Source organism: Drosophila serrata, unplaced genomic scaffold, assembly GCF_035046125.1.
Source record: "Drosophila serrata isolate PLE 108 unplaced genomic scaffold, ASM3504612v1 contig_272, whole genome shotgun sequence".
Lineage (NCBI taxonomy): Eukaryota > Metazoa > Arthropoda > Insecta > Diptera > Drosophilidae > Drosophila > Drosophila serrata.
In genome coordinates this window covers 4353028-4417578 of record NW_028257170.1, presented here as the reverse complement: position 1 = coordinate 4417578, position 64551 = coordinate 4353028, and the positions used below count along the sequence as shown (strand labels likewise).

At 42.8% G+C, this 64551-nt stretch overlaps 15 protein-coding genes and 3 non-coding genes across 35 annotated transcripts; 15 read left to right on the top strand and 3 right to left on the bottom strand.

The window, feature by feature from the left end:
• The first annotated feature begins 4287 nt into the window (after positions 1-4287).
• LOC110191055 (uncharacterized) lies at positions 4288-5061 on the top strand. The gene is made up of 2 exons (XM_020961784.2): positions 4288-4635; positions 4723-5061. The coding sequence occupies exons 1-2, from the start codon at positions 4320-4322 to the stop codon at positions 4791-4793; spliced, it is 387 nt and encodes a 128-aa protein (XP_020817443.2). The 5' UTR covers positions 4288-4319; the 3' UTR covers positions 4794-5061.
• Positions 5062-5986: 925 nt separating this feature from the next.
• Positions 5987-10612, top strand: P5CDh1 (delta-1-Pyrroline-5-carboxylate dehydrogenase 1). Of its 13 annotated transcripts, none has more exons than XM_086834407.1 (9): positions 6956-7126; positions 7224-7405; positions 7700-7881; positions 7942-8415; positions 8479-8650; positions 8730-8917; positions 8982-9204; positions 9269-9636; positions 9695-10612. In XM_086834407.1, the coding sequence occupies exons 3-9, from the start codon at positions 7817-7819 to the stop codon at positions 9927-9929; spliced, it is 1725 nt and encodes a 574-aa protein (XP_086690533.1). In that variant the 5' UTR covers positions 6956-7126; positions 7224-7405; positions 7700-7816; the 3' UTR covers positions 9930-10612. The 13 variants fall into 13 exon arrangements, with proteins under 13 accessions (XP_020817438.1, XP_020817441.1, XP_086690529.1 ...); XM_086834402.1 differs by having other exon boundaries at positions 7696-7881; XM_086834399.1 differs by having other exon boundaries at positions 6977-7126; positions 7224-7470; positions 7696-7881.
• On the bottom strand, positions 10180-14586 carry Nopp140 (nucleolar and coiled-body phosphoprotein 1). 2 transcript variants are annotated; one of them, XM_020958259.2, is made up of 4 exons: positions 14346-14586; positions 12822-14132; positions 12272-12439; positions 10180-11466 (listed from the first exon to the last, which is right to left on the bottom strand). In XM_020958259.2, exons 1-4 carry the CDS (start codon positions 14442-14444, stop codon positions 11314-11316), a joined length of 1731 nt encoding a protein of 576 aa, XP_020813918.2. In that variant the 5' UTR covers positions 14445-14586; the 3' UTR covers positions 10180-11313. The 2 variants fall into 2 exon arrangements, with proteins under 2 accessions (XP_020813918.2, XP_020813909.2); XM_020958250.2 differs by lacking the exon at positions 12272-12439 and having other exon boundaries at positions 10180-12017.
• Positions 14587-14832: 246 nt separating this feature from the next.
• LOC110188530 (uncharacterized) lies at positions 14833-16750 on the top strand. Its single transcript, XM_020958298.2, has 3 exons — positions 14833-15763; positions 15822-16518; positions 16584-16750. Exons 1-3 carry the CDS (start codon positions 15213-15215, stop codon positions 16704-16706), a joined length of 1371 nt encoding a protein of 456 aa, XP_020813957.2. The 5' UTR covers positions 14833-15212; the 3' UTR covers positions 16707-16750.
• Positions 16751-16853: 103 nt separating this feature from the next.
• On the top strand, positions 16854-17862 carry LOC147643496 (uncharacterized). Of its 2 annotated transcripts, none has more exons than XM_086834410.1 (3): positions 16854-17333; positions 17386-17669; positions 17737-17862. In XM_086834410.1, exons 1-3 carry the CDS (start codon positions 16976-16978, stop codon positions 17752-17754), a joined length of 660 nt encoding a protein of 219 aa, XP_086690536.1. In that variant the 5' UTR covers positions 16854-16975; the 3' UTR covers positions 17755-17862. The 2 variants fall into 2 exon arrangements, with proteins under 2 accessions (XP_086690536.1, XP_086690535.1); XM_086834409.1 differs by having other exon boundaries at positions 17734-17862.
• A 1266-nt stretch (positions 17863-19128) lies between these two features.
• Positions 19129-19724, top strand: LOC110190916 (small integral membrane protein 8). The gene is made up of 2 exons (XM_020961577.2): positions 19129-19352; positions 19414-19724. Exons 1-2 carry the CDS (start codon positions 19254-19256, stop codon positions 19570-19572), a joined length of 258 nt encoding a protein of 85 aa, XP_020817236.2. The 5' UTR covers positions 19129-19253; the 3' UTR covers positions 19573-19724.
• Positions 19604-22791, bottom strand: eIF2A (eukaryotic translation initiation factor 2A). Of its 2 annotated transcripts, none has more exons than XR_002320017.2 (4): positions 22509-22791; positions 21158-22322; positions 20550-21097; positions 19604-20490 (listed from the first exon to the last, which is right to left on the bottom strand). XR_002320017.2 is itself a non-coding variant. In XM_020961576.2 (4 exons), the coding sequence occupies exons 1-4, from the start codon at positions 22546-22548 to the stop codon at positions 19997-19999; spliced, it is 1974 nt and encodes a 657-aa protein (XP_020817235.1). In that variant the 5' UTR covers positions 22549-22791; the 3' UTR covers positions 19604-19996. The 2 variants fall into 2 exon arrangements, 1 of the variants encoding a protein (XP_020817235.1); XM_020961576.2 differs by having other exon boundaries at positions 20823-21097.
• Positions 22792-29690: 6899 nt separating this feature from the next.
• LOC110191225 (uncharacterized) lies at positions 29691-33849 on the top strand. The gene is made up of 5 exons (XM_086834314.1): positions 29691-29837; positions 32360-32601; positions 32705-32862; positions 32998-33181; positions 33250-33849. The coding sequence occupies exons 1-5, from the start codon at positions 29691-29693 to the stop codon at positions 33431-33433; spliced, it is 915 nt and encodes a 304-aa protein (XP_086690440.1). The 3' UTR covers positions 33434-33849.
• Positions 33850-34206: 357 nt separating this feature from the next.
• On the top strand, positions 34207-38527 carry Srrm1 (Serine-arginine repetitive matrix 1). 2 transcript variants are annotated; one of them, XM_020961891.2, is made up of 4 exons: positions 34207-34671; positions 34848-36136; positions 36206-36831; positions 36888-38527. In XM_020961891.2, the coding sequence occupies exons 1-4, from the start codon at positions 34660-34662 to the stop codon at positions 37952-37954; spliced, it is 2994 nt and encodes a 997-aa protein (XP_020817550.2). In that variant the 5' UTR covers positions 34207-34659; the 3' UTR covers positions 37955-38527. The 2 variants fall into 2 exon arrangements, with proteins under 2 accessions (XP_020817550.2, XP_086690479.1); XM_086834353.1 differs by lacking the exon at positions 34207-34671 and having other exon boundaries at positions 34833-36136.
• An 881-nt stretch (positions 38528-39408) lies between these two features.
• On the top strand, positions 39409-41444 carry RpS4 (ribosomal protein S4). The gene is made up of 6 exons (XM_020961901.2): positions 39409-39436; positions 39646-39681; positions 39811-40069; positions 40141-40238; positions 40709-40880; positions 41106-41444. Exons 2-6 carry the CDS (start codon positions 39679-39681, stop codon positions 41357-41359), a joined length of 786 nt encoding a protein of 261 aa, XP_020817560.1. The 5' UTR covers positions 39409-39436; positions 39646-39678; the 3' UTR covers positions 41360-41444.
• Positions 40311-40455, top strand: LOC147643495 (small nucleolar RNA psi28S-3327). Its single transcript, XR_015272079.1, has one exon. It is a non-coding gene; the product is annotated as a small nucleolar RNA psi28S-3327 (small nucleolar RNA).
• Positions 40503-40645, top strand: LOC147643494 (small nucleolar RNA psi28S-3327). The gene has a single exon (XR_015272078.1). It is a non-coding gene; the product is annotated as a small nucleolar RNA psi28S-3327 (small nucleolar RNA).
• On the top strand, positions 40905-41049 carry LOC147643493 (small nucleolar RNA psi28S-3327). Its single transcript, XR_015272080.1, has one exon. It is a non-coding gene; the product is annotated as a small nucleolar RNA psi28S-3327 (small nucleolar RNA).
• A 1116-nt stretch (positions 41445-42560) lies between the features above and the next one.
• Syx13 (syntaxin 13) lies at positions 42561-44715 on the top strand. 2 transcript variants are annotated; one of them, XM_020961655.2, is made up of 3 exons: positions 42561-42691; positions 43010-43739; positions 44031-44715. In XM_020961655.2, exons 2-3 carry the CDS (start codon positions 43043-43045, stop codon positions 44207-44209), a joined length of 876 nt encoding a protein of 291 aa, XP_020817314.2. In that variant the 5' UTR covers positions 42561-42691; positions 43010-43042; the 3' UTR covers positions 44210-44715. The 2 variants fall into 2 exon arrangements, with proteins under 2 accessions (XP_020817314.2, XP_020817313.2); XM_020961654.2 differs by having other exon boundaries at positions 42620-42932.
• Positions 44716-44786: 71 nt separating this feature from the next.
• LOC110191196 (uncharacterized) lies at positions 44787-45328 on the top strand. The gene is made up of 2 exons (XM_020961965.2): positions 44787-44995; positions 45064-45328. Exons 1-2 carry the CDS (start codon positions 44905-44907, stop codon positions 45279-45281), a joined length of 309 nt encoding a protein of 102 aa, XP_020817624.1. The 5' UTR covers positions 44787-44904; the 3' UTR covers positions 45282-45328.
• A 13292-nt stretch (positions 45329-58620) lies between these two features.
• LOC110191253 (uncharacterized) lies at positions 58621-59487 on the bottom strand. The gene is made up of 4 exons (XM_020962033.2): positions 59386-59487; positions 59207-59326; positions 58831-59141; positions 58621-58768 (listed from the first exon to the last, which is right to left on the bottom strand). The coding sequence occupies exons 1-4, from the start codon at positions 59485-59487 to the stop codon at positions 58621-58623; spliced, it is 681 nt and encodes a 226-aa protein (XP_020817692.2).
• A 404-nt stretch (positions 59488-59891) lies between these two features.
• On the top strand, positions 59892-60843 carry LOC110191254 (uncharacterized). Its single transcript, XM_020962034.2, has 3 exons — positions 59892-60038; positions 60104-60528; positions 60646-60843. The coding sequence occupies exons 1-3, from the start codon at positions 59892-59894 to the stop codon at positions 60815-60817; spliced, it is 744 nt and encodes a 247-aa protein (XP_020817693.2). The 3' UTR covers positions 60818-60843.
• Positions 60844-61182: 339 nt separating this feature from the next.
• LOC110191396 (uncharacterized) lies at positions 61183-62051 on the top strand. Its single transcript, XM_086834313.1, has 3 exons — positions 61183-61335; positions 61397-61800; positions 61871-62051. Exons 1-3 carry the CDS (start codon positions 61183-61185, stop codon positions 62049-62051), a joined length of 738 nt encoding a protein of 245 aa, XP_086690439.1.
• Positions 62052-64551: the final 2500 nt, after the last annotated feature.

Genomic DNA, 64551 nt, shown 5'->3' with positions numbered 1-64551 from the left:
CGCAGAATTTACATTAAATTTCGCATTGGTAAAATGTTGTTAATTAGTTTCAACGTTTTGCCCTTTGTTTGCTTGTTGTTTTCCTTTTTGTTTGTTGTTGTTGTTCGAGAATGTTTTTGGGCGCCAAAAAGTACAGTCACTAACACACACACACATACATACGCACGCAGACCAAAATGGTATTAGCTGTTGAAACTGTTATTTCCCCTTTCTCTCTTTATCTCTTACTTAGTCGCTCTCACTCTGATGACTAGTTCGGCCTCTCTCGCTCCCGTTCACTGAATCTGAATGGTGGGATGTTTATTGCGGTTTGGCGGCGTTTTAGATAATGCACTTGATCCGCTGTTAACGCATGCAAATTGCAATCGCAGTGCGTGGCAAGGGAGGGATTGTCGATTTTTGCGTAATTCCTGGTTATCTGAGTTGCCTTTTGATGGATTGATGGATGCCAAAATGGGCAAAAACACACACAACACACAACTTGACTGAGAGAAATTGCACAAATAACTGAATTCAAATATTCCCCACTCCCACACACACACATATATAAGCACGCACTAGGGCCAGAGAGCGAGAAAGAGAGAGAGGGAAAGAGCGGATGAGCTTGTTGAAAAATTTCTTACAAATTTTAGCTAAAAACCCGAAAAAAAAATTGAGCGACGAAGTGCAGTCGAGTGCATTTTAATTGATTTTTTCTTTTCCTTATTTTGTTAGGCCCCCGTCTTTCTCATCTTTCACTCCAAGAGAGCGAGCAAGTGAGAGAGAGCAGGACGACTCGATATCTGACATCTCGCTCGGGCGCACGCTGCGTATGCGTAACATTTGCAGTTGCATTTCTGCATTTTGCATTCCTTCTGAGTGAATTTCTTGAGTGAGTTTTCTGCAATGAGTTTCTTGAGTGAGTTTGTGACCGAATGAGTGAGTAAGTCTCACGGATGGACGATCTCCTCATTGCGAAATCGTAAGTTTTAATTAGCTTTTTGCTCCTGCCGTAATTTTGACAGCAAACAAAAGTTGCTGCTGCAGCATCAAATTTTTAATTAATTACATGTAAAAATGTTGAAAAATTGATGGCCCCATCCGTCCTCCGTTCCCCCCCCACTTTTGGACAAACAATTAGCATTTTACAGTCCCAAAAATAATGCAAAAAGTATATAGAGAGCCACGGAGAGCACTCGGAGTAAGGGAAGGAAAGAAAGTTTTCCAAGTTTTCTGAGGGATAGCTTTCATTTTTTATCTAAGGCCGTTCTTTAGCTATAGACGAACTTTTTAATATGAAAATTGCTCGTTTTCGGGTCGAGGAAATTAAGTCCTTGAATTGGGGCCCGGGGAAATGGACCCTTTCGCCTGGCGATTGATTCAGGTCTAGCAAAAGTAAATGGATACGTATTTAACTTTGATGGAATTTTTCTCAAATGAATACTATTAAGGGGCTGTCTTTAAGGACATTTCCTTTTTACCTTTGACTTAATTTAGGCAAGAAGATTGTCTTGTGTTTATAATTCCTACTTTAAAGAGTTACTTTACAGGTATATTTTATATTAATAAGTTATAATTATATATAATATTTCTTGTTCTATCCTAAGATATCAAGATATTAAACACCTTTAGAGTCTACCACAAAGGTATTTTATATTTATCTTATATTTATATTATTTCTTATAAAAGTCATATAAAGTTTTCAATTTAAGAGGAAATAAATACCAAAATGGTAAATTTCTTAAGAAACGCATAAATATAACTTACCCAGAAGCTATTTTAGAGGCTCTCTGGAATACCCATCTGTATGCAGCTGTCGAAAAGTAGGCTATGATTTGCAGGACTGATAGGCTAAAGGCCTAATTTAGGTTGGAGTTGGAAAAGCATATCGACATTTATGGCCGATTTTTGATGTTGGCCTGTAAGACATCGATAATTTCAATGATTTGTAAGATCTACTACAAAATATACTTAAAAACAAGGAACTTGAGAATATCATTAATTTTAACTAATAGCTTATTTTATTAGGAAGTGTTTCAGTTTAAAAATACAATAAAATATTTCATAAATATTGTAATATATAAATAATCAACCAAAATAAATGTATAATAATCATATAGATGTCTGAAAGCAATGCGACATTGATAAACAACAAGCTTCTATACAATAATTTAAATCTATATTAACTAATCTATCCGCAGGCGGCCTTATTTGTCATTGTAAACTGTTTATGTTTGTTACGCTTTGTAAGCTAATTGCGAGAACTAAATAAGTAATGTAGCTTGTTGTGACAGCGTAATATTCAATTATATTCAAAGCTATTGAGTAGATTTCCATCAAAACAGTATATTTAACAGTTCTTGAGTTCTTCAACGATAATTTTTAGTTTTTGTAAAGGGATTAAAACAAAACGAACTATTATTATAAGCTTTTATCGATTCTGCTTTTTGATTAATATTTCAAACTCGCTTTAGTTCTGTTTTTCTTAAGTCCAGTTACCAACTGAAAAACTTTAAAGAAATTAAAATAAAAATCAAAATAAGAAACTCTCATAAATGTTGAAATAAATGAAATAAGTTTGAAAGCGATTCAAAAACAAACTGCAAGGACGAATGCGACTCTTAAGACCTCACTCACTCAAACTCAAAACAGGGTGTCTTAGCCGAAATCCTTGCACTTCCTGGCTTGAGCATGCGCACAAATACCTCACGAATAACTCACTCAATTGGATTGCAGCAACAATGCAACACCTACGCGGCACAAAAACACACCTGAACAACCTGAAGTAATGCGGCAAACAAAGAGAGCAGGACGGAAAGAGAGCGAGAGCCGCATATAAAGAAAAGGACGCAAGAGAGAGAGAGCGCCAGCGGGCGGCGGAAAACAAACGTCAGCTGCATGAGAATCCAGCGGCAGGAACTTTGGCACAATTGTGCGACAGTTGCCATTGTTGGCCAGTGTAATGACACACACCTACATGAGTGTGTTTGTGTGTATGAGTACAGTACAGGGAAAAGGTTCTAAAACATTTATGAATGAAATTGTGTATACTTTTTGGACACAAATGCAAAAGCATGCACTGCGAAAAACCTTGTTAAAGATTTTATGATATTTGAAAGATCATTTAGCATTATTAAAATTTTAATTAATAATATTTATTATTGTTTAATTGATTAAAAATCGATTAAAATTACACTATGAGCTGGGCTGGAGAATTTTGTATGCCTTTGCAATCCTGTTAAATGGCGTAAAAAAGTAGGCAATGAAATATTTCAGGCTTTTATGTATATAGAAGGGCTTTTTTGTTAACTTAAGTCTTAAAATATTTTAACATTTCTTCTTTCACAAATTAACCATTCTCAAATATTTTCAATAACTTAATTAATATCACATCGAAATAAAATTAACAATTCCATACTTCCAGACCTACTTGTAAGTGATTTTAAAACATTTTCTGAAAGAAATACCTTAAGAAACCTCTTTTTTATAAATTGTTTTAAGTGTACTCTCTTCTACTTTTACGGGGACACTAAAATATTTTCCAAAAATAGAGCCTTGAAATTTGTCAATGTCCCAAACATGAGGTTACTCTCCTTCCCTCTGAGATGATTGGATGCAGCAAATATTTCCACCAACGTCATGCATCGCTGATGAAAATTCGACAGCGAAAATCCTTCACAATGAACTCTCGGCCAACTGGCAAGCTAATCGCTGTGGAAATTCCAAAAAGCCAATACCATACCAATATAATCATATCCGTACGATTATGGTTGACCTCATCCGAAGGGCGTTGATGAGCATTGACCACGGGCCGGGCAGAGGCAATGAACCTCAAAGAGTGGAAAGCACCGTCCCGAGGTGGCAAACGCACATGACTAAGCCCACTCTGAACCAATTGTGTTTTTTTTTCTTTTTGTAAGCCTAATGACTGTGTTTACGCCACAAATAAAAGGTGAACCCCTGACTAAAAAAAAAGCGCTCAACTAATTTAAACTGAAAGCAAAACGGCTATCAGAATGACCGGCTGGAGAATGAGTAACCAGGGGGACCGATAAGCCCATAAGGGCATAAATAGTTTTGTTTATGTTTCGTTTTGTTTTGTTTAAATACATTCGGGATTTTCGTTATGCCAAAAAATTGCGTATACGCCGCTTGGGTCATGCACGAACGAACAAACCGAGCGACCGGCCACTGATGGGCGGCCGATTAAGCTCCATTAAAAAAGCGTTTTATGCTTTATAAATCGCCAACGTTGACCGGCTTGGAGCTCCATATAAAAACAGTTAATGCCGAGAATTTTGGCATTCAGTCAACGTTCGAGGATTACACACAGCGAAACCATGTCAACGAAACAGACGAGCAGTTGCCGCTGGTTAACTCTGATCCTGCTGGCCATGTTTTTGCGCTTCTCCGAGTGCCAATACTACGGATATCCCTATTACGGCGGTGGTGCGGGAGCGGGTGCCGGAGCGGGCTCTGGTTATGGAAACATCTATGGCAATGGCGTGTACGGAGGATACCCCTACGGCTATGGCGGATATCCATACTACTCGTCGTACCCCAGCTACAACTACAACCCGTATTCGATGTACGGCGGATACGGGCAGTACGGGTATCCCTCGTTCGGCGGATATCCCTTCGGGGGCAATGGCATGAGTGAGTATTCCGTGAATTCCCCAAACCCTTCCCCAATTCCTTCTCCCGCATAATCTACAAGTGTTCTGGACCTGTTTCCTCCTCTAGACACGGCCTATGCCAGCAGCAGTGGAGGATTCGCTACGGCGAGTGCGGGCAGCGGAGGATACTACGGCTGATACAGTGTCCAGTGACAGGAGATCAGTGAAGTGCTTCAAGAATCCTAGTCTAGTTTAGTTGTACATATTTGTTAAGTATTGCTCCTACTATTCTTAGTGTTTAACTTGTAATAAATAAAAATATTGACTAAATTCTATGTTTTAGAAAGTCTTAGAAAGTGTTCGTATCAGAATATAGTTACAATAGATAATGGGATCTTTACATTAAATGTTGTTAAAAATAAAGAACTACTTAAATAATTAAAAATAAAACAACAATACAAAATTATGGTTGTATGGTTTCTGAATAAAAAAAACATGTTAATTGAGTCTGTTTTAAAAATATTTCTTTTAATATTTCTTATTATTTCCTTTAGCTGATACTATATTTACTTTTAATAAGCAACTATCCAGAATACTTTGTATAAACCCATGGTCAACAAATTAAATTCTAGAAAAATTCATATTCATTGTTAAAACTTAAATTTAAACAACTCGGTAAAACTGTTTAATCTATTTCTATAATGCTCTTTTTAATCTTAAATAAGTAAAAAAAATGGTAAATATTTTAAACATAAAGATCTTCCCTGTACTTCAATTAAATTTTCCCATGTATTTCAATTTGAACAGGTTATTTTAGAAAATTAGTGTGACTCACTAAACCATCAAATTAAGAGCTCGTTAAAGTCGCGTCAGGCCTAATCAGTTGACCTATTTTTATTTCACAAATTCATTCAATTCGTAGGCTTTACTATGTAATGTACAATATGAACAAACAAAACAAGAAAGGCAGTTAATTAAGGGAATCCGAATTTGTATACCCTTGCAGTTTGCATAACTTAACCAACAGCTTATTAATTTCAAATCGAAAAGTTTTTCTGTTTGCCATTAACAGGGTTGACAAACCATACAGGGTTTTAAAATTGAAAAAAAAAAATTATATAAGAATAAATGTGGAAACAAATATGAACAAAAAATGTATTTATTTATCTAAACCTAAAAATAAGTTCTAAACCACGAGTTAGCTTAAGGTTTATAGCCTAAGCTGTTACAGCTAAGACGTTCGGCTGAATGTGATAAACTATTATATACGATTGTTCATATCAAGGCGCCAGTTTTTTAAATATGATTCATTTTTCACTTTTACCGCGAATAAATCGCGTTATCGATAGCTATTGGAAAACAGTGTTGAAAGGTGCGCTGCGGTCCAGCTGAAAAGCTTTTCAATCAGTCTGGCCACCATGAGTTTATATCGGCTATCGGTACATCCCGCCGTTTGGCGTATAGGAATTTTTATGTACGTTTATCCATTTAAGATTGAATAATGAATGTGATTTTACACAAACAAAATAAATGGGCATATCCCTGTCGAATTTAAAGAGTTAAAAAGCGTATATTACTATTTTGTTTGAGCCCCAGTCAGTAAACCTATCGTTATCGGCCGTTGGGCCAACAGGCAAAATATTTTCGACCAGTCTCACGAAAAAAAAAAAAAACAGAAATCGCAAATCGCAACAAAAACGCGGACGTCGCGCTACTCTCCCCAAAATTCGTCGCCGCCGTCGCTGAAACTAACATAAAGTAAGCGAAAAAAAAAAAGAAAGACGAATACAGTCACAAAGGGAATCAAATTAAACATCAAAAATGGGCTAAATTGAAAGCGAAATGGGGGAAGGCCGAGAGACGGCACAAAAACATTGCATTGCGTAATTGGGGACAACAGCTACATGGCCAGCAGCAACAACAACAACAACAAAATCGGCAACAAAACAAGCTAAAACCAAGTGAACTGGCTGCATTCTAATGCGCCTGTGTGTGCGCCGTGCGGCTGTGTGTGTGTGTGTGTGTGTGTATCTACAGCTGTGTTACGAATTAAATGAATTTTATTACTTACCCGCAAATTAAAGCCACTTGTGACATACGTTTCTCTGGTAAAAATCAATCACTGAAGTTTAATAATACTTAAGCACTTTACGAACAATGCAAAGAAAACAGGCGAAAGAAGGAGAACAAGCGGTGTGACTACGTTAAAAAGTGCTTGCTCCACATTTTTGCTAGACTCACTCTCGACATTTCTCTCTCTCCCGCTCACGCGCACCGTGGGGTGTTTTGCACCGCTTTTGCATCCCCCTTCGCGCGAGCCATTGTTCACAACGCTTAATTTCATAAATCAAGGCAGCGTCAGTTAAAAAACAACAAGAACTAGTACCTCTTGTCAAGTCCCCTACACATCCCCCTTTCTGCTTTCGGCAATAGGAAATTTCCGTAGCCAGCGTACAGTGGATAAAAGATATACAAAGAACCATTAAAAAGGCATTAAAACTATCACAGAGTTCCCGGCTTAATGTCTTTAAGTGCGATTAAATTATCTGATTAAAGCGTTTTCTTAAATTAATTTTATATTTATTTAAATACTTAATAACAAAGAATACCTCTACATATCATTTTTAGGAAGTACAAAGTTTAATCAATTTTAATCAACACCCGCTTACTTTCATTCCACTGTGCGCGTACGTAGACACAAACAGCTGATGCTTGTCAAATTCGTTGCTAATACATACATACAAACGTTCTTGCCGTGCACGTGAGTGTGTTGGTGAGCGAGGAGGGAACTTGGATATCGATAAAAACAAGTAAACTTGCACAACCTATTTGCTCCCAAAGTTCAGAATATAGCAGATCGCAGCAAAGTGTAGAAGTTGGTATAATTACGCGAGGCAGTGTGTATTATCTTATCAGCGTTCAGCAGGGGGGTGTGTGTCGGTCGCTTCACGTTTGGCCGCTTATCAAAATCGGAATCACGCGACTCGGCGCGGGCCCCCAACGAATTGCCAAGGCCGCTGATAAATAAGAACTAATCAAATGTTTCATTTCATTTCGCCCCGCGCTGTCGCTGTGTCTACCTCGCTGGCTTATCGCCCAGATAGCTGAATTCTAGGTGGTACGTGCCGTCAACGTCGAGGAATCCAGAGAGTGAGTGAGAGAGACAAGACACCTTATATAATCCGGCAGCGAAGGAGACCAGGCCCTCAAATCCCCACAAGATGTTGCGAATGCTGCATAATACTACCCTCAGATGCTCCAATCTGCAGCTGGGCGTGCTGAAGAAGTAAGTAGAAATGCATTTATTCACATAATTAATTTTTAAATAAATATTTAATTTTTCCAGCTCAACTCGCAGCCTGGGCTCAGTTTTGCCTGATCTGAACCTCAAGGATTTCCCCATCCTTAATGAACCGATTCTGACCTATCGCAAAAATTCGCAGGAGCGCAAAGACTTGGTGCAGGCTCTCAAGAATACGGCCTCGAAATGTGAAGAGATTCCCATTGTGATCGGCGGCAAGGAATACAAAACATCGGAGGTTAGGTACCAGGTCATGCCACACGATCATCAGCATAAGCTGGCCAGCTTTTACTATGCCGACAAGAAGCTCGTCGAGAAGGCCATTAAGACCGCTGTGGAGACGCAACCAATGTGGGATCAAGTGCCGCTGGCGGAGCGTTTGAAGATCTGGGAGAGGGCGGCCGATCTAATGGCGACCAAATATCGTCAGGAATTAAATGCGGCCACCATGCTGGGTCAGTCCAAGACGGCAATTCAAGCGGAAATCGATTCGGCAGCAGAGTTAATTGATTTTATACGGTAAGTTAATAACAAGGACATGCTGTATTGATTTATTAAATAAATTAATTATTAAACTTGCAGAATGAATGCCTACTTCCTGAAGGAATGCGCCAAATATCAGCCCATTAGCGAGAACATCAAGGTCACAAAGAACTCCATGCGGTATCGTGGCATTGATGGCTTTATCGCCGCTGTCAGTCCCTTCAACTTTACGGCCATAGGCGGCAACTTGTCCTACACACCAGCTCTGATGGTAGGAAGGCTAGCTAGTCCTTAAATTTCCAATCAACTTACTAAGCTCAATCTCACCCCCTTTTCTTTTCCTTTTCTAGGGTAACGGTGTGCTGTGGAAACCATCGGACACGGCCATGCTCTCCAACTGGGTTATTTTTAAAATTATGCGCGAGGCGGGAGTGCCCGATGGCGTCGTTAACTTTGTGCCTGCCGATGGGCCTGTATTCGGAGACACCATTACCGCCAGCCCCCACCTGGCAGGCATCAATTTCACCGGCTCGGTGCCGTAAGTAATTGTCGCTCTATTGATTTTCCGATCCTACCCCGTTCCTTTCTCCTTTGTCTGACAGAACCTTCAATCGGCTGTGGAAGCAGGTGGGCAACAACATCGACAACTACGTCAACTTTCCGCGCTTGACCGGCGAATGTGGCGGCAAGAACTTCCACTTTGTGCACAAGTCTGCCGACGTTGAGTCGGTGGTCACGTCAACGATACGCTCGGCCTTTGAGTATTGCGGACAGAAGTGTTCCGCCTGCTCGCGCATGTATGTGCCCGAGTCGCTGTGGCCAAAGGTGAATATGTCTCTGATTGCGATGTTTACGCAGTGCTAACCTGTGCTAACCCCTCACCCCACAGATCAAGGACGGGCTGCTGTGCGAGGCACAGAAGCTGAAAATCGGCGACGTTCAAGACTTCAGCAGCTTCACATCGGCTGTGATCGATGACAAAGCATTTAAACGCATTACCAGCTATATTGAGCATGCCAAAAAGTCACCGAATTTGGAGATAATTGCTGGCGGTACCTATTCGGACAGCAAGGGCTACTTTGTCGATCCCACGATTGTGGTTAGCAAGGATCCAAAGGATCGTATAATGACCGAGGAGATCTTTGGCCCCGTCCTAACGATCTATGTGTACAAGGAAGATGATCTGTTTAACACCATGAAGCTGGTGCACACCTCAACAAAGTTTGCTTTAACCGGAGCAGTATTCGGACAGGATGAGTAGGACTTCCTAAATGATTTCTGTGTAGAATATAATAATAATTTAATTTGATTTCAGGGAGTGGGTCAAGTGCGCCCTACAGGAGTTCAAAATGGCCGCTGGCAACTTCTATATCAACGACAAGTCTACTGGATCTGTGGTGGGCCAGCAGCCATTCGGCGGCGGCCGAATGTCCGGCACCAATGACAAGGCCGGCGGACCGCACTACATACTCCGCTGGACATCGCCGCAGTCCATCAAGGAGACATTTGTGCCGCTGCGCGACGTCAACTATCCATACATGAGCGAATAAGCTGGCGGACAAGAAACAGGAGGAGTGGCAGGAAGATAGGGAGAAGAAGAAGCTAAGAACCGACAGGAATCTCATATAACTACTAACTACATATATAACTATATATATAAATGTATTTTGTTGAACTATTTTTAAACGAAAGCACCCCCAAAAAGCCTTCCTAACACCTCCAACTAGTTCACACTCACACACAAAGAATCTCGGATGTTACCAACCCACGAGAAAGCCTCGAAATCGTTGTAAATTGATATGCTGATATTACCTTTCGAACCCACACACCGCAACTCGAAATACATATAGAAAACGAATTCTATGTAAACTATTATTAAATTTACATACATTTATACACAAATGTGATTATTATTAATAATATGATTTATAATTACATGACCCGTCTTTTGTTTTATACTCACTAACTCGATGTTATTATTTGTATTTTATTGTTGGACGCCCTCGAGTGTCAAATATATAAAACTATATGTATTTATAATGGGCGTCTTTATATGCACACACATAATACTTTATGTATGTACGTATGTATGTGGAAGCAAACACTTGACAATACATTTCGATTACTAAATGTGAAAGATCATGAAGATATATATAAATGGAAACCTAGTTACATACACATATACCATAAGCATCAAATTCAGATAAATAAATATTTAAATTTCAAAACAATAGACTTACAAAATTATGAACTTTTCTATATAGTTCTTATCCATTTCCCTTTATAAGAAACCCCATTTAATTATGTAAAATACATATATTTCTTTAAATTTCTCTTAAGTTAAATTACATGTTTGTTTTTTTTTTGACAAATGATAATATTAACTTGTACTTATTGAAGTTCTTGTAAGTCGGAATCCAAAAAAGGGCTATCAACAATAATATAATGGAAATTATTTTAATTATGTCCAATATATGATTGAAAATAATTCAAACTTTGCTTCTAACTAATCGCTATTGAATCTTATTTGATTTTTCAGTAAATCTTTTTTACGTAAAGTTGTTAAAATGAAATACAATTATAGGGAAGAGGGAATATCTAAAAAAGATGTATTGAAAAATCAAGGAAATCTTGTTCAAAATCAAAACGTATACAACAAAGTATGAAACCACGATTTAAATATTATTGAAGCCCATTTAAAACGAAAGGAAAAGATGTCTGAGACTAATTAGCTTGGTCGCGGTTTTTATTGACCGCCAGTTCACGGTTCTAAAACTATAGGACCTTGTTAAGATGGAAACAATTTTTCAATTGGGCAAAAGTATTGCATATAAGAAACTATTCTTACACAGTTGCTACTCCACGTCTGGCTTACTTAATAAACGTATCTGTTACATAGTTTATTATTCCATAGTTTGCATTATGTTTATAAATCTAGTCAAACTTGATTGAATTGACGCCGACGTCAATCTGGCCGCCTCGGTAGCTGCCGCGCTTCTTCTTGGTCTTTTCGTGTTTAAAGGATTTGCCGCGCGTGTGCTTTAGGTCCTTGTTGGCTCGTTCGCCCCAGGAGCCGGCGGCGTTTTTCTATCGTGGTTTACAAATAATATAAACAAGTTAATTCCATAACATAACTGCATCTAGGGGTGGCGTGTGCTTATGCGTGTGTGTTTGTGTGGCGCTAACTAAACTAAACTCTAATTGTCGAAGGTGATTTTCTTATTCGGCTTTGGCGATGACGAATCGAATGATTTATTGCCAAAACCACCGCCACGTCCACCTCCACGGCCACCGCCGCCCCGTCCTCCGAAACCGCCACCGCCTCCTCGGCCGCCACCGAAGCCGCCGCCGCCTCCACGGCCGCCACCTCCGCGTCCACCGAAACCACCGCCGCCTCCACGTCCACCGAAGCCGCCGCCGCCGCCGCCTCCACGACCACCACCTCCGCGTCCACCACGTCCTTTGTTGTCAAAGCCACCGAAGGATCGGCGATCGCCCATCTTCTTGAAGCCACCATCACCACCATCCTCGCCGCCATTCTGTTTGTTGGTCTCCCAGGTGCTGCGATCTGGACGACCTCCGAAACCGGAGCCTCCACGACCTCCACGTCCGTTGTTGTGCTTCTTGAAGCCGCCATCCTGAAAGGGGAGGAGAAATGCCAAAGGGGGCAAACCACAAATTAGCAAAGACATTTTTTAAATGCAAGTTCAAAATGGGTCAGGAAAGTGCCACAAATGATTTGAGTTTTGTTTAAGCGGCGTGCGCATCTCTTGCTAATTTGTGTGTCTGCCCCTCTTTTTAGCACCTCGAATCCCCGACGCCTGCTCCTTAATCCCCACTACACACACACACCCAAAGCCACGCGCGACTCAAATGCATTTACGGCACTCACCTTGGCCTCAAAGGACATGTCCTGGACACGTGAATCTACCAGAACCTCCTCGGTACGAACCCGTCGGAAGGGAGACCGTCTCCGGCCACTTCCTCCCCCACTGTTCAACTGTTTGTTGTTCCAGCTGTTATTGTGGCTATTGTTGGGCGTCGATGTGAAGCCATTATTCTGCGAATAGCAAGTGATTATTATCAACTGTTTTGGAAACGTTTAGCGTAACAACAGTTACAGCTTTAAATTGGGATCAGACCAAGAAAACATGTAACAGGATGACTTACTAATGCTCATAACTAAAATTTTTGATAATAAAATAAATAAGGTAGTTAATGTGTAAGTAAATAGTAGTTATTTGGATTCCCCTCAAAATCTAAGTTTCTATCACTAATTTTCTATAATTCTTTTAAGAATATCCTATATTCTTTCATATTTCATTATATCTTATACTGATTTCTTTCTTTTTCTATTAGAAAACCATTATTTAAAATTTCAACAAGCTTAAATAAACCCCAAATATATGTTAACTTTATATGCTAAGATCCGTCAAACTCACCTGTTGCTCTCCTGACTTCACAAAGTTGTTATACTTCTTATTGGGAGTGGCCTCATCCGCATCGCCGCCACTGAACTTGCGCTTTTGTCCGCCATTGGCCGCTGGCTGGGGTTTGGCCTCGCCGGGCTCTTCAGAGTCGCTGTCCTCACTGCTGCTCTCTGCCTTCTTTTTAGCTGGCACTGGCTTCTTGGCCGCTGGCGCCTCATCCTCCGAGGAGTCATCTTCCGAGGAGCTATCATCCTTTTTGGTGGGTGCCGCGGTCTTCTTAACAGCTGGCTTTACAGCAGCTGGCGCGTCATCATCACTGGAGTCCTCGCTGCTCGAGGCGGCAGCCTTAGCCGGAGCCTTGGCCTTAGGTTTCTCATCTTCGGAACTGTCACTATCGTCGGAAGAGTCCTCGGACTCGGCCTTCTTAGCAGATGCAGCCTTGGCAGCCGGCTTCTTGGGAGCTTCCTCCTTATCCGAGTCGCTCTCTTCGCTGGATGTATCGGCCTTCTTGGCTGGAGCAGCCTTTGCTGCACTGGCCTTGGCTGGTGCAGCCGCCTTCTTGGGTGCCTCGTCTTCGGAAGAACTGTCCTCACTGGAAGAAGCTGCCTTCTTGGCCGGAGCCGGCTTGGCTGGGGTCTTTGCTGCAGGCTTCTCATCCTCAGAGTCGCTGTCTTCGCTGCTGGAAGGGGCCGCCGGTTTAGCGGCAGGCTTAGCAGGCGCCGCCTGTTTGGCGGCTGGCTCCTCATCGGAATCACTCTCTTCGCTAGAGGATTCTGCTTTTTTGGCCGGCGCTGCCTTGGCCGGAGCCTTCTTGGCGGCTGGTTTTGTTTCTTCCTCTGAGCTGCTGTCTTCGCTGCTGGACTCTGCCTTCTTGGCAGGAGCAGCCTTTGCCGGGGTCGCCTTTGCCGCGGGTTTCTTTTCTTCCTCGGAACTGTCGCTATCTTCGCTGGAAGATGCGGCGGCCTTCTTGGTAGGTGTAGCCTTGGCTGGTGCTGCCTTCTTTGGTGCCTCATCCTCCGAGGAGCTGTCCTCGCTCGAGGAGTCGGCCTTCTTGGCGGGCGCTGCTTTAGCTGGGGAGGCCTTGGCCACTGGCTTCTTCTGTTCCTCTTCGGAGTCGCTGTCCTCGCTGCTAGAGGAAGCCGCCTTGGCGGCCTTACCATTTGTCACCGGCTTCTTGGCAGGTGCTGGCGCTGCATCGGAGTCTGAATCGCTGTCATCGCTGCTGCCAGCCGCCGCCTTAATAGCCGGGAATTTTACGGGACTGTTTTTCTGGAAGAACTTGATAAGTTCGGTTACCACCGGTGCGTTCTTGCCTAGAGTCGGCTGCGAATGAGAAAAAAGCAAGAGTTGTGGTTAGTGAATAACACGTGGTCGTCGTCATCGTTGGGGCATCATGTGCGACAAGTGGAAAGCTACTGATGCCTCTTTCTAGAGTGAAATCCAGCTAACTGTAAATCTCTGCCCTGCCGATGTATCGCACGCCGTGGGGTGCATCCAAACTCGTTGCACTTGCTGCCGCTCTGCAGTCCAACTTACCGCTTTCGTCTTTTGCTGATAGACCTTCGCCAGGTTCTTGTCCACGGACAGCAAATGCTGCAGGACGACTCCATGGCACAATTTCAATTCTTCTGTCATGTTATTTTCTCTGATTCTCTATATTTTCGGACCACAATCAAGATCTAGCCGCACGCTCGTTTGACACAAAAAAGAATGCGCACACACACGTGTTTTGTCTTCTCTAAGATCTGGCAGCCTTGTCACGGAGGGAGAGTCTGGCATGCCTGGCACACAGATCGGCATTGTGCAACACTAATCATACAGTAAAAACTGCATTGAAAGAATTTAATTCGATTTAAATTCTTATTATAAGACAATTTGATCAATTAAACTACATTAGTTATACTTCTAGCAGCTTACTTCATTTATATTACCGAACCATTAAACAATATATTCAAAAAAAAAAAATTATCCTCCATTTAGAAACCAAAAAAATGAGCTGTGTGGTATAGTCAAACCCACGTCCATATCAGCTGTTGTCCTTATTGTTGTTGAAGAAAAAACCTTAAAAGATGTGTAATAACACAAATCTTATGGAATTTTTTATGATTTGGGATTGTTATTTGTTAATAATTTCCAACTAATTACTAATAATAAGCCTATTTGTTTTATTTACGTTCTCGGAAAGTGTGTGACCAAATACAATTATTAATAAGTGTAGTTTTGGTGTTAATGGGCAGACCACGTGCGGTCACACTGCCGCAGAACAATGTATTTTTGTTTGTTATTCAATTGAACAACGCAACGCAAAATAAGAGAGATACCTCCAGGTCGGCTGTAATTCACATTATTCATTTAACATACACCCCCTCGGAGTCCGCATAAGATCAGCAATTACACACTGACATGGCTACGCAGCCGTTTCCAGGGATTCTTGGCCTCAATGATGACTGTCTGGAGGAGATTTTCGATCGACTCCAGGACCTGCCGTCCGAGGTGGCCTTCTCGCGAACCTGCCAACGCTTCCAACACATTTGCCAGTCCAAGTGGCGCACCAGCCGTGCCTACGAGCAGCTAGACCTGGACAAGTGGCGGGAATTGCTGCCTAACTACGAGGATCTCATCTACTTCCTATCGCAGATGCGGCCGCACATCAAGGAGATGTGCGTTAGCAGCTGTCTGTGCGCCCTGCTAAAGGATCTGGACGAGATGCACATTTCGGAGCTGCCCGCAGTGGCCAGTTTTTACTACGATCCCGAGGACGTGGACTGCTATCCGTCGAATCGAAGCATTCGCAAGTTAGCCGGGCTGCTGCCGGGACTTCGAAAGCTGCGTCTCACAACACCCATTGATGGTCGTTACTTGTCCCAGTTCCAGCACCTGCAGGAGCTTCACCTGTACGAGGACTGGCACAAGGCCTATGAGCTGCAGCAGGAATATCTGGAGGAGGTGTGTCAGTAAGTAGCCTCCGGTCCTCTCAAATGTGTGTCACTCACTCGCTCGTTTGTTTCACAGCAAGCTGCATGACCTGCGGGTGCTTGACATACGCACCTACGACGTGATTAGCAAACTGCAGCTGGTGAACTGTGTGCCTAGCCTTAGGAACCTAACCGTGCTCAAGCTAAACCTCGCCACGTTAAAGCCCGTTCTGCCGGCTGTCCTGGACCTACCCTCCCTCAAACAGCTGGTTGTGCTGCTGGACAACGAGTGGCACATACCGCCATTGGTCAGTCCGGATAGCTATGACCACAAGATCCGTGAGGTCAGCGAGTTTTACGAGATAATGGAGCGTAAGGCCGAGAACATTGTGGGATTCGCAGTGGACGGCTACTATATGCCTCTAGAGCCCGGCTGGGACGAGAAATTGCCCATTTGGACGCATCGACGGCTGCAGCGGCTTGCCATCTGCAGTTGGACTCATCCAGCCGACTATCTTGAACGCTACACCTGTATGACAGACCTGCGCCTACTCTGCCTACGTAACTGGAACGACCTGAGCGACGACATACTTCTTAAGTTTGTGGAACTGTGTCCGCGCCTGGAGCACCTGGACGTGTCCTACTGCCGTGAACTCACCCCCAAATTCCTGACCCGCGCACTGAGTGTCCTTAAACAGCGAGAGCCCCACAAGCACAAGCCTGGCTTCGGGCGATCACCACCCCTCCTCCTATACTACGAACTCAGTGGCTTCGAGGATTTTGTGGACAAAGCGGTAACTATCAAATGGATCATTGGAGATCGTATTTCTAACTAATGATCTTTATTGTTCTTTGGCAGAATCTCAAATGCTCGCCGGACTATCGGGATTATATAGTGTTTACTGCCGACTTTCCCATAGACTCTGAGCGGGGTCTTAGTTTTGTGGATCGCGGCTATCAGTTTGAATTTGACTGTCCCTGAATATGTGAAAAGAAAATATATATAAATATATTTATTATTAAAAATAATGTTGAACTAAAACCAAAAACAAAAAGGTATTTCCCTATTGCTTTTATTTTATTAAATATATTTAACTGGCGGTTAAGCGTTATAGCTATGATTAGATGATGAGAGTACCCCTAACAAAATAGTTCATTGTGAATGGCAAAAAATCAGCTGTTTCTGTTTGTTAATAGCATATTGTGAAAACGAAATTAAGGAGTTTAGCAAAGAGTTGGGTTTAAGAAGATATGGAAATGGAGAATCAACGAAAAAGACAGCTCAATTATACTCCCAAGGAGGAGAATGCTCTCATTGCTTTAGTGGTGGATAGGAAGGACATCATTGAGAGTACCAGAAATGATGCAGTAGCCTGGAAACAAAAGGATGAAGCTTGGAAAGACATAGCTGAATTCTTTTCTAAGATCACTGGTGTTCATCGTCCTGCCAAGATGTTGAGAAACAAATATGATAATATAAAGAAAAAAGTAAAACAAGGAAATTATGACAATGAACATATATCGAAAATAGTTTTAACAAAAGCTGAAAAAATAAAACAATTAATGGCAGATGAAGGTCCTTCTTCTAGTATAAAAGCCGAAAGTGAAGGTCAGTAAATTTGTATTTAAATAAATATTATTTCAAAAAGTCTATTTTTTAGAACCCTTGTATAATATTATCGAGTTAAATGAGGAAAGCTGCCAAGACGATACATCGACTCTAGAAACGTCGCCGATTGAGAGATCATCTAAAAAACGAGGAACAAAAATCGATGTTGGAAGTTTACTTCAGGAAGAAAAGTTGCAATTAATTAAAGCACAACGCACTTTCTACGAACAGGAAAATCTAAGAGCACAGGAAAAGCATATGGAGGAAATGGAAACATTGAGCGCTAAGCGGGAGCTACTCTATTTGGAAATTGCTGAAAAGAAACGGAAAATGAATGTAAGCATTACGAAGAATATATTTTAAATATACGTTTTAATTACATTTTTCTTTCTTTTTTTAGCAGGAATCCTCCAAAAAATGACAACCCGAATTGTAGACTATTTTATCAATTATTTTATATAAGGATTTTAAATTAGAATAGGCGATAATATATTAAGATTTTTGACAAATTAAATATTTATAAAGCTAACTTACTCTTTTAAGTTACCTTCAAATTATGAAACATCAACAGTCCCTAACTTTAAAAGCTCTTAAAAACCCGTAATTTCTGTATAGTTATCTATGGAAATATTCGTTTATAAACTGGTTTCTATGATGCTCATCAGAGCTGTTGACTGTCCCATTATTTGTGTACGATTCCACACAGTCAAGTGATTCTAAAGGTAAATCCTCATCAATTGGTGGCTCAGGATCCTGAACACTAATGGCAATGTTATGAAGAATGGCACAGGCCACAATAACCACCTTGGCAGTATCAATATTAATTCGCATCCCAAAGGACAGTACCGGAAACCTATGTTTCCAAACATCGAAACTTTTTGTAACGACTTCGAGGGTTTTGAACTGCGACTCGTTATAGAGTTTTTCAGCCTTTGTTATAGGTTTTCGAAGTGGTGTCATCATGTATTTTCTTAGAGTGTAGGAGGAATCGCCCAAAAGATACGTACTTCCGAACTCCTCAGCTTCAAACCGCTTTTTCAGTCGACTGTTGTCGAATATAATGCTCTCCTGGGTTGAGCCCGGCCACCTGGCTACCAAATCCTGGATGTTTAACTTGGCATCAGACACGGCCTGTACTTTGATGGAAAAGAATCCTTTCCGGTTGCGATACATCTCGCTTTGGTCCGCAGCCGGAGACTGCACCTGGATGTGAGTGCAGCCCACAGCGCCCATTACTCTCGGAAAGTTGGCGATGCTATGGAAATCCTCCTGAACCTCGTCGGGCTCTCCGAACTTAATGTATTCCCGGGACAGGGCGGCAATGCTGTAGGAAACCTCCTTGACCGTGCGACTGGCGGAGGCTGCGCTCACCCGGCAAAAGTCTCCGACGGCTATCAAAAAGTTCCCACAAGCATAGTAGCGCAAGGCCAGCATTAGCTTATCCTCCGGTGTCAAGTAAAAGTTTCTAAAATATTAACTAATTAATATTATTAACAACAAAGAAAGGTGGACAAACCTAGTAGTTTGGCTTTCGATCTTGTTTCCGATTCTTTCCAAAAGATAGGCGAACGTTGATTTGGATATCCGAAATTTAGTTAAAAACTCCTCGTCTTCCATATCCCTGAGGAAATTTGGTCTCGCCCTGAAGACCCGAGGTTTGCGAGGTACAAAATCCAAGTCCTCATCAGACTCTTCAAGGGAATGTAAATAAATAGCGCGATTTAAGTTCATGTTTTTATCCAAGAACAGCTGTTATTTGTGGTATTTAGGCATCGCATCATCTAATCCGTGGTATTTACCGCATTTACGGTCACACTACCCCACAATGCTCCATTCTCTTTCTTCTTCACACATGTTTATATTTACAAGAGAATTGTGCAATATTTCGAGGATTATATTGAAACATACTTGAAAATTAGAATGAGTGAAGGCAAGGATCAGAAGCCGGGCGATGGCATCCGCTCCATGCGCACCACAGGAGTTTTCCGTTTGATCAACTTTGAGTTGTATGCAAAGCCGGTAAGATTCAACCAGAGAATTGAGATACATTTGTTTTAACCCGGCCTTTTTTTTTTTGCAGAACGCCATCATTATGGGACTGGGGCTGACCGCCATTGCCGGAGTCTTTGGCTATATTGCCTACATGCGCTACAAGTACGAGAGCCTGGGCTACTACGTGGCCGTTAAGGACGACGGGCGCGAGGAGTTCATCAAGAAGAAGTCCAACTGGGAGAGCTAGCTAGCTGGGAGGACACAAGACTCGAAGATCATTTGTGGAAACACCTTTTATTTACTTGGTAGCACAATTTGGTACATAAATTTGTTGTTTGCTTGGGAAGTTGTTGTTTGCTTTTGCCAAAAAATGTAAAGAAATCACAAATAGTAGAAAAATGTTTTTAACTAGAACCATGTTTGTTTTGCGGCAAAGTGCGCACCGCAAAAAAATGAGCGTAAGACAGCAGAAAAGGGGACGGGGACAGAGGTGGTGAAAGTGGAGTTGAGTGGAGTGGAGCAGAGAAGAGGTGGTGTGTATCACAATTACAAGAGCAATTACTCCTCGCATCCGCACATTGGTCTCTCTCTCGCTCTCTTCTCGCCGTCGCCGCCGTCGTCGTCGTCTTCGTTATCGCTATGCTTTTGGTTATCATTGTCGCCCGTCCCCCCTAGGCAGACAACTTGAGAGCCTTGAGCTCGTCCAGGTACCGTGCTTCCATCTTAATCTTGTTTAGTTGGTTCAGCTCCAGGTTCTCGCCCTGGCTGCGGCGCAGCTTCAGCTTCTTGATGTCAGAAAGTTTCTTGGAAACGCTGCGGATTTTCCGTTCCTTCTCGCTGATATTCTGGCCATTAGCCTGTCCCTGCCCCTGTCCCGGGGAATAGGGATGCTGTTGCGCCTGGCTACGTGACTGATCAGCGGCGTTCTCCTGTTGGTATCTTGGTCGGGGGGTGTTCTGCTGCGAGTGATGCCTGCGCTGCTCCTCCCCAGCCGCTGGCACTGGTACTGGTTGCGCTTGCTGAGCGCCTGGGGCACCACCTGGCGGCACACCTGCTGCAGGAGCTACATCTGTAGAAGCAGAGTCCGCATCACCGCCGTTCACTACGTTGACATCCTTTTTGGGGCCCCTGGGCTTGTTCTTGTTCCTCTTATTGTTGGCACCACCTGCAGGCGAAGGAGAAATGCAAACAGCAATTAGCAAACACATGGCCGAGCCTACTTACGACCGCGTCAATCCCTAATCCTAATTGGCATGGCTAATACAGAATGTGTGAGCAAGGAGTGAAGAGAAATGGCTGATTAGCTGTGAATCTAGTAGCGCTTATGCTGATAAGGCCGATAGCGCCGAAAGGGACGGCTGTTCGAGGTCCCCGTCGCCGGTTGACCCTCGCGTCCGCCAGGCGCCACCTGAACTTGGACCTGGGCCTGTTCGCCCCGTCGCATGATGGGATTGTCCAGGTCGTACTGCCTGTGCCAAAACTGCCGAGGTGTATTACCTGCTGCTGCCGGAGCCAGTCCGGGAATGCTCGGCTGGGGCAGATACTGTTCCGGATTCTTTCCCTCCTTCAACAGTCGCAGATGGGGCGGTGTGTAGGCCTTCTTGCTGGCCTCTGGCTGGCTTGACTTGATGCCTTCGTGCTTGGCCTTGGTGATCTTTGGCTCGCTAAAGGTCTTGTCCGGGAATTGCTGCCACTCGATGCCCAGCAGCTCCTGACCCTGCGGCCACATGGTCTCATGGAGGAGTGCTCCAGAGTAGTGGTAAACCTTGAAGCTAAATACAAGAAAATACGTTGTTATACCTTCAATAATGTTTTCTGAGAGAATTACTCACCCATTGCTTATCCGCAGCCTGGGAGCCGTGGTGGCGGTGATAAACCACTCGCCATTGGGATGCCACTCAAAGACTGTGGTGTCGGCGCACTTTAGATTTGCCAACTTTTCACGTTTGGCCACATCCCAAACTTCGACGGCTCCTGGAAGATTGCCGAAGCCTGCAAGGACTATCAGACTGCCGAAGGGATTGAAGTAGGCGCAGTTTCGAGGCCCCTCGCCAAAGTCGAAGACCACATCGCACTTAAGGTTGTAGAGGGCCGCCTTGGAGGGCATAAATCCATAGACGACCACAAACTCATTGGCCTTGGGACTCCACTTGACACAGTGCACCGGGCCCTCCTTGGAGAGGGGCACTGAGCAGGTATCGCCTTTGGTGGCCATGAAGTGGACCGCCTGGTTGCCATAATAGGAGGCTCCGCTCTTATCCACCTCAGTGCTGGTCAGCAGCAGCAGTCCGCTGCCACGCTTATTCCACAGCATCTCAACTCGGTCGGCCTGGAAGAAGCTCTTGCACGCAACCGTCTGGTTTTGGCCCAGAGCCGGGTACTTGTACAGTTTGCACATGGACGGAGCACCCTTGGCGCCCGGGGTGTAGAAGGCCAGGAAGGGCGGACTGTTGCCGGGTCCCAGCGAAAGCATACCGCCGCGACTGCCGCCAATCTTGCGCGAGGTGCTCGTGAATCCTTTCTCTGCTCCCTCTCCTAGATCGTAGAACAGAGCCTCACCGCCGACGACCAGGGCAAAGATGGACTCATCCGACGACCATGACGGTTGCCAGTCAGTCTGGTTCTTCTGTACTATGGCAAAGACTTCTTCGCCGGTGGCAACCTCGTAGACTAACAGATTGGGTGACCCCTCCGGCCGGTCCTTGGTGATGGCATAGTTCTCCCAGGTGCACAGATATCGGCCACGTGGCGAGAAGTTAAGGTAGAAGGCCTTCGGCCGGGGCAGCGTGGCAATCACTGGCCAGCTGGCAGCGCTATCCCTGCTCGCCTCGAGCACCTTGACCGCCTGACCGTTGGAGTACGCAAAGTACCGGCCGTCGGGGCTGAAGCAGATCGAGCGGGAGCTCTTCGTCTCCTCGCGCGGCAAGTGGTCCTTGTGCTCATACGGCTGCTTGGAGCCCGCCGACGACCACAACTCCACGGCCACGCTAGAGCGAACTGTGGACAGACGGAGAGGAGAGGGAAGAGGTTAGCACGAGAGACGGATGGAGAACGAACACGAGGTCGTTCGACTTTTCGCCTTTCCCGCCGTCCCCTGCGGCGGAGGCGGGTGCCATCGATGGCCCGGAGTCAGGGCTCCCTTTTGGCGACAAGTTGGAGGTGAATCCGAAGGATAATACTCACTGGCAAGGGTAGGAACAACCAGATCCGCAGCTGCAGCCATTGTCTTCCAATCTCACACGCACGCACACACACCCAGGGGAACGCACACACGCTGGCCGCTGTTGTTGTTGTTGTTATCTGTCAATTGTTGTTGCCGTCGGTCCAATTTAGAGCTGCAAGCACACCGATTTTAGTATCGATACTATCGATAACTCAAAGGTAAACAAAAGGTGAAATTGGTTTTATAAATAACGTCAGTTAAATTGCATTATGTTCCCTATGTTCCAACAAAAAAACAAATTTTAAAACTTTGCGAGATTTAACCTTTTTCTTTTTCGCAATGAACCTTTCCCAACAATACTCCAATTGGCACGAGCAATATTAATACTTAAGCAAATTAGAAGCACTCTAGCGTTACCAGAGTGCAGCAGGAAAATCGTTTCTGAGTGTCTGGCTGTAGAAAGCAGTGTTGGGATGTTGCAAATACATCAATGTTTTAAAAACTATGTAACTATGCTTTCACTTGATGCACTTACTATCGAGGTTTTTTCAGCTCTTTTTCAATCACGCCGTCGGTGCTCCTATTATATGGCTAATATAGTTGTTGTCTGCCTTATTCTGCTGCAGACGTCTAGTGTTGGTTAACAGATGTGTATCCTTCTATGGCTACACAGGTCTGTCGAGCACTCGGTGTGTCAACGAGCGATGGTCAACATGCATTTGCGCGACAACGACACGTTTAACAATCAACCAAACCAAACCAAACGTATTTAGAACTGCAACAAAATTTCTGCTCTACGTGAATTTAAAAACATTTTAGTACTGACAATTTCAGAGCTAAAACTTCAGAACGTCAGAAACGCACACAAAGACAAGTTGATAATGAACATTTTTATTTAGATTTTGGTTTGACTTACTTTCACAATTTGAATTTGTTAACTTATTTATTTCGCTTTATTATTTGTATTTTTATTTAAATAAATTGTTGCCATGTAATCCCTCATAAGGGCTTTCCTGGAATCAACAGTTTATAAGAGTCTGCAATCTTTGTTTTTGAATTGAGCTTTTGTTACAGGTGGTGGGTGAAAGAGTTAATTTAATATTATCCAATTTGATCACATATAAATAAAATAAAAATGTAATGTCTAGACGCATCAGTAATTATTACAGCCCATTAGAAATGTGGTCTTTTGTCGATGACAAGCCTGAGGCCAGTAACTTCTGCGGGCTTTTCATTTCTGAACTGTATTTTTTTTTGCCACTATTACGCCAGTTAATTGTTAGGCTCTGATAAAGGCGTTGGGACAATTGGAACTCGTTCAGTCACTTTCGCTGAAAAGCTGCGTTGCGCTGACACTGCGCATGCGTGTCGTGTCACTTGGAGGCGACCGCTTCTCGTGTTTCATTCCAAGCGGCCATTGTCGAGCTGGTCCGCCGCTACGTTTGTTTCAATTGTTACCGTCAATTTTATTTTATTTTATTTATTTACACCCGAAGGCAAACACTTTTTCTGCACGTCGCGCGTAAACTCGACAATTGACTTGAAATGTCGCGCATTTGCCGTGGCCAAGGGGAAAAGTTACAACCACTATGAAAGTTTTTATTTGTAGCCTTTCGGCGTTTTCTTCATTTTTCGATAATAACCAAAGCGAATTGTAACTAATATAGCTCGGCAACTTTCCCAAAAGAAAATGAAAAGCGTCTTTTAATTGTCAGACAGAGCAGATCGGGAGAGGAGCAAGGCATGGCATCTACAGAATATTCAATTATGTAACGTTATAATCGATAACCAATTAACAAGGGTCCCATGCAAGTAGATAAGTCAGTTTGCAATGCTTTCAGATTCGTTTGAAGGTGAAACCAAAGGCGGCAAGGGATTCAGATTTTCCCATCAAAAGTTTGAGAGTTGAACTTTTTTACTTGGTAATTTGGCTTAATTTGAGATATTTACATTAAGATACATATATAGATTTTTACATAAAATGTACATGATAAAAAATTGTCAAATACAAAAATAAAGATAGATATTAATTCAAAGAATGGGAATAATTTAAGCTTTGATTTTCCTATTAGATCCTTTAATTCAATTGCAATCGCTTCCCGAAGTTAGTTTTCTTTCTTGTTGAAAGGTCTTTTCAATCAGATGTGCCTTTTTAATATGACACTTTACAAACATTTTTTTTTTTTTAATATATATATTCATTATTCGTTAAATTTAACACTTGCCAAGGACGTTCGGCGCAGGTTTTAGCATTGCAGGCTATGAATTTGAAGAGTTTTCCCGATTTCTTCCTCAAGCTCGGTCCTGGACCAACCCTAGCCCTCTTCTTTGGCATTTTGCTGGCGCTAATAGCATTACTCTGCTGCATTGGTTATTGCTGCTGTTTCTGCTGTATCAGCAGGGACTGCTACTAAAGGGTTGTACCCTGTAATCGGCGTGCGCAAATATGTTGAAGGCACACAGGTTGCTTTTGATTATCCTGCTGCCAGCCCTTATAGTATGTTTTTGCGTCTGCTGTATTGTATGTATTTGCTGTGGATGCTTTGTGATGCTCTTGCGTGCCGTTCGTTTGATGCCGCCCCCGGCAGAGTCACAGGACGATCAACAACAGCCACAACAACAGGCACAACAACAGCCACGACAACCACCAAAACCCAGCTTAATTATGTCAACAACATCGTTGGCACCACCCCACACCTTGACCTCAGTGCTTGATATGGAGGAAGGAACTAGGATTAAACTCTCATAGAATATTTGTTGTATGCCTTTACTAAAATCCTAGTGATTTTTCATATGAAAGATAAGGAAGTGTTCTTACCATAGAATACCCTGACCTTTAATATAGAAAAATACATTTACATTTAAAATTTAGGTTTCTCAATGATTAATCTAACGGTCATTCTATAATTTGAATCTCTAAACTTTTCAGCATTTGTCAAACCGAGATTCAAATTGGAATTCATTTCCTGTTAACGATAATCCTTGCGGTACTGATCGGCTATTCGGTCTATTCCTGTCCTGTTGCCTGCCTGCACATGTATCCAGATTGGCGGCACCCACAACACCAGCGGGAGGAGGTCCCATTCCCGATCTGCAGCGGCAACACTTGGCCACACGACGGCAACAGGTTACGAGGCGCGACGATGTGCCCGAAGATCGCAGCAGTGGCAATAGCAGAAGCAGAAGCAGAAGCAGAGGCAGAAGCGGCGACGCATGCGCAGACGAGGCAGCACCAAGTGCTTAAGGAATGGTAAACCTTACCTGCTCCGTCAGTTCAGGTTGAGCGCTCGAGTTGGTCGGTTCGCGTTACCATTGCCATTGCCAGAGATCACGGATCACAGAGATCAGAGGGATACGATACACTCCCCGTGCGCCTAACTTAAAATCCATCATCGGTCGTGAAGTGTGAAGTGTAAAGCCAATTCGTGAATTGGTCAAGTCCGGACCCCAGAAACGATATATATGAACGAGAGTGCTTCGAGTGCTTAAGTACCAAGTACCCCACAGTACACAGTACACAGTACGGCCCAAGTACAGCCAATAAACCCAACAAGAAACCATCGACCATCAAACACACACTGCTACAAAATGGAATACCGGTGCTTAAGTAGAAGTTCTGTCAAAGTAAGTGACCCCAATAAGCACAAAAAATAAAGACACCAAAGCCGTTGCCGTAGCGCCCACAAGGAGATGGAGATGGAGATGGAGTTGGAGAGGCAGCTGCAAGATCTCTTACACTTCTCTCTCCTCGCACCACGCAACTCGCACCTCTTACACGTCGTCTTATACACTCTTTTTTTGTTGCTGCTGTTGTATTTTGCTGAACTTGGCATTGTTCTTGTCTCGTCTCTTCCTTTCGGAAACCAGTATGGCATAAAGAACACATATTATATGTGGCTATATGTGAGGCGATATATATGCACACACATTGCAGCAGCCCACAGCAGGCAACACCTTCGGTGGTGGTCTACTAAGTGCCTTGGCCTGGCGTGGAATGGCATGGGTTGGGTTCTGGGTTCGGTTCGGCTCGGATCGGATCGGAACGGAACGGATCGGTGCTGGGCTCCATCTCCGTCGCCCACCTCGACCCATTTCTCCGGCTTGATCGGCCGATGGCATGAATTAGCACCTTTCTTGGGACTTTCTTTTTGCCTGGTCTTGAAGAATTTATAATGAATTTGCTTTGGCCAAATAACTTTTACTAGGCTGCGTGTTCCCCAAATACGTGTGTGTATCCACACTGCACATACTTGTAGCTGAATGATTGTCAGTCGGCTCACGTCTGGGCCCTGGCTGGCACTCTAGGAATTGGCAACAGAAAAAAGAGTGCTGGTCCGTGGTTGCCAGTGATATATGGCCAGGAGATTCGACCCACCGATTGGTGGAACAGCAGAGCCCAACTGCATTCCTGCGGGAATTACTTGACTTTTAAAAGCCAAAGGTTGCAGGCCCCTAAATTCCAGCGAAAGAAAACCATAAAGTAACAGCGAGTTTAAACTCTAGAGCTAGTAGAAAGAACCTTAAAATCTACCCTACTCTTTTTAGTGAACTTGACCGACTTAAGATCCACGAAAATGCTAATCAAAAGGCTAACCGAATTGGTAGAAAGCAAAATCACGCCCACGCCTAAATCACACCTTGATCAACGATTTCCCTTGAATTGAATTGTTGATTTCTTGCCCCGATTCGATTTATTCGAATTCAGAAGATTAATAAAAAATTGATCGGGGAACACAGAAAAAATAAAACGATGTTATTGGGATGAATGGCATAACAAACTTTACTTAACAATAAATAAGAACCTATTGAGATAAAATAGAGTTTAATCTTCTATTTAATAAAGTTTCGAATTTCATATCGCAGAATATGTTTTTATTTATTTATTTTGACTATAATAATAATATGATAAATACAAAATGTTTAAGGAAATATAGATACAACCTGTAGGGGATTTCAATGATGCAAACAAAACATTCTATAATTTATGGTATATGACATGACCTTTTTTCAAAAGTCAATTAATTTTAGGAATCAGTATAAATTTTCTCTCTGTGCAGACGATGATTCAAAGCGGATTCTTAAATCGTCGCCTAAATGCTCGAATGCCGGTGCTGAGCCATGCCATGCCGTTGGCAAAAGCGAAATAAAAATTTTATAAAAAGTAGGCTAAATATATTCATACTTTGATTTTTATGGGTTGCTCGTCGTCTCTGTCTCCCATTTCTGGTTTACAGGTAGAAGAAGATTCTCATTCTCATTCAAGCGTTTCAACTTCTCCCGTTCTTAAAGAAACCTTGAGGAAAACTAACAACAATAATAACAACAACAACAACAACGGGGTGCGTAAAACTATTTGCAAAAAGCGGAATTATAAACTGTTAACCACAACGGCGTTCTGGGTCAAAGATTCCCAACATCTCTTCATTCGCATTCTGATTGGCAGGCAACCCTCGAGAATATTGTCATAAATCGGTGTTAATTGCCAGCTTTAATGTAGCGCCAAAAGGTAACAGTACAGGTACTGCCTACCTGCCCATCGAGTAAATGATAATGATGCGAATTATGCAGTGAAACTTCTGCCCAGATCCAAAGCATCAAAAACGAGAGCGTAATGAGTAAAAGTGTTGCTGCAGGCAATTTGGGTCTCGTCCCCTCCTCGACTTCTCTATTGTCATTAAAATTCCTCGATTCTAGTGGCGGTCAGCCAAAAGGGTTTTCATAGCCTCGTTTCCACGGATTCCTCAGATTTGGATCCCACCATCTGGACAATGGGCAGTCGCAGTCACAGTCCAAAAATGAAAGCGCCGCTGTCGTCAACCTGTGTGGGGCAGTGGCGTAGGTGTGTTATGAGGGGTATTACAGATGCCCCGCGTGAGAAGTTTATAAAAAAGGTATTCTAGTACAGATTAAGCTAAAACTACAAAGAGCTTGAGTGTCTTTTAAGAAGTCAGTGGTCGCAGTTCCTTGTCTTTTTAAGACCTTAAAACCTTCTTCCTTGAGTTAATACAATATTTGTTAGAGCCCCCTTTGGAGAAAAGTCTGTGTACGTCACTGAGCGGGGGAGTGAAAGGGGAGGTGATAGCCGGAGGCAATGAAGCCAGAGTCCATGCACTTGTCTCGCTCTCTATCTCTATCCCTCACATTCTCCCCATTCCGCTCTGTGGTCTGGGGAAAACGTGATCTGCATAGTGGCCGTTAAGGCTGCTGCTTCTTCTGGAGAAAAAAAAAAACCATTGAAAGTTTTGTCGCTTCGGGGTTATCACGGCATCGAGCTTTGTTGTCTGTCGCGGAACGAAAAAAAAAATATGGAAAAACCCCCCAACAGAAAACAACGGTCTAATGCGCAACGGTGCTGAGAACCGGCAACAAAAACATTTGCACAGTTACGTTGCACATACGACCCGTTGGCTTCCCGTATCGATATTATTGATCGATAAACGTAAACAGCGCTTTTAGGTTGCCATAATTGAAATTAGTGGATTTACTATTCTATTAAGCTAGAGATTAAAATTAAGTATCTTTTAACAATTGGCGGCTAAGAATGGAAACTAATAGTTGTCTAACATGGAAAGTAATACCTGGATTTAAGCTTTTCCTGTAATTTAGACAAGCATTTTAAAAAATTTTTAGCGAATAATAAATAATAAATTGCCAATTGGCATGAAGAAAGTTCTAGTCTAAAATAAGTATGAGAATTAAATATTTAATTGATAGAAATGATTATCAACCTTCTTAAATATCCTTTAACCTCTTGATTTCAGAGTTGTTTATGAATCCTATCCTATGCTTTAATCCCACCTTCAAAAATATTAGTTCTTTCGTCAGATTCAGCAAAATGACTATTATTATAAATCTTTGAATCACATTTATTAGTCTTTTTTCATGAACTGTCAATCAGATGATTAATCTTTTTCTTTGTCGAGATCCAAGGTCTATTTTGGAACATATTCTATTTGTGGCTCTGGCCATGTTGACAGCAGCTGCAAGACAATTGGCCTTTGCTTTTCATCGGATCAACTGACTGGCTTTTCCTGACCAACTGCTCCACAATCGACGGACAAAAGCCTCTGGGAAATTGTGTCAGTCAAGCGAGCACAATTCTCTCTCAATTCTCAATTCGTTTCAATCACAATGCATTATCACTGACATCCATTGAGAATGTGGAACTCGCCGGAGACAGACGGCGAGACAGAGATGGCATCATGGCCCGCAGCTATGGGCTACGCTTATCAATAAACCAGTTCCAGTTGTCCAAAGCCCCCATTGCGTGCAACGAGCGCAGTCGCAGTCGCTGTCTCACAGTCACAGTCAAAGTCACAGTCCACAGTCAACGTCACCTGTGGCTATTTGTAAGCTGTCAATAATCTGTCGACATTGCAATGCTTTCCCGAGACCAATTTTCACTCGTGCAGTCGCTGATCTGTTTGCTTTTCCAATGTGTTAGAATTTAATTTCATTTGTTATTAAGCGCCAATGTTTGTTTATGCGAGCTTTAAGCCGAGAGTGGAGACCGGAGCGTGGAGATCGAAGCGCAAGAGGGAGATGGCGATGTGGGTCGTTAACCTCGTTATAACGGCACCTGATACACGAACCAAGCCGCTGCTCTTGACAGTTTTGCTCGTCGCTTTGTCTCTTTTTGCCGTTCTTGTTGTTGTTGGTGTATTTCTCGCTTTGGTTCTTTCTAGCCAGGCTTTGTTGCGCCCTCTCTTTTCCTCTTTCGCTGGCAAAGCAAAAACATTTGGTGCACCTTGTTGTTGCTGTTGTTGTTATGTAAGCCTAATGACGGGAGCTGTTTCAAATTGTCAACGGTTCGTCAATGGGTTTTTGATTAATGCGTGATTTGCCGATTTCCAAAGCAAAGCAATAATGCCCAATTTATGTACAAAAACTATTTGCATTTCTCTGGCGGCTATTGGTGATTTGGTACAGTCATGTCCGTGCCAACAATGAACCCTCGCGGACCTAAGAAAGTCGCCTCATTAGGTGCCGAGAGAGACCCAATCAAGATGGCAATTACCAGGTAAAAATACGTCTCTCTTTCTGGTGACAGGTTCAAATGGCAATGGCTTCTCCGGGTCCCAGGGGTCCCGTACCTGTCTTTTAATGTCGAATTAAGAGGGGACGACGACGACAATGAAGACGGCCGCGAGCATTTATTAAACGAAATTGCTGAAGAGTCATAAAAACGGAAAGTCGGACCAACCAAACGACACACAATGCCAAGAAAAGCGCGTTTAATGAGCCACAGAATTTGACAAAAGGCAGTTACGAACTGTCGGAACTCGGTGAGAGTGTCGTGTCCATCGGCTGCATCACCAGACTCACACGGAGGCCAGTCTGCACGTGTGCAAGCTCCCCTATTCCCGCTACACCGCTTCCTCTGCGATCATTAAAGTCGTGTAATGAATGTGAAAAGAATTAAATAATAGAATTTCGCTTTCGTTTTTCCCACCGAACCACACGCAATGACCATTACGGCCCCACACTCTTGTGAATCATTTCGTTTTTGTCAAATGCCTAACTAAAAGAAAGTTGGGAAAAAACAACTTTAACTGGCAAACAAAACAATAATTGTAATAGTACAAAGAAAATATTTATATCAATTAAGAAATATTTGCGGTATTCCGCCATTGACAGTCGTTGAATTGGACACAAAGGCTGCCAGAAACGCTACGATTATCATTTCGCATGTCGTACGTGTATGTACGTGCAGCGATTTTCTCAGCAGAAAGCCAAGTTTGAGGGGGTAAAGAAATGCCAAAAGCAAATTTTGTGCAGCAATTTTAATTCAATCGAAACTGGTTTTTCGGCTCTGGCACTTGATCAGCAGCCAAATCTGCACAGAGAAAGTGAAAGAAAATACATGAACGCGCGCGCGAATAAATAAAAACCGCAAGAAGAGGCAATAAAAAGTTCAGACCATATTAGAAGTCAGCTTTGCATGCCGTTGAAAAAAATGGGGGGAAAAATGAAAAAAAAATTGTATGTATTAACATTTCTTCTCGGCTCGTCTGGATTTCTTCTTTGTTTTTACTTTCACGTACGATGGATGATGGCTCACGAGATTGTTATTTATGAGCTTAATTAATTTGTTTATGGATTTCGGGGCTAAGCGGGTCAAGTATGTGAAAATAGAAACTTTTCATCGGCGGGCTCCACTCTGTGGGATAGGCCCTTGTAATCTGGATAGTGGCGTACTTTTCCCAGAACTCCGTAGAGGGAGTTCCCCTGGCCAGATGCTAGACTAGAAATACAAGTACTAGTACCCGGGCCATGGTCAGGGTCAGCGGTTCAACGGCAGGCCATAAAACACGTTACAACACTTACGGAACAGCGGTCTAGACCAGAGTTTGGCCAAGTCCAGTTGGCCATTCTGCGTGACGCAGCATTTCCAGCGATCGGCTACCGTTATCCGCACGGGCCCAAACCGTTTTAATGTTTAATTAATTAAATAAAATATCCTTGATTAAATGTAATAATTTCAACAAGTTAGCAGTGACTTTTTAATGAATTAAAACATAAAAGTAAAAGAAAATAACTTAAATTGATTGGTGATTCTTAACCCGAAATGGATAAGTTCAGCTTTAGTTTAGTGTAGAAATAAAACGGTAAATAATACGTATATTTCTATAGAAATGGTTTAAATAATTCCTTAAATAAAAGAAAGAATTTCTTTGGATTTCAGCTTAGTAGAATTTAATCAAAATTAAATAATTATAAAAGAGGGTTACCAATTATTATATATGCTCCAAGTTTAGCCAATTTTCACGCCCAATAATCAGCATCTAATAAATTATCGGTTATTATTCTATTCCAATTTCTCAATTACCCAATGAAAGCTTGTGAAAAAATGATCCCTCCTCCATCTTAGTCAAACCGTTTCGTAACCCATATCCGCATCCGTATCTCATCGTTGCAGCACCTAACGGCTCTCTGCGTCATCAGCATCGCACTCACCTGCGCGAATGCGGCTCTGTGGCCGAGTTACAGCAGCGCCGATGATGACGCGCCCCTCAGCCGGTGTGCCGGGGGGCGTGGCCTGAAGTACCTGTCCGGCGATGCGCTCACGGACTCGCCCGACTGCCTGGGACCCAACAATGCTCCGTATCCGAGGTGAGTCAGTCGGTGTGTAGTGGCGGCTGGCGGTGGCGGTCAGCCAACTTTCTTTTCTATCGTATATAACCATAACCCCCTAATTGGGATCTCCTCTTTGCAGCGCGGCCGTGGCGCGCACCTTCTCCAACTGGAACGGAAACTCGCGACGTGGCCGCCAGAGCAAATTGCCCAGCACGCTGGACCCCGCCATAACCACTAGTGCTCTGCTGAGGGCCTACGACGAGGTAAATAACGAGGCCGTCGGAAGCAGTCGCTACGGTAAGTAAGCCAATTGGTCCACACCTCCACCACATAGCTAAATGACTGACTGACTGACTGACTGACTGACTAACCAACCGACCGACTGGCTGATTGATCGATTGATTGACTAATCATTGGGTGATATGATCACAGGTCGATCGCTGAAGAACGCCACGCCGGCGCAGCAGTGCAAGAGCGAGACACCGGCGCGGCTATGCAAGACGCGCTACAACACTACGGCGCCGATGTATGGCGTTAGTCTTACCTCTGGCCAGCCGGTGACCATAGTCCAGAAGTTCCCCGATCTCCTCCAGCAGGTGGTCTTTGAAGTGTGCGAGTAAGTAGATGATGGGTCATCAAAGATCTGTAATGTTTTTAATATTAAAATTTAAATTCTACCTCCAGATCCTCTGAGTGCGACGTGGTGCGGGGAGAGTGTACGCAAACCTATGTGCCTTACCTGTTCCTGGTCATTCCCCTTGGCCCGGTGACTCTAACCGGCCAGGACTATGTGCTGGTGGAGAGCGGATGTGTGTGCAAGCCAAAATACTCAACGGGCGCTGCCCAGGAGCCCAACATGATACCGTAGGCGGGGTCGGGGTCACCAAAAAACATCCCATCCACCCCACCAGGAACAACAACAACAGCAACCAAAAGAACTGAGCGAGTTTTGGGTCGTAGCGGAGCGGAGCTGGAGCTGGGCTAACTGGCTGGCTAAATTAATGTGTACTTAAACAAGGAATTATTTTTTGTAGCGAAATCAATTTTGCAATGTTATTTAATGTTTTCCCCATCTTATCATATTCTCCTTTCATTCCCCCTCTCAGCTGTATAAAATTGAAATGGAATTTTGCTCGAAAAATAATCAAATCCTAATGTTAAGTCTAAATTTAAACAAAATTGAAATAATGCCTTTGTGCATTTGTAGTGTGTATTTATTAGAACCCCTAATTACGGCATTCGAAAATGCAAAATAAAAACATTCGTTTCGAAATGTTGATAAAATTGTTTAATTTTTAAAATAAATTAGAATTTTATTTGTAATATTTTATAAACTTCTTATTATATGGGAAGTCCTACAATTTTAAAATAGAACATTAACATGTGAAAATATTTAATTTGGGTCAAGAGGCAAGAGATGTAAGTTAATATTCAGGGTTCCATAGCTCACAAATTTAAAATTGATTTAATTTAAATTAATTATTCATTAGTTGTCAAGGGTAATAATTTATTTCTTTGATTTTAATTCAAATATTAATTCATCTGTAAATTCGTTGATGTTCGCGTTTGGTATTATTTGAATTTAACGGCCGGTGAAAGTATTTAGTATATTTAGAGTACATTAACGCGACGGGATGTGTCGGTATATTTGGCAGAGCCTTTGGTATTTTTCACGGTCGCCTGGTCACATTGCGTGCAGACCGTTTTCACGAATCTTTTTATTTTGCGAGGAAAAAGTGCAAGCCATAAGTGACGGAAAAGGCTTTTGTGAACGCGACAGGTGTAACTAACTAACCGCGCATCACCGAAAGTGCGTTACCAGCGATCCGCAGCTACATAACTGGCCGCGAGAGCAGAGCATCCCCGGCCCTCACACATACACACTGCCCCTGGCTGTGGCGAAAAGACGCTGTGCGTGTGTGTGTGCGTGTAGACAATTGACTTGCGTGGTGCCGGGTTACATATATTTTTATTGAATTTTTTCCCCGTCGAAGGAGCAAACAAATGTGCCTGGCCTAGAGGGGAAAGAATTTGGCGGCAGTGCACCGATATCCCCCTCCCTTAGCGAGAGAGACTCAGCGAAACGCATCCAAGATGATGTTCACGGTAAGCGCGCGCCCCCCGCCCCAGTCCACAGCAATCGATAATGCTTTTCCCCACCCTCGTTGCTTCGCCGTTCACTTTGCGCTTCCATTTCCATTTTTCCAATGTTGTTTTTTTAACTAAAAACATCCGCTTGACATTTTTGTTGTTTCCATTCCAATATAATGTATCGTCCACAGGGCACCAACCAACAGCAGGACACTAGGTTCAGCGACAAGGAGAAAAAGCTGATGAAGCAAATGAAGTTCGGTGACTGCTTGAACAAGCGGGTGGACATGTCCAAGGTGAAGCTGGACGTGCTGCGGCCGTGGATCAGCAAGAAGATCACCGATATCCTGCACATCGAGGACGATGTCGTGGTGGAGTTTGTGTACAACCAGCTGGAGGAGGAGAAGTACCCGTGCCCCAAGAAGATGCAGATTAACATGACGGGCTTCCTCAACGGCCGCAATGCTCGGCAGTTTATGGGCGAGCTGTGGGCACTGCTGCTCTCCGCACAGGAAAGCGATTCGGGCATACCCGCAGAGTTTATACAGCAGAAGAAGGACGAGATACTCAAGCGCGAGGAGGAGCAGCGTCAGAGGGACCGCTCCCGCTCTCGCTCTCGTTCCCGCTCTCGTTCACGATCTCGTTCGCAGCGTGCCAGCTCTCGCCGGGATCGGCAGCGTGACCGTTCGCCCAACGGCGGCGGCAAGTCCAAGTCCCGCTCACGTTCCCGTTCCACCAAGCCGTCTAATAACGGTTCAGTGCCCAGTGCAGCCCGTGAAGCGGCGGCCAATGCGGCAGCACGCATCCGCAAGCGTGACTCCTCCACGACCGCACGCCCTGGCTCCAGGGAGCGACGATCCAGCCGTAGGCCGCGTTCACGCTCTCCGCGCCACTCCCGCCAGAAGTCTCGGTCTGGATCGAGAGGCTCTGTGAAGAAGACTGGCTCCGTGGAGCCCGCACCTGCCAAGACTGTAAATGGCCGCCATTCGTCGGACAAGTCACCGGCGCCGCCACCTGCCAAGGGCAAGGCCAAGTCGCGTACACGATCACGATCTCGATCCCGATCATCTCGCAGCCGCTCACGCTCGGGCAGCCCCAAGCGTTCCCGCTCACGTAGCTCCTCGCGTCGCAGCCGGCGCCGAGGACGCTCTAGCAGCATCTCCTTGTCACCAGAGCGCAACCAGGATCAGTTCGAGCATCGTCGCAACAAGAACAGTGTGCAGAACAAGCGGCAGTATCGAAACAATAGAGGTGACTCTGCCAGCTCTATGGAGCGTGGCAATGATCGAGGCAGGCAATTTGGCGGTGGAGGCAATCGTCGAGGCGGCGGCAGACGCTTCTCTCCGCGAGGACGCAGCCCGATGCGTCAGGATAATGGTGGAGGTGGCGGAAACCGTTTCCAACGATCCAATTCTCGCCGTCGATCCCGATCCCGACGTCTATCAAGGTCACCTATGCGCTACTCGCGCTCACCAAGACGGTGAGTTTGGTTATTAATTCACGTAATTACCTTTCATTGACTAAATATGTGTGGTAACTCTGTCCTTAGCTTCAACAACAATCGACGCCGCTCTCCCATGATGAACTTTAGAGGCGGGGGACGTGGTGGCAACCGTGGCGGCCAGCATCGTCAGATGTGGCAGCATCGAGGCGGTTCACCCAACTTCCGCGGTGGTGGCCGAATCCATTGGCAGGCTAGGCAAAGTCCTGGCGGTGGTGGCCGTGGTGGCGGCGGAATGGGCCGTTTCGATAGACGCCAGTCTCCGCAGCAAAACCGCTTCAACCAACGCGACCACCGGCAGTCCCCCATGCAGCAGGGCCACCAGCAGTTCCGTAAACAGTTCTCGCCACCCTCGGGTCCCGGACGTCGCTTCTCCTCGCCCCAACAAAGACGAAACTCACGTGATCGTCGTCCCAACTCTAGGGAGAGGCGCAGTTCTCCAGGCGGTGGGCATGTAAACCGGTGGGACAATCCGCCACCGGCCAGGCCAAGACGCTCCTCATCGGGCAGTTCGGTTGAACCTGCAGGTGGTCGCCCGCCTCAGCAGCGACAGCGCAGCCCGAGTCCGCAAGAGAGGCGCGGACGTAGCCGCAGTCGCAGCCACAGCCATAGTCGTCAAAGAAGCCGCAGTCGTTCCAGTCCTCGACCGAGCCGCAAACGGGACAGTCCAATCGGTAAGTTTGGTACGCAAAACTCGAAACTGAATGTAACCAAGGCTTAAACCATTTAGGGCGCTCATCGGTGGAATTCGCTGGACCGGCTGTAAACACCATCGATCTCTGCCGCGAAGAGCAGCAGCGTAAATCTAAGACAGAAGCAGTCATTGTGGTGGAACCGTCTCCGGCTCCTGCCCCAGCTCCAGCTCCAGCTCCGGCTCCGGCTCCGGCTTTCGCCAGGCGCAACAGCTACGCCAGCCTGTCCCGCACGCCTTCTCCGTTCCTTAAGCCCCATGAGCGCCTGGCTGCCAAGGCGGCACCAAAGAAATCCCGCGACCAGAGCCAAAGCAGCAGCTCGGACAGCAGCGCGGACAGTGATGACAGCGAAGAACAGCAGCAGCCGCGGCGCAAGAAGCAAGCGCCGATAGGTTCCGAAACTGCGGCCAAAGGCAAAGCGAAGGAGAAGGCGCGCCGCAGTTCGGACAGCTCTAGTAGCAGCGATCAGAGCGACGACGATGACAACTCCAGCGGTGATGAGCGCCACAAGAAAAAGAAACAGCAAATGCTAAAGGAAAAGGAGAAGGAGGCGGCTATAGCCGCGGCAATTCTAAAGGAGAAGGAGCGCGAGAGGGAAAAGGATAAACGACGCTCAGACAAGAAATCCAGGCGCGCTGCCACATCCAGCGGTGATGAGGAGTCCTTGGGAGGCAGCAGCAGCAACCGCAAACGCAGCCACAAGAAGCCGCGACGGGATGAGGCCGGGGAGGACGGCAACAGTGACTCCGAGGACGAAGCAATGGCAAAGAAGAAGCGCAAGAAGGCCAAGAAGGTGGCGGAATCGAGCGATAGCGAGTCCGAGGCCTCCTCAAAGCGAAAGCATAAGCATAAGAAACATAAGAAGCACAGCAAGAAGAGCAAGAAGCATAAGAAGCACAAGCGGAAGAGCAGTGCCGGCAAATCGCGGGCGGACAGCAGCTCCCCGGGAAGTAGCGAAGAGGAGGAGCAGTCAACTGTCAAACGGAATGGAACAGGCAAGCTGCCGCTACTGCTAGCGGGCGGATCGGGGCCGGGGATCATTAATGAGGACCTGGAGAAGCAGCTCCGGGAGCGGGCCCTCAAATCGATGAAAAAGCTGGACTGAATGACAGACTAAGTGCGAGAAAAATGGCCCTGCCCTCTCCACGCCACACACTCTCAGCCACACACTGACATGAAGACACATCCGCTCATGCCACACACACAGCACCTTCCCTCCCCATACTCACACACAGACAGACGTACGTAGCCATTAAAATAGAATTATACATTTAAAGCAAAACTATACATTCATTAACTGCATACATTGTAATTCTTAAAAATGTATTTCACATAAAATTAAGTTCTTTCGCCTAAACGAGAAAAAGTAGCAACTAAACTAGCGAGCGAATGACTACAGTTTGTATTATGTACAAAAACAAAAAGCAAACAACAATTGAAGGGAAAACCAATTAACCATTTATAACTATTTAGCCCCAAGAGTGGTTTTAAATGCATTAAATTCACACACACATACATAGGCAAGCGTAAATCCGTTTGGCAAATTGTATTGTTGCCGCAGTTTAATTTATAAGTAGGTTTTACAGATTGTAATTAATAATGCCTGAAGCGCTAATTGTGTGTTTTAGGGGCATTAACTAAAAATGAGAAAATAAACAATTGTAAAATTACAAAAAAATAACTGTCATTTCGATTAACTATAAATAATCGATTGCAATTTATATTATCGGTGCAAAAACTCGGTTTTTTATTAGGTGGGACCAGGTGTGAACGAAAATATTCGGTTCTATTTGTATTTAATCATTTTATTTCTTTAAATTTATTTACTTCGGTTATATTATTGATGTATTTATTTTAAATATGATTTAAAATCAAAAGCGTTTCGTACACTGATTTTTTAAGTCCGGCAATCCTGTTGCTATCTGGCCCACCACTACGGTGGTACATGCTTTTGTATACAAAATAATAATAATAATAATATAAAATATCACTTTGATATTTTGATATATTTTCAATAACTCTAATCAAAATACTTGCTACACAAGCTATAAAAAAAAAAAAAAAAAAAAAAAAAAAAACTATAGAGGCAACCTTGAACCCGTCAGCCAACTAGATATACTAATTTACGGTCTTTCTGTTAATTAATATCTTTAAACATGTAAAATGTTATCTAGTTGTGTAAAATATTAGCTAGCCATGTATATTGATATTTAGTCGTGGTAAATGTTAAATAACAGCTTCGGGACACAGAATGATCCGAAACAAATTATTAAAAAACATCAAGAAAAACTATTGATATATTGGTATTTTGATATACTTTTAGCAACCAACAACAACCCAACACCCTACAGCACCCGAGAGAGAAGAGAGCGGATATTTATAGACGTGTAACATGTAAAATTTTAAATAATAGCATCGAAATTCAGAGTGACCAAAAAAAAATATATCAAAATATAAATACCGCAGCATCGATATTTGGGTAAAATATCGCGATATATTTTCAACAGCCCTACCTACCACCAAATCCGGCAACCCTGTTCTTGTCTGGCCCACCGCTTCCTTTTCCTTTTGTATTGCAAGACGGACGGTACGTGTATTTTTAATTCGTTTATATTTCGGCCATCGGCCTTTGTTATTGTGAGCCGGCGATCGAAATGGGCCTCCAGCGGGCCGACAGAAACGGCAAACATTGTATGCGGCGCCCGGGGCCAGCGGATTTCTGTCAACTGAAGCCGCTTTCTGCGCGTCGACCGAATGTTTACACAAAACTAAAAAATCGATTTTTCTTATTTGCAGTGACCGCCCGTTGAATATAGAGAATCAAACAACATGGTGAGTGATGTTCAATGCCCAAGCAGAATCCCCAGTGAAAAGAGTGACCGAGTGGCTTTTTCGCCGGGGAATCTGTGAATTTGAGGCGGCGTCGGAATCGGATCTGAACTCATTCCATTTGTTTTGCAGGCTCGTGGTCCTAAGAAGCATTTGAAGCGTTTAGCCGCGCCCAAGGCATGGATGTTGGACAAGTTGGGAGGTGTCTTCGCCCCACGCCCCTCGACCGGCCCACACAAGCTGCGCGAGTCGCTGCCCCTGCTGATCTTCCTGAGAAACCGCCTCAAGTACGCCCTCAACGGTGCCGAGGTGACCAAGATCGTCATGCAGCGCCTGGTCAAGGTTGACGGCAAGGTCCGCACCGACCCCACCTACCCGGCTGGCTATATGGGTGAGTTGCGCACTGCAAGCGCTTCCTGGAAATCTGGTTAAACTATAGTTTTGTTCTGGGTCGATTTCTAGATGTCATCACCCTGGAGAAGACCGGTGAGTTCTTCCGTCTGGTCTACGACGTGAAGGGACGCTTCACCATCCACCGCATCTCCGCCGAGGAGGCCAAGGTGAGTTAACCCTTTTCTGTCGGAGGGCAAGCGAATTTGGTGCCGGTTGTGTTTGTGAATTTTCGGGAGGACGAAAGGGCTTTGTCGAAGACCGATTTGTGTGTAAAATAGTGCGTGAATTGGTTCAAAATGAAGCCCAAAGCAATTTTTGATACGACGGTCTCTGATCTGACATACTCTGCAGTCATTTCAGTAACTTTTACGTGCAATTACAATTAATCAAACTAACAAACGGAATCAATAGTGAACGATTTTAAAAACTCTGTGTGGGCTTGGTCGAAGACCGATTTGCGTCTTTTGCAATGCGTTAATTGGTTCAAATCGAAGCCCAAAGCAATTTTTGATACGACGGTCTCTGATTTGGCAACCCAAAGTCAATTCAGTAACTTTTACGTGCAATTACATTTTTAATGAGTTTCTTCTTTGAATGATTGTGACTAACTTTGGCATTTATTTTCCACTCTTTACAGTACAAGCTGTGCAAGGTCAAGAAGACTCAGCTGGGCGCCAAGGGTGTTCCATTCCTGGTCACACACGACGGTCGTACCATCCGCTACCCGGATCCCCTGATCCACGCTAACGACACCGTGCAGGTTGACATTGCCTCCGGCAAGATCACCGATTACATCAAGTTCGATTCCGGTAAGATATTGCACGACATAAATACTCTTGGCTGGTTCGAAGACCACAAAACGTTAACTAATCAAGTTGCGTGGTTCAAATACATTTAGCCAATAGCATTTTTTGTCACGACGGTCTCTGCTTCGGTATTTCACAGCCGTTGCAGTAACTTTTACGTGCAATGACATTCGCATACCTATATCCCATTGTTTTTATTTCACTAAACGAACCCTTTTTGCTCTACAGGAAACCTCTGCATGATCACCGGAGGCAGGAATTTGGGACGTGTCGGCACCGTTGTCAACCGCGAGCGTCACCCCGGATCCTTCGACATTGTGCACATTAAGGATTCCCAGGGCCATGTGTTCGCCACCCGTTTGACGAACGTGTTCATCATTGGCAAGGGCAACAAGCCCTACATTTCCCTGCCCAAGGGCAAGGGTGTCAAGCTCAGCATCTCGGAGGAGCGCGACAAGCGTCTGGCCGCCAAGACCCACTAAGAAGAGGACAGGAGTTTAAGGATTTTTACCTTTTAGCATAACTCTGTACGTTAAGCTACGGAATTACAAGCCAAGAACGTAGAAATTGTGTTTCCTTTGGATCTTACAAATGCGGTTTGTAACTGAATTACAGATTCTGTGTTTATTGCTACAGAAACTAGTTTAAAAAGTTTCAAATATTTAAGGGCAACGAATTAAATTCATTCGTTTTAAGCATTTAAAAATATGTTTTTGTTTTTTAAAGCGGCAACACTTCTTAAAAGTAGGAAATAGTAATACTTTGGGAACGAAAGTATATACTTTGTGTTTTAAGTGATAATTAAAACAGCTTTTTATGCGCTAAATCAAGGCATCAAGGTGGAGTTTTCATTTTAAGTAGCGAAATATTATTTTCTTAAAGCTATGTTGCTTAATCTAGGGTCTAGGAACATGGTTTTCAATACTAAAATTAATTAAAATTAATTGAATCGGTTTTTTTTAAATTCACGCTTGATTTATAGCGAAGAACACCACCAGGCTTAACCGAAGTACCCCATCTGTTGGGTCATATGCTTGCCATTTTTACCAGGGACGAACCGTTCCGAGTTATTTTTAATTTAAAAACACTTAAATATATTTTTAAAATTAATTATGTATTATCAGATTTTATTCATAGGTGTATTTTTTTTAGGAGAATTTTATTAACAAGAAAGGTTTGTATACCATTGCAGTTTTCATTGAGGTTATTAAGAGCCTTTCAATGTTAGTCTAATGAGAATATAAACTAACATGAGATTAATTATATATGTACACTATTTAGAATCGTGTAAAATAACAAAATTTCAAGGTTAAAATATGAAATATCCAAAAGTAATATAAATTGATAGTAATATCAATAACAACGAAGTAATGTCATCATCTATGGAGTTGATGCTGAATAAGTCTATATATATATATATATACTTTATAGGATCGACGTTGCAAACTGACTAAAATTATAATACACCTTAAGGGTATGTAAGGAGATATTTTACACCAGCAGAAAAGATTTTTATATAGAACCGTTCTTTATTGGGATTTTATAATAAATTACACTTACATTTGTTGTATTATAATTTTTAAAGAAATTAAGTTAGTTTTTAACCGCTGTATTAATTTAAACTAAGTTTTTAAACTTTGTATGTACAGAAGGGTCAACTTTTATGCCCAGCACTGTGACTTCTCAACAGCTGGCATCCCTGGTACATTCACAGTTCGCTGGCGTATTTTCCCGAGTCATATGGTAATACTGTAACGGCCGCCGTGGTCACACTGTTTGTGCGTTGGAGCTCCAGGAAAAGAAGTCGCTTCGAAGTAAGTCCCAGGGCGTTCCAGGTCCGCTGCCAGGCGGAAACCCTACAAGAGTTGTGCCCCAACCGTCCCCACCCCCCTCGCTGGTGGAACCGTGTGCGAGGGGGAAACAAGTAGGGGCCACCACTGTACACACACCAACACGGGCGCACACACACACACAGAGCTGCATCATATGTTGATAAGTCGAGCACAAAAACAATGCCCAGCACTCTGCACCGAGGTCTTGGCATGTGAATCATTTGTAGGGATTTGTTTGTTTGTGCGCGGTATTAGGTGTCGCCCCATTTTCAAGCCCCCAACTCCCCACTAAACCCACAGGCACACACACCACACACACAGAGAGCAGCAATCATGTCCCAGGCCTTGAACAACCCCTCCGGAGGAGGAGGCGCAGGCGGAGGAGGTGGCCCGCATCGCGACTATGGCTCAACGGCGGATACGGCTTCCACGACGACGCCCGAGGTGAGCTTCGCAGCAGCCGGTGGCTCATCCGGCTTTAGTCCAACGGAGTTCATGTCGCTGAGCGAGGACATTGGGCACAACATCACCGCGGTGCTGAGCAGCACCAAGCAGCTGGAGAAGCAGCTCAAGTTGATTGGGACGCCCCGCGACACGGCAGCGCTGCGCGAGAAGGTACATGCGATCAACACGAAGACCAATGCTCGGATCCAGACCACTAGCCAGGATCTCCAGCGCCTACAGGCCGTTGTACGGCATGGAGATCGCCAGCAGAAGCTGCAGCTGGAGAAGCTAACGCGTGAGTTCCATGGCGTGGTCGAGAAGTACTCGAACCTGCAGCGGCGCATCTCCTCGGCGATGCGTCAGACCCTGCAGCAGGCCCAGGATTTGGCCGAGCACGAGGTGGAGGCAACGGCCCGCGCCGAGTTGCTGCAGCAGCAGCGCCTGGAGCAGGCCGGACTGCAGCAGGAGGTCGATATGCTCGACGAGCGCCGGCGCCAGGTCGAGCAGATTGAATCGGACATTATAGACGTCAACCAGATTATGACCCGGCTGAGCGGATTGGTGCACGAGCAGGGCCAGCAGATGGGTGAGTCCAGTCCGATGAACCTTTGACTTAAAAGAACAAGCGTAGAATTAATTTTTATTTGCATAAAACATTTAAGCTTGAACGATATTTTATAAAACATATTTGAGCATCGATTACGAGGCGTTGCTTTGGTAAACAAACTAAAAGACTGATAAGCTGATAAGAGCTGTTTGCAAAGACATATTTATGAAATGACTAACTGTGGAATATTTTGCGACTTAAATATTTACCAACTAAGATTAGTTTTAAGGTAAAATTGTCAACAACTAAACCCCACTAATTAATTCGCAGACTTCATCGAGAACAGTATTGAGCAGACGGCCGCCAATGTGGAGGATGGCACCTCGGAGCTGGCCAAGGCGGCCAGGAGTCGTCAGAGCTACCGGCGCAAGATATTGATACTCCTGGTGATTGCTGTGATAATAGGCTTAATTGTAACTGGCGTTATCGTTGCCAAACTGAACAGTTAATTGTTTTATTTTTTGTACTCATTTATTTACACGCAAAACATACACAACACACACCCACATGCATACATACATTTTTGTAAACCAATTTTTATAAGAAACAAAAGATTCGAAATGTTGAAAACTCTGTTTAAAATAATCACCAAGTGAGCAAAGACAACAAGTAGAAGAACAACAAGAATGTAGAGGAAAGCTAAAGCGGAAATACAATATTTATAAATATACATATATACACATAAATATATATATATACATACGTAAATAAGGATAATGAATCCCACTTAAATTGCATATAAACAACAAAATATTCAGCGCTTTTAAATGTTAAATAATGATTTCTTGTTGAAAACGATGATGATTGCCGCGAACAATTTAAGTTTTGCATTGAATGTGAAATTTTTGTGTGTTTAGTTTAAAGCAAGCGAGTAAGCAAACATATATGTTAAATAATTCAAGTTATCATTAAGTGAGCCAGCAATCGAAAATAAAGATAAACTGAACAAAAAAAAGAAGTGATTTGAATTTTTCAAAAAGTGCGGCAAGAACAGCTGTGGCAACAATCGGAGAAGTTGGCAGTGCCTTATAGGCGATAAACAGGCTATCGATAGCATCGGTCCCACTGCTCGGCGATAACCAAAACAACGTGCTGCGAAATAGTTATTTTTACTTATTTTCTTTTTAAAATCAACGTTTTAACTATGCCTCAGGGAAAATTCAAAAAGGCCAAGATGCCTGCCTCCATGCAGAAGCAGAAAAAACAAAAGCAGGCTGCCTTCACCCGTCGGTCAAGTGAGTAGCAACAAGTTGCATGTAGCTGCCTGGGACTCTGTTTTATCTGACTTATGTATTTCAATTAGATGCTCCAATTCAGGCCAAGAAGGCCAAGTTCAACGAGACGCAGAAGATCAAGGCCGTCATCTCCAAGTCGGTCAACAAGAGTGTTGAGAGCGAGCTGCGTTCCCGCGCCCACGAGGGCTACATCCAGCTGAGCAAGGCCCAGGAGGCTGTGGCCAAGCACCATTCTACGCAGGCGGCGGCCGCTGCGGCAGCTAGTACTTCCAAGACCGCAGAATAGTATACTTTTAGGCTTAAATATACTCTATAAACTGTTGATAACTGAAAGAGCGGTTTATTGTATAATGGAGGCTTTCTTAGTTTAGGAAAACATTTTATTAAGAGAAATCCTTAACAATTTTCTTTGTTTAAAGTACTTAAAGAATGTTTTGTATAGTTTTAACTTCAGTAAAATTAAATTTTGTACTATTTTATACAAAGTTTATAGATAAGATGTAGTACGCAGCGAAAGAACCTTCGAAAACAAATCAAAAAACTGCTTTACTCTTTTTTAACTATTTTACTTAAATTTGTTTTATGCACAGATTTTGTAAGTTTATGAAAGCTTCTATCTAGTATATTTAAACAATTTCAAAGTAATTCGTTTTCTCTTGGATATGCCATGCAATAATCACCAATGTGCTTGCCAAAAGGTAGTTTAAAAGCTCCAAATATTCTTTAAATTTATGGAAAAAGTCAAATATCCTTGAGCTGCCTTGTTTTTTGCCTTGCCATTAGCTTGTTTGAATGCTTACAAAATTGTTCTTGCGTTGTCTCAAGGGCTTGTTGAACAAGCAGGCACTCCGTGGCAACTTTGACGTTTGCCCAATTTATGGCCGGACCTTTAGTATCCCCCTCTTGGCATAACTTTGGCATTCATTTTCCTACTTATCACAATCAGTTTGTTTAATTATAAAAATAGTTGGCGAACAAACTTTGCTCCGCTGACATTTATTGGACGATTCCTGCTGCAGTCGCTCCGCTCCGCTGTTCCACAGTTCCGCTCCTCTAACGACAGCTATTCATGACAAACTTTTTTGGCATTGGCAGCTTTGACGAAGTGAAAAAAAAATATATGGGAAAATAAGGAAAAAGTGCAACTAACAATTTCTATTTAATTTTCGCAACGTTTCGTTTCGTTTGCTATGCAAATTCTGCCCGCTTTTGATGTGCTTTTAATTAGCCAACATCCCGCACTCACTCACATGCAGCCGGCAAAAATCCACGGCCAATTGCTTGCTGTTGTTTTTCTCCCTATTTTTTTTTTTCTTTTTATCCATTCCATGCACTTTGATTCCGCGTTTTTCAATCGCATGCAAATGAGAATCCCCCTCCAGGGTGACAGGTGGGCAGGATCCGTGCCCAAGTCCCGAGTGCGCTCGTTTGTCGCTTTTCGAGCGTTTTGCGTTTTTAGTTTAGCACCAGAATTGAAGTGTTTTCAGCATGCAAATGCATTTTGGCACTCAACCTGTGCCAATTGTGCGGGGGTAGACCTTTATGGATTGGCAGTTTTAGCACCAAAAAGGACTTTGAAAATACTCTAAAATCGAGACGGAGTTCTGGGTTTATAATAAACTTAGTTTTAGTTGACAATTCTTTTGTTAATTTGCAATAAAAACTTCATATTCTTTAAATTTGCTGTGAATTTTAATTTAAGGATACTTTTGGCCGTAAGTATGCTTTAAAATATTTGAAATCCAATTTCTATTGCATTAAAAATATTTTGATGCATACTTTCAGACGTGTGTACATATTCAGAAAGGTTATTAGAATTTGAATCTTAGAGTATCTTAGAGTATAATTTTAGCTTCCAAGATTTTTAAAAAATCCTCCTACGCTTTTTTGGGGGCTTTTAGTATGACGTTTCACGTGATCAAGTGTCAATCTGTTGGCACTCTACAATTAGAGAACAGATTGCAGGGGAGACACTTGGAAATTGATGCCAAATCGAAATGCCTTTGGAAAAACAAACGCAAACATTTCTCATTTCACTTTAAGCCTGCTCTGGAATCTGTTTTTTCCCACTACAAAGAGACAAACCCCTTTTGGGCCTTTTAATTGTATGGCTTATTTAATTGAGCATTGCATTTTGACCGCATTTGGTTGGAATTGATTGATTTGCCATCCAGCCACTCATCCATCCATCCATCCATCCAACCGATCCCATCACTTCCCCCTCTTGCCCACGGGGCTTAACTCAGTCCATTTAATTAAAATATATTCCGAACAAAAGGAGCGGCGGACACCTTTCACGCACTCTCGCACACTTACACACAAGGGATAAAAAGGACGGGTCCAGAGCGGAAATCACACGGTCCAACATCCTTTCGCATTTTCCATCATTTAAATGATGCGTTTGTGTGTGTTTGCCGCGCTGCCTTTGCCATTGCGTTTGCATTTGCTGGATGCTGCCTTTAGCCGGTCGGTGAACTATTTGAATACCGATGCATGGTGTGTCCCACTGCCGGACATTCCAGGTAGCTGCTACAGGAGGCCTGCAGCACTAGATACACTTATAAAAAAAAAAATATATTAAAAAAAATTCTATCATAAAGAATTAAGGAAACTAACTTAGGCAGGGCGAAGGATGTATAACATTGCAGTTAGTTATAAGATCATGGGTTCCAATGTGCAATTGAACATAATTAAGCCAAAAATGCATTAATATCCATGACATACTGACTGAAATTATAATATCCTGCAAGGGTATACAAATATATTATAAAAATATATATATTCTTACCTCAATAATTACCAATTTATACCAATTTGTAGACAAATTTTTTCATGTGCATGGGCTACCACGCTTACCTGGCCAGGTCAGCCGCTGCGCCGTCTCATTGTGTTTCCCGGCGAGCATGTAAATTTGTCCAACTGCAAAGGCAAACACTTGAAAAGCGAGCGACAGAGGACCACTGCTGGCGGCCACCTGCGGCATTCCACACCACACCGAACCCAATGCCGAACCCATTGCCATTCGATTCCATTCTTATTCTCCTTCCCAAACCCAAACCCAATACCAATCGCAATGCCAATACTATTCTCATTATTTTTTGTTTTCCATTTTTTTTTGCATACAATCGAACGTTTCTTTGGTTCCTGGTTCGAGCTCTATGTCCTGTCCAGTCTGTCTGCGAATTCTGATTTATATGATGAATGACAATGAGCAGGGGTTTTGTCTATGTTTTGGGTATTAAGTTTTCCGCTTTAGGGGTTCTTTTTTACACCTTTCATAGGGGGATTATTTTATAAAAGGAGGAATTTAGAAGTATCAATCTAAGTCATGGTGAAACTCGAATTTGTTTTTAGAGAAAGTAAAGGAATATAATAATTTTAGTAATTCAGTAATTCATATTTAGAATCTTTTCAGAACCTCGACTAATAGCAAAGCGAAACTGATTCGCTTCGGCTTGGGATTTCATTCAGATTCTTTTCCATTGCTATATTTTCTATATCTCTTCTAGAGTTCTGCTAAATTCCCCATATATTTACCTGTGTTCCCCCGATCGATTCACCTGTTAATGAACCACGATGAGCTACGTTACCTATACAAAAATTATACCTTTAAAGGAAGAGAGATAGAGGAGAAGGGCACTGAAAATTCACCTGTCCACACGGATTTCTAACTTTTAATACATAAATTAAGGCTTTAAGCCGAAATGCGAAGGGAAAGGAAACCGAAAAAAAACACAAAGCAATCCACAGCATTAAAAAGATAAAGACCTGCCCGGGCATTGAGATATTCCACCTGCAGTCGTCGCAGTGGCAGTGGCAGTCGCCAGTCCCCAGTCCCCAGTTCCAGATCAACAACATATAATAATCCCATCAGCATTTTTGGATACGCTTTGCAAATGAATTGTAGAGCGGCGGCATTCCCGATCCCAAAACCGGACTCAACACATCGCGGCTTCGAGGAGGAGAGCGTGGATAATAATAATGTGGAACCGAAAATGAGCCCCGGACTGGTCAACTGGAGGTTCTGCATTTGCACCTGCAACGGATCGGTGGAACTTTGATGGGCCTCACTTGCGTGGCTTATAATTAAATTGGACTTGTAGATACAATTTGATATCCTTCGCCGATGTGCTCCATAAAGCATATGAGCGCGCCAAGATTACATAATGGTTTCTCAGTTAAATTACTTGCATTTCCATATCCAAAAGGGGAACTATCTTGTGAGAACTTCTTAGTAAATATATAACTGAAATTTCGAATGAATTACCCCTGCAAGATAGTAGTTCCTAAGGGGGGATATTTTCTGTGTTTTTATATTTTTTGGAGTTATGTCATAAATATGCCAGGAATGACTTTGCATTAAAATAATTAAAAGAAATACATTTTAGATAAAGCTGACACACAGTCTAAGCCCTGCTTAACGAACTGAAACTAACAAGCCGGCATAGTAAAATATAATAAAATGTTGTACTTTAAGGCATTGTTTCATTTTAGAAAAGAATGAGGCTTCTATATATTTCTATTTATTGTTTCAATTTACATGTTAAAGGTGATCAATTTAAAATTAAACATAATTTTTGACCTAACCCAAGCTCTTTGCATATACAAAAGCGACCTAGGACAACTCTTTGTATCCTATATGTTATATCAACCAATTCCCCATTCAGTTATCATTTCCCATATCATTGAGCCCGGACATTATTCGACAAACTGAAATATTAAAGCCCCGGTTACTTCCGGTTGCTGCAAAATAAAAAAGGAATATTATACTTACAAAAAAAAATACGAGGAAGCCCTGGAAACAAGCCCAAGGAAAAAGGAAGAAAGGAAGAGAGAGTGGCGGAAAAAAATCTGTTGTTTAAGCAACAACAACAAGCGGATGTAAATGCGTCCAGCTGCATGCCAAAAACTGCAATTGTCATCGATGCGTTCTGTGTGGTGCGGGGGGAAGGGAGGATGCGAGGATGCAAGGATACACGGATACACGGATAAACAAAGCCAATTCATAAAACAAAAGCATGGGCGAAAAGTGAATTTCAATAACGGATGTAAATAAACCACATGAGATCGATTACCTCCCCAGCGTGCGGGTGAGGTGACTCTGGCTGAGTCCTGCTGTCAGGACAACAGATGCAGGAACCGACTGCAGCAGGTACAGCGCACAATAATAAAGCATCCACAATATCAGTTAACTCAGGGCAGCAGCCGAGGATGCCAAAGAAAAAATCATAACGCCAGCAAAAAACAACAAAATAAAAAAAGCACACACACCAGAAACATCTGTTCCTCTGTCTTTTTTTGTGTGTGTAAGAAGCCAGTAAAAAGTATGACAGGCTTTAAATTTATTTAAGTTAACAGAAGGCAGGATAAAGATGTACAGATATGAGGAAGGAACATACTGCAGAGTTTGCTAAAGGAAGATATATAAATTTAACTAAGGTATAAAAAATAAATGATTTAATAAAATATATTAATATAGTAAAGGTTATGGCAAGATACCTTTAAGCTGACATTAAATTTCTTCAAAGGTGTTGAAAGTGAAATAATACAAAATCCATATTTTTATACAGTTAATTATTCCCTAACATAAATATAAACAAGTTCTTAAAGGATTCTTTTGAAGCTTGACTATCTTTCCTTATAAATTAGACTTAAAATACTACTTACGTATAACATACAATATTTAAATGCTTGGAACACATTTTTTATTATTCCCCAAAAACATCTGTCTTCCTTCGAAAAAGACAAAAATAAAATCCCTTCAGCTTAAAATGCATTTAAGTCAGCTGGCCAAGTAGGAGGCATAAATGCAGCGAGCGGGAAAAGATACAGATACAAAGACAGCTACAGATACAGATACAGCAACATTTTCAGATACTGCTACAAAGGATGAAGCTGCCGCTGGCCTGGTCATCAGAGGACAAAAGCCCATTAAGCTGTAGCACCTGGACCCAAGATCATTTCAGATGAGCCCCCGGGGGAGTCAGCAACAACCAGGAGTGATGCTGTGGACTCTGGTCGAAGATCCCCATAAATGTGTCGATATTATTACGGTAAACAGTCTGATGCATTTTAAATTCAATTTTAAACCCAAACCCTGTACTCTCTAATTGGACCCTTTGCGAAAGCAGATCCCCTGCGAATAATGAGGCATGTCATCAACGGCCAAAGTGATTCCCCGGCTGAAATGGGGCTTATTGAAAATCCATCAAAATGTTAAATCTCTTTTTTCCACCATTTTCGGAGGGGGGTAAACGCTTAAACAGTTGCTTATTACAGGGCCCGGGACCTCATTGACCCACAAAGTGTGCAATATTATAAAACAAATATATATGTATGTGTTCATATATATGTATATGCCGCTTGGGGTAGGGATTATCCATGAAAATCCATTAAGAAAATGGAAAGTTGTAAGGGAAACACTTAGCGCTCTTGATTAGGGTTTAATAAGGAGAAAATAGGGTTATTTTCTGTGGGAAATACATAAGTAAAATATGTTAACATATTTTGAAGATGAAAGAAAGCTTGCCTTGTGCGTTATTTAATAGAAATTACGTGTCTTATAGTTTTGAAGATATTTTATTAGTACAAGGATATATAAAGATGTCTTAAGACTCAAAGACTTGAAATCTGCTTGAAAATGGTTTCTAGGTCTTTGTTTTTATACCTTAAGTATTTCAAAACTAATTTAATTAGAATAGTAAAAACATATATCAAAGAATCAAGAATATTCCTATAGAAAATCACGCTTATTCAGAACCTTTGACACATGAATAGTCCAATCAAAATAAGTCTTCAGATCTTTTTCTTTTTGGGGATCCCAGCAAACCAATTTCAGCTGCTGCCAAACAAACAATTCCAAAGTCATCCGAGGGTCATTGTAGGAGAATTACCAAATACCAAAGAGTTTGCCGCCTCGAGAAGGTGCTAAGAAAAGGTGCTGACCCAAGGACAAAGGATCAGAAAGGAGCCCAACGCCTACCCAAGGACAATGCCTCAATAGAAACAGGCTCTCACTGAGGAATTTTGCAGAAAAAGAATGTTCAAATGTTCTTCAGTTTGGAGGCGAATCCGAACATTAATCATCAAGGACCAATTGCAGGGGCAATCAGAAAGCCAGAACTCTGTGTGTAGATCAAGGCCATAAATGTCGCTGCACTTTTAATAGGACCAAGCTGATTTCCTACGGACCATCCTTCTCACACTTGCCAGAGCAGGGGCAGCTGGAAAACCGAGAACCACAGGAGCTCGCCGTAGATGTGGTCAACAAAGGGACAAAGGTCGGGCCAGTCATTTGAGATTCGTTAAAGAAAAATTACACGAAGTTTTTGCGGAGCAATTACCAGGTGTAAGAACAGCTCCAGAGTTCTCCGGGGGCGTGGACTAATTGTTCTTGCCAACTCTTGGCCCCGTTTGGTGAAACGCTTTGGCCTGCTCTGCAATCGAAAGTGCGCTGTAATTTCGACCACCTTTAGTTGGCCAATTGTTCGATGCTTGGCTCTTTGTCGGATGCCGCCAATCGGGGCAACTTTTATTGAAAAGCCATTCAATGGCAGACCATCCCAAGGACCATTGTCGGCGCTCTACTGAGGCGTTATTAATGTCCAGTGTCCACCGCAAGCGGAGTTTGATTTGTGAGCACTTTTGCCTTACGGGAATTGGCAATACTTGGAAGAGATCGTTGATCTGGAAGGGCTTCACTCAGAAATCAGGTCAGATTTTCAAGGAAATAAATAAAAATCGCTAACATAAGAGCATATATTGTATTATGTTTGATTTTTAAAACTCATTACAGTTTCTTTAAAGACATTTAAGATAATGTGATAAGAGTTTTCAGTCAAAAGTGTTGATTTTCTTGAGTGTTTGGTTGAATCTCCCACTTAGCATTTTGGTTTAGTCGATTTGTGCACTCGATTTTCTTTTTGTTTTCGAATCTTTGGCTTGAACTTATCGGTAAACCATCACCAGACCCAGGGGCACTTAACATACTACACTTACTTCCTATCTATCAATGCGATCTGGCCGCATTTCCTCTTGGAGTATTCCTGTTTTGGGCCACAACTTCCTTGGCATTGTGGCATATATTTTTTGTTTTGTATTTTTTTTTTGGCAAACTTCTCGGGTGTCAGGGAGGAAGTAGGTGTACATGTTGTGGTTGATTCGAGCCTGATACCTGCTACCCTCGCAAAGGGATGCTGCCTTAGTCCCCGTGTCCTGAAAGCCGATACGGTGTGGTAGGTGTGCGTTTCCCGGTTTTTGGCATTTGTCTAAAATGCGGTTGGCCCCGGCATTTAATTTCTATTTGAACATTGCATTCGCGTAATATGAGCCCTACCCACAGGTGGGGATGAGGACCAGGGACCGGGGGAATTTGGAATTGGAGCAGGTTGTCAGTCCATCGTTTATATATTCATGTTACCGTAGAGAGCGATTTTCCCGGTTTCGTTTTCTTTTTCTTTCTCGTGTTTGTTTGGCTTTCCCTCAAATTGTGCGTGCTAAAAACAGTTGACATTTCCATGGGCGAGGCTGTCGTCTGGGGGCCTTTTCCTTTGGCAACTTACCTGAGTTACCTTCTGCTGCTTCTGCTGCTGCTACTCACTAGGCGCTCCTTAAAATGTCAAATGTTCCCGGGGACCGTCATCCATATACTACTCTATATGTGTACATATCCCACATGTGAATGAAGTTCCCTTTGCCTTGAGCTGCTAATGGAAATTGCGGTTGACGGAGGCGTTTGGCGACGACTTCCTGTCGTGCTTGGAGAAATTTATGCTAAAAGGTTGCCAGTTTGACTTTTGGGGGGGAAAGGTACAGAGAGCTGCGCTTTCACCCTGATATATCCTGCAATTTAGGGCCGCCAAGGCGGGTTATCTATTAGAATATGAGGTATTTGTGCTGCAAAAACGAATTCCACTTATTCATATTCCATACAGCCTTCCAGCAATTTGCCTAGACCCAAGTCCTGGCCCAGCCCATGTCCATGTCCATGTCCTGGCGACCGCTGTCCGTACGTGAGTGCGTGCGCCGGCGGCGGCGCCTGGGAAAGCATTCTGTGTAAATGCTGGGCAAACAAGCTCGAGACTAATTACGACAGGGAGATAGCGGCAAAAGCAGAGCTCCAAGCGCCATGCCCAGGATCCAGGATAATAATCTAAGCAAATTTATCAACACACATGAAAAAAATATGAAGGGGGAGGGACAAAAAAAAAGCAGCAGACAGCCGAGGGATATACGCACCAGAACAACGAGCGAGTGAAAAATTATGCGATGCGAAGGACTCGAAGCAGACACATGGAGCACATGGAGAGTCCAAAAAGGACAAAGGGTTTCAGGAATGTGAGGAGATATGGGAATAAAGGGTCCTGGTCAGTGCTGTCACTCTAGCTGCTCTGGATTTTTTCTCTTCTTTTGTTTCAAAAGAACATTTTTTTATAATAGGTATTATATAATTCTACATTTATTTCTGTCTAAGTTTAAGCTATTTTAATGAAGTTATTATTTATAAATTCTGTGTACATTTTCCTGTAAAAAAGCCAACACTGTTTGCTTTGTTTAGAGAGAAAGAAATGAAAGCCCGCCCTCGCGTCTTTGGCCAAATAAAAACAGACAAATGCAGCTGGATAAGAGCCTGTAAGGCGGACTTGTCAGACAAAAGGATATTTGGGTGTGCCGCCTACTTTCCCAGGAACTAGAAAATCTGATTTCCTTTTTGGCAAAGATCATTAGGTGAACACCGCCTACAAACAAAATCCCGTTCACAAATATTTGCCAACGCATATTAACAAGAAAATCTGTGCCGCCGTTAAAGATGTTGCAACATGGCCTGTAATCCCCAGATCGTAATGTCCTAAGCCGGCTTGGGATTAAATTGGCTTAAAAGGGAACCAGGAGCAACTACACAAAGGTGAAATGTATACACAGTTTCATCCAAGGATTGATCCGTCTTCCGGTGCCGCAAGTCTGCGGGAAATGGGGTTTCCCACTTTTGCGGAACTTTTACTACGTTATGGCGTTTGGAGGCGGCCACCGACCACCGACCACCATCAATCATCGTCAGGCTCCGGGGCCACATTAGCATTTATGAACTTTTTGGTCGAGTTGATTTTTATTTTTCTTAGACGCTCCAGGATGTGATGACTTTAATAAGATTTTCCATAATTTCATGCGCTTGTGCATATTTGGCAGTCAATTAATGTCAAACTAGTTTCCCTTCTCGCAAGGCAATCGATCAAAAAATATAAATGCATCAAGCAGGGTGGCTTGTTGGTGCAATGAAATAATTTGACATTATTCATATGACCCGACTCTGAATATGACCGATAACCTAGGATGAGCTGAGGTGTTGATGTTTGCCCCCGATAAAGATGTAGAGTTGTGGGAACACACCTTGCGGCTTCTTTGGTTAATGATTCCCGTTTTTATTACGTTTGCCATCAATTTGATAGGGTTTTTTAGAAACAATATAATCGGGAAATTCATGGGAGAACTTGTGCTGATAGAGATCCAAAGAAGTTCTTCATTAAGATTAGTGTTTGATAAGAACCAGAAAATGGTTGATTCCATGCTTGAAAATGCACTCAGGCGTGGGTTTCTTTATTATTAGTTAAAGGTGAGCAAGTTCTATATAATTATCTTGGGGGTTTTGGCTTTAAATTAACTTCTTTCGATAAGTAAATAAGCATAGGGAATAACTAGGGACTTTAAAAGAGAATTAAAGCATCAACAAATAAGAGAAAGCGTTAAAAAAGGAAGTTCTGTATTTTTAGTTCGTTTTTCAACACATTTTTCTCGGTAAATCCTTAAGTGATATATATTTTATTATTTAAAATACTCTTATCACCTTAGTCCAATATTAAGTAAACTTAATATGAACAAATCCATAGCGTAATCCCTTAAACAATCTTGCGGAATATACATTTTATAAACCTCACCAAATGCATTTCATTAAGTTAATTAAAATAAACCGAAAATCCCCAACCAGTCAAATGGAATTTTGCAACTTCGTTACCATGATTTTTTGTTGTCGTTGTTGTTGTTCTCGACCGCGCTTTGGCTTTATTAAAAGCGTCATTTTAAATGCCATTTTGCATTATGAATTTAATCCAATTGTTGATGGAACCAAAAGGAGCACAAAAAGTGGCGCAATCACAAAAAAAGGAATTCACAGGGAAACAACAATCGAATAAAACGGTAATTAGTTAATATATATAAATATCATATAAACTGCTCATTTATGAATTCAATTAATGTTCGCAGACGCGTGTCCGAAGTGGATTAAACTCTAATTTAATATATATTTTTTATTAAATGGAAACCTCAAAGCGGTTGACAATGATTTACACCACCGAACTGTCAACAGCCATGGGATACGCAGCAGTTGCCGACACATGGTGGCTGGGATATAGATATAGATATATGGAGTATATGGAGATCGGGATCGGGGATCGCCTGTCAATATCCACAAAAGGCAGGACCAAATCCCTGGCCACAGATGCGTTTACAACTCACTAGAACGCCTCCAGAGAGTCGGCATACCGCATATGTCATGGATAGATGACTACTTAAGGGAGCTGTCAATTGCCTAGGATAATGCTGTGTTCTGAATGTGTAATTTATGCTTAAACCCCCAAGATCTCAAGTGGATAGGCTTCTCGGGATCATGGTCGGTCTGCTCGCATCTGTGTAACCCTAGATCCCACTCCGCCCCCAGAGCTCCCAGAAGACTCCTCCCTCGGCATAATCACATTGTTGACTGCAACTGCAACTAATTACAAATCAATTCGTATCAGCCCTCAGAGGAAAAGAGACATGCCCCAAGGCTCATTCTAACCGCAACAGGAAGCGTGAATCGCGTGGATAACCTCCTTAACACCTGCCCGCACCCCATTAAAATGAAGATGTTATATAGTTGAATGTCAATGCCAACACACAAAAATAAACTAAAATCTCTAGCTGGGCCGTAAATCAGTGGAGGAGACACATCCTCTGACATCTCTCCATGTTGAAGTGATGAAATGAGCTGCAGAAAAACTCATAAAAAGGGAGAGGAAACCCAAGGAGATGGATCACTTTTGATGGTTGACATTTATGATCCCACAATTGAGATATAGGAGAAGATGGAGCGTTCTTAAAGATATATGAAATGTAGATATAGTCAAGATAGAGATAGTCAGAGAGCAAAAGATGGATATGAATTGATGGATGTTATTCATAGTCATGAGAAGGTGACCAAGGTTATCCAGGAATGAAAAAGATGTATTACTAACAGAAAAAGTTCAGCTAGATATTGTTTTAATAAATATTATTCCTATTAAAGAATTTGAATAGTTTAGATCTAGAATTTCATGGATTTAAACTAATTTAGAAGGATTTCTTTATACCTCTACCACCTTAATCTCGTTATTTTCAAAGATTAAAACCCATAACAAAATCAATTAAATAAAAAAGTATAATAGGCAATCAAAGAATTTCTTATTTATACAAACAACTCAAATATTTGTTATGTATTCTCCAAGATAGCATTAACCCCGATCCCATTTCCTTTATTTATTTATTTTTTGTTGTGTTTAAAACTCCTTCAACTCCTTCCTCTAAGCTTATTAATACTCAAGTTTCTTGTGTGTTTTTTATATTTTTGGAAACCTTTATCAAACTGTGGCGTACATAAGTACTTCAGGTTCAATGCCTGGCCATTGTCTGGGGATCTCGAGAAGAAAAGAGGAATCATTTGTCTTCTAATTATGATTTCAATGGCTTGGCAAAATCAAAGAAGGCGTAATTCGCTCTCACCATTCGGCGGAATATTCGGTCCTTTGGTTGAGTCCTTTAAGGCGGCAAATCGAATCAAAGAAATAGCAAACAAACAAATACAATGAAAAAACAACGAAGAACAACGGAACAGGAGACTCCTCTGTGGCATTGTTGACAGGCCGCAAAACGCACTCAAAGGACAAAGACGGCGCAGGACCATGCCATACATATATTCTTCACAAAAGGAGCGGAAAAAGCGATCAGAGAGCCAACCAAAAAAAATGCAAAGGGAAAGGAGCACAGAGAAATATAAAGCAGACATCACACATGTCCAAAAGTGAGGTAAACCCAGCTGAAAACCCCTAAGCAAACCAAAATCCAAAACCAGATCCCTGCGGCCAGCTTAGGACTTTGTTTTTTTGGCCTTAGTTTCGTAGCTCCTCGTCTCCTTTTGTTGCCGCGACACTGTGTCATCGTCCTTAAGCTCTTTAAGCGAAATTAAAACATTTCACGCCGCAGAAGGAGGTGACTTCGGGAATCTTAAGCTGTGCAGAAGAAACATTGATTAAGTCCTTTAAAATAATGTTGAAACTTAAAAGAGGGAAACTCTTGTTAAAAGGAATAAATATTGATCTCAAAATGTATTAAAGCATCTAGATTGTCGATTTAAGTATTTAATTTTTGTCTAAAAATTAATTTTTACGAATTTCTTTCAGATAAGTCAAAGGAAAGAACAGAGATTACATCAAAGTTGACTCAAAATATCCTTACAAAGAACCCACTCAAAGCTTCTACCTCCAAGGACAGCACCTCTTCGAGCTTTATTTCCATTAAAGTTTTATATTTTATTATAATTTTTTTTTGGATGGAATTATTCAGAGCACCAGGCTTATCAGGTCCAGGGCACTGTGTCTACAGTTGGCCACGTAATCGGAGCAGCCCAGGCCACGCGTGCCCGCATCGGTGGCCTCGTACAGCTCGTCCACGTGCTGCAGTTCCTCTTCCGCGGCACTCGTCGTCGGCCTGCGGCAAAAGGTATCATAATTAGTGAAGGAAACGTACTCCTTTCTCTCCCCCTCACTCACATGAATAGAACCTGAAAGAGACTGCCCAACAGGCCATTGTGGGCATCTAAAGGTGATTCGCTGACCTCGCAGATGACGCGGAGCAGGCAGGCGGAGCCATTGTATCCATAGTGGGTTAGATAGTTCATGATGCCACGGTAGAAATCACGTCGCCGGATAGGTGGTGGTGACCCCACCGAGCGGCGTCTCACTTCGGAATCTTCCTCCTCATTGCTCTCATTTTGGGGGACCAAATCCTCGCTGGCCTTGTGACGGGCATTGATGGGGGTCACATTGCCAGGAACGCCCAAAAAGTGTTCGTCAAGTTGCCACTTAAGGGGGGATATATTTTAGTCATTATATTTCACTATTGTTGTGAATTTTTTTAGTAACTCACCCTATCAATCCACTGATTGTATGAATCATTAGAGGGCAGTGCATAGTTGGACTCAAAGTTGAAAGCCATGTAAACAGTTTTAGGCGACAAATCCAAAGGAATGGCCACGGCAGCCAGCAACTAAAAGTATCTAAAGGATAGAACTCACCGAATTGGTATCCTTAGCTATATATACTTACACCAAAAGATCCCTGCCTTGGAAAGACCAGAAAGCAGTGAACCAATTTCAAACTACAAACCAAGATCAGTCCCCAGAAGAACTTCCAAAGAAGTGCACCCATCGCGAATAAAGTTTTACCTGCAACTAAATGCAGTTTTGCGAAAATAACAGGTTGTTCAAACACTTAGAATGATGGGCGTTTGGAATTGGCAGCAATTCCACTGAATGGGTGAGAAGTGGCCAAGAAAAAAGAAAACTGGAATATGCAAGATTTACACGGTTACCACTTGACCCCGTCTCCAGTCGAAGCTCAGGTGCTAATTGCTAGAATGTGTAACATTCTCGCGCGAGAAAGTAGATGTCTTCTTCATGTCGCTCAGATCTATTGATCAAGCCGTTTTTATTGAGAAATCAAAATAAAATTCGTGAGCTTGAAAAAAAGAACAGCAAGAATATGGATTAGTATCTTAAAGAACGAGCTGGCATTAGCACGCACTGCTATTAGCTCTATAAACAGACAGCAACATGAAATCCAGCATAGCCATCATTTTGGCCAGTTGCCTGCTCTGTCAGGTGATGGCCTCTTTGGGTAGTCTCTCAAAGCACCAGAGGAGCAAGAGAGCTCCCATTCCCTGGCTGATTTTTCCCACCACCTCGCCCACCCGTGTCATGGTAAGATGATAATGGATCCTCATAGAATTTAAATCCTAACTTAATTGATTGATGATTGCTTCCAGTTCATTGGTGGCATTGGTATTCCTCTGGAGGATCTCAATTATGAGGCGGTGACTACTGGTTATGTACTCAAGGTGGAGTACTGGCTGCCCATAACTCCCGATGATCTGAGGACACCCACAGCTCTGCCCCTCACCCAGGTGGCCACGCCAGGTATTACAGGTGCGAGAAGACAGCGGAAGCCCATGTTCGAGAACTTTCTGGTTGGAGTAGATGAGCTGGGGAAGAACACCAGGAAGCTGCTGACCAGGACCAATAAGGTTCTGAGTAGCTATCGCTGGACTGTCTACAAGGGACTGGAAGGATTGGCGGATCGACTAGGCTACCAGGGTAGGATCTGTGTGCTGAAGAGCATCTGCGAGGCAGCCGAAGAGCCTTTTCACTTTGCCAATGGTCTCTTTGCGGATATTATGCATATACTGTTGACGTGAGTAATGTTTTTAATTATGAATTATTATTTTAGATATAAGGCTAAGCTATAGAATATATATAGTATCGTTATCCTCTAAAATATATCCCTTAAAATCGATTTCTTTCTTCGCAGACCCTCCTCCTCCGTGGACAAGCTCTCAGAGCATGCGGACAACGAGTATTATTATGCGGAAAAGGTGGGTCACTCCGGTGCTGGCTGCGATCGGGTCTTCAAGGAGTGCCGGCTAAGTCTGCTCCAGCACTTTAGTGAACTGCATCATGACCTGGACAAGGTATTATTTTAAGAGAATAAACTAAATGGAAGCCAAAACTTTTGCTCAGTGTTCTTGGTGGCAACGGGGCCTCGTAAAAGAAACAAAAGTCGGTCTGTATACACGGAGTGTTAATTAAAAGAACGCGAACTTTTGTGGAGCCAGAAAGCTTACAGTATAGGTTAAGATATTGGATCCACTTCCAATCGTGACTAAAGTGTGCTATATAGCCCAAAGATAATCACACTTTCGTTTTTTTCTAATCGAAGAAAGTAATCAGTTCAAGTTGGTTGTCGATTGTTAAAGTGAAATCTTATCAAGGTTTGCTAATTTAGTGATCATTCTGCTTCTGAACTGTGAGGTTATTACGGACTACTAAGTTTTCCAAGGACTAAACCATGATTGTTTTTATAAGAGGAATCCTTTTTGTTTTGAGTTTTGTGAATGTTTACAAAGAAGCCTCAAGCCTTCACAGTGAGAGTGATATTTTAGTGAGGAAAGCCCGATGGCTGCCCCTGATTTATCCCCGAGGTAATCCCACACGTTTGCAGGTAAGTACACTATATTATCTATAAATCAGATTTTGGAAGAACTAAAGCAACTCTCTTTTAGATGATCGCTGGCTTTGGTATTCCCGTGGAGGATCTTAAAACGGAACATGTGGTCACGGGTTATGTCATGAAGGCCGACTATGTTTTGCCTCACTCCGCCAAACAATTGAGAGTCAAGAATGTCCATGAAATCACTGCCAGGAGGCTGCCCCAGAATGCCACAATCTTTGAGAAGATCCTGCAGCAGTCCGAGGAACAGATGGGTCTGGATCCGAATATCCTGCAGGAGGATCTGCAGGCTTTGGGCAGCTATCGCTGGTCAGTCTACGAAGCCTTCACTGCCCTGGCAATCCGCATGAAGCTCAATGGTCGAGTCTGTGTCCTGAAAAGCATCTGCGAGAGCGCTGCCGCACCCTTCGATGATCGGAATGGCCTGCTGGGCGAAGTCCTTCACATCCTGCTTACGTGAGTTTGCGATCGTGGGATCGTTGCAATATCGAGGAGTTGATTTTATCACACCTTTTTTATTGTGTAGACCTTCCAGCTCGGTGGATCCCCTGGCAGAGCACTCGGACAATGATTACCTGCAGGCGGAGAGACTGGGAGCAGCTGGCAGCGATTGCAATCGGTTATATCCAAGGTGTCCCAAGTCCCTGCTGGAGCACTTTAGCGATGTTCATCATCTGGGCAGCGAGTTCCTTAGTATGTTGGGTTAATCTGGAGGCTTTGTTAGGTGAAAGTTATGTGATATTGATATTTAGTCTCTGTTTAATTTATTGTTTATTACAATCGTATTAAAGTTTCTATATTTATTTCTACATTAATACATAAATAATGCCATTTTGTATACTATTTGTTTTCCAACATTCCAAATCTGAGTGTCAGTTTCCTTGGCCAAAGCGATTAAACTCTGAGAACAACCTCTGTGGCCCAGGGCACTTCCTCTCCCTGGTTGATTTCACCTACCAAGGGCGTGAAATTTATGCAAATATCCACATAATAACTCTTTTTGTTCTCCTGTCCTGGGCTCATCATCATCTTTGGATTTACCTCCACGCTCGGGTGGTCTTTTCCCTGCCCCATCTCTCTCTCTCTGGCTATCAAAGTGTACGCATCTCTCTCTGGCTTCTGCCGGTTCTGCCTCTTTAGGCCCTATTGTCTTCTAATTCAATAATTACAGCCCAAAACTTTGACTACCGGGGAGGTATTCGGGACTCGGACCCACCACCGTCTTGGGATCGTCTTGGGTCTGGAACAAATAGGCGTTTAAATGCAAATGTCTGCGATGTAATTAATACGCATAATACGCGTATTATGCTAATGCCAATGTCATAATGACTGAAGGGAAACCCAAAAGAAAGAAAGACGAAAATGTGCAGTTCACACTCCGACAGGGGGTTTTTTCGGGCTCAGTCATATATTCATCACTGGCCATCGCCAGATGCATTGTTAATGGTTCAACGTACTAATTAGCTTTGACAAAATATACACACCAAAACAAAGCTACTAAAAATTAGTAGCCAAGGGGTCTTCATCTCTCTCCGGGGATATGTTTTTTGTTTTTTGGGGGGACTTTCTCTAATGAAGTTCCCCGGCCTCAGAGCTCCAGCTCCCAGACACTGGCACAGACACTGGCACTTGTCTGCGATGACAAAGCCAAGATAAGAGCTGGAATATATTTTGACAGGAGTCAGCCAGAGATCGGGATCAAGCATAAACTAGAGACCAGGGAGAGCGAGAGAGAGATGCACCTTTCACAATTTTCATGTTGTGTTCTGTTGTGATTACCTTTAACCCCTTTACAGCTCCATGGAGCCCCTCTGCGCTTTTTTCTCTTCGCTCTTCTGCATTTTGTATTTGAACTGGAGGGAAAAATATTTTCGTTTTCATTGCCTTTCTTTGGAAACAATTTGTAGGAACATGCAACTTAACGAAGTAATCAGAGGCCAACTCCATAGAGCGGGGGCCAGATGCTTATCCGAGGCCAGAGACAGAGAGAGCCGGCAGCCGGCAGCCAGCGACAACTATTTTATGGCCTTATGTGCCACAAGGAGGATGTGGATGAGGTCGAGGATGCTGGCACTCTGTCTCCCACTTTATATGGCTGGGATTGCTATTTTTGGTAACCCTTTTGTTGCCTGCGGGCGGTTAACTGGGTCGCACTCGGTCCCCCCTTTTTGCCTTCCGTAATTTATGCTGCGTAATAATTCTTGGTCTTGGTCCACAACTAAGTTGGTAAAAACAATGTAACAAATTGTTCTGCGCCGTACCTGGGAGTTCGTTGAGTATGCAAATGTCAGCTGTGTCAGTTTTGCCCTAAAATGGGGTGGACTAGCGATGGATATCGAAGAGATACATCCTATAGGATATATCGGAAAATATCGTTTTCAATCGGCTGTATTATAATATTAAATAAATTCAATTTTAAAATATTTTATAATATATGTTAACTTGTTAATATCTTGAAATGATTTTTCTCGATAGAAAAATGTTTGAATTACGTGTTGAAAATATATTTAACGGAAAAACTGGAGCGGTTTTCTTTTTTAAAATTCAGTTTTAAAATATTTTTATAACGTTGAAACGCAGTGAAGCAGTCATTTCTGACCCTTTAAACCATATATATTCTTGATCAGCATTAGCAGCTGAATCGAAATAGCCACGTCCGGTCAAAATCTAAAATTTTTGAAATTTTTTCAAAAATTGAAAAAATTATAAGGGGTTACATCATTAAAATTGTCAAAATTTGAGCAGAAATTAAATTTTTTATATTTAAAAACCCAGTATGCAGATTTATTAGCCTTATGAAAACTAGCACAGAAATGCTTTCTGAATTGAAATTAATGAATTGTTGGCTTAGTTATGATATTTAAAAAAACTATGATTTGCCCAAAAATTTAGCTTATAAAAATATAGATTTAATATAACTAGATACACATATTTTATATTTTCTTGGTAGTATACAAAAACCCAAGAAGCCAATGATTGTTTAAAGTCAATAATATTTCGATTTAGAATCAAAATCTTAATCCTTAAGGAGAAAAAAATCGTATACAAACATCGAAATTCCGAAGTTAACTTCGTTTCTTTTTAAATCTAAATAATATTTTTTATTAAGAATATCGTGATAAAATCAAATTACCTTTAATATCATTGATTTCTTAATGATTTAATTCATTTTCCGAACTCATCTCTAGGGTGAACCCTAACTAACTA

Coding starts and splice junctions, on each gene's coding strand:
- LOC110191055 (XM_020961784.2), top strand. CDS start 4,320: ATGTCAACGAAACAGACGAGCAGTTGCCGCTGGTTAACTCTGATCCTG. Junction 4,636..4,722: donor CTTCGGGGGCAATGGCATGA/GTGAGTATTCCG, acceptor TTCCTCCTCTAG/ACACGGCCTATGCCAGCAGC.
- P5CDh1 (XM_020961779.2), top strand. CDS start 7,817: ATGTTGCGAATGCTGCATAATACTACCCTCAGATGCTCCAATCTGCAG. Junction 7,882..7,941: donor CAGCTGGGCGTGCTGAAGAA/GTAAGTAGAAAT, acceptor TAATTTTTCCAG/CTCAACTCGCAGCCTGGGCT. Junction 8,918..8,981: donor AATTTCACCGGCTCGGTGCC/GTAAGTAATTGT, acceptor TTTGTCTGACAG/AACCTTCAATCGGCTGTGGA.
- Nopp140 (XM_020958250.2), bottom strand. CDS start 14,444: ATGACAGAAGAATTGAAATTGTGCCATGGAGTCGTCCTGCAGCATTTG. Junction 14,133..14,345: donor ATCAGCAAAAGACGAAAGCG/GTAAGTTGGACT, acceptor TCTCATTCGCAG/CCGACTCTAGGCAAGAACGC. Junction 12,018..12,821: donor TGAAGTCAGGAGAGCAACAG/GTGAGTTTGACG, acceptor CTCCCCTTTCAG/GATGGCGGCTTCAAGAAGCA.
- LOC110188530 (XM_020958298.2), top strand. CDS start 15,213: ATGGCTACGCAGCCGTTTCCAGGGATTCTTGGCCTCAATGATGACTGT. Junction 15,764..15,821: donor TATCTGGAGGAGGTGTGTCA/GTAAGTAGCCTC, acceptor TTTGTTTCACAG/CAAGCTGCATGACCTGCGGG. Junction 16,519..16,583: donor AGGATTTTGTGGACAAAGCG/GTAACTATCAAA, acceptor GTTCTTTGGCAG/AATCTCAAATGCTCGCCGGA.
- LOC147643496 (XM_086834409.1), top strand. CDS start 16,976: ATGGAAATGGAGAATCAACGAAAAAGACAGCTCAATTATACTCCCAAG. Junction 17,334..17,385: donor TATAAAAGCCGAAAGTGAAG/GTCAGTAAATTT, acceptor TCTATTTTTTAG/AACCCTTGTATAATATTATC. Junction 17,670..17,733: donor AAAAGAAACGGAAAATGAAT/GTAAGCATTACG, acceptor TTCTTTTTTTAG/CAGGAATCCTCCAAAAAATG.
- LOC110190916 (XM_020961577.2), top strand. CDS start 19,254: ATGAGTGAAGGCAAGGATCAGAAGCCGGGCGATGGCATCCGCTCCATG. Junction 19,353..19,413: donor TTGAGTTGTATGCAAAGCCG/GTAAGATTCAAC, acceptor TTTTTTTTGCAG/AACGCCATCATTATGGGACT.
- eIF2A (XM_020961576.2), bottom strand. CDS start 22,548: ATGGCTGCAGCTGCGGATCTGGTTGTTCCTACCCTTGCCA. Junction 22,323..22,508: donor GGTTGTTCCTACCCTTGCCA/GTGAGTATTATC, acceptor GTCTGTCCACAG/TTCGCTCTAGCGTGGCCGTG. Junction 20,491..20,822: donor ACTGGCTCCGGCAGCAGCAG/GTAATACACCTC, acceptor CTTCGCCTGCAG/GTGGTGCCAACAATAAGAGG.
- LOC110191225 (XM_086834314.1), top strand. CDS start 29,691: ATGGCCCGCAGCTATGGGCTACGCTTATCAATAAACCAGTTCCAGTTG. Junction 32,602..32,704: donor AACAATGCTCCGTATCCGAG/GTGAGTCAGTCG, acceptor TCCTCTTTGCAG/CGCGGCCGTGGCGCGCACCT. Junction 32,863..32,997: donor CGTCGGAAGCAGTCGCTACG/GTAAGTAAGCCA, acceptor ATATGATCACAG/GTCGATCGCTGAAGAACGCC.
- Srrm1 (XM_086834353.1), top strand. CDS start 34,833: ATGTATCGTCCACAGGGCACCAACCAACAGCAGGACACTAGGTTCAGC. Junction 36,137..36,205: donor TACTCGCGCTCACCAAGACG/GTGAGTTTGGTT, acceptor CTCTGTCCTTAG/CTTCAACAACAATCGACGCC. Junction 36,832..36,887: donor CAAACGGGACAGTCCAATCG/GTAAGTTTGGTA, acceptor TAAACCATTTAG/GGCGCTCATCGGTGGAATTC.
- RpS4 (XM_020961901.2), top strand. Junction 40,070..40,140: donor CTACCCGGCTGGCTATATGG/GTGAGTTGCGCA, acceptor GTCGATTTCTAG/ATGTCATCACCCTGGAGAAG. Junction 40,881..41,105: donor TTACATCAAGTTCGATTCCG/GTAAGATATTGC, acceptor TTTGCTCTACAG/GAAACCTCTGCATGATCACC.
- Syx13 (XM_020961654.2), top strand. CDS start 42,864: ATGTTGATAAGTCGAGCACAAAAACAATGCCCAGCACTCTGCACCGAG. Junction 42,933..43,009: donor TCTTGGCATGTGAATCATTT/GTAGGGATTTGT, acceptor CTAAACCCACAG/GCACACACACCACACACACA. Junction 43,740..44,030: donor CGAGCAGGGCCAGCAGATGG/GTGAGTCCAGTC, acceptor ATTAATTCGCAG/ACTTCATCGAGAACAGTATT.
- LOC110191196 (XM_020961965.2), top strand. CDS start 44,905: ATGCCTCAGGGAAAATTCAAAAAGGCCAAGATGCCTGCCTCCATGCAG. Junction 44,996..45,063: donor TGCCTTCACCCGTCGGTCAA/GTGAGTAGCAAC, acceptor TATTTCAATTAG/ATGCTCCAATTCAGGCCAAG.
- LOC110191253 (XM_020962033.2), bottom strand. CDS start 59,487: ATGGGTGCACTTCTTTGGAAGTTCTTCTGGGGACTGATCTTGGTTTGT. Junction 59,142..59,206: donor ACAATCAGTGGATTGATAGG/GTGAGTTACTAA, acceptor TCCCCCCTTAAG/TGGCAACTTGACGAACACTT. Junction 58,769..58,830: donor CTCTTTCAGGTTCTATTCAT/GTGAGTGAGGGG, acceptor CTTTTGCCGCAG/GCCGACGACGAGTGCCGCGG.
- LOC110191254 (XM_020962034.2), top strand. CDS start 59,892: ATGAAATCCAGCATAGCCATCATTTTGGCCAGTTGCCTGCTCTGTCAG. Junction 60,039..60,103: donor CCTCGCCCACCCGTGTCATG/GTAAGATGATAA, acceptor GATTGCTTCCAG/TTCATTGGTGGCATTGGTAT. Junction 60,529..60,645: donor ATTATGCATATACTGTTGAC/GTGAGTAATGTT, acceptor CTTTCTTCGCAG/ACCCTCCTCCTCCGTGGACA.
- LOC110191396 (XM_086834313.1), top strand. CDS start 61,183: ATGATTGTTTTTATAAGAGGAATCCTTTTTGTTTTGAGTTTTGTGAAT. Junction 61,336..61,396: donor GTAATCCCACACGTTTGCAG/GTAAGTACACTA, acceptor ACTCTCTTTTAG/ATGATCGCTGGCTTTGGTAT. Junction 61,801..61,870: donor GTCCTTCACATCCTGCTTAC/GTGAGTTTGCGA, acceptor TTTATTGTGTAG/ACCTTCCAGCTCGGTGGATC.